This window comes from Physcomitrium patens, chromosome 8, assembly GCF_059467195.1.
Source record: "Physcomitrium patens ecotype Gransden chromosome 8, ASM5946719v1, whole genome shotgun sequence".
NCBI lineage: Eukaryota > Viridiplantae > Streptophyta > Bryopsida > Funariales > Funariaceae > Physcomitrium > Physcomitrium patens.
The window spans coordinates 8,105,152-8,177,240 of NC_143417.1; the positions used below are offsets into that span (position 1 = coordinate 8,105,152).

Below are 72,089 nucleotides of genomic sequence, written 5' to 3' on the forward strand. Positions count from 1 at the left end.
GGACAAACCTTGTTGTTTTCCTGGCCGATAAGTGATAATGAAGTCGAATCTTGACAAAGACATATTCCAACGAGCTTGACGACGATTCAATATGCGTGCTGACATGAAATACTCGAGGTTCTTGTGATCTGTATACACAGTGACTGGACTAGAAGCGCCTTCTAGATAATGACGCCATTCTTGAAAGGAATCCACGATCGCAAGAAGTTCTTTATCGTGGATCTCATAATTGATCTCGGCTGCTGAGAATTTTCTTGAATGAAAAGCTATCGGATGAAGTTTGTCATCTGATCCCATTTGTGACAAAACTGCACCCAAGGCAAAATCTGATGCATCTGTTTCCATAAAAAAATGCCTTGGAAAAGTCAACACGATATAAGACTGGTGCAGAGACAAACGATGTCTTTAAGGCTTCAAATGCTGCTTCCGCTTCTTGATTCCATTGGAATTTATCTTTACTAGTCAAGCGTGTAAGTGGAGCTATAACTCGTGAGAAATCTTTGATGAAGATCCGATAGTAATTGGCAAATCCCAAGAAACATTGGACATCTCTTACTGTCCTTGGAATCTTCCAATCCATGATTGTTTGGACTTTCTTAGAATCCATCATGAGACCATCATTTGAAATGATGTATCCTAAAAAGTCAACTTGAGTAGTGTGAAATATACACTTTTCCATCTTGGCGTACAATCCTGCATCTCTAAGTTTTTGTAATACTTGACGAACATGTATTTCATGTTCTTCGACGTTCTTAGAATAGATCAGGATATCGTCTAGATAGCAGATGACAAAATTATCTAAGAATTCACGAAATACATCATTCATGAGATGTTGAAAAGTAGCTGGTGCATTCGTGAGTCCAAAGGGCATGACATTATATTCGAATTGTCCATACCTGGTTCGAAATGCAGTCTTCCATTCATCTCCTCCTTTGATCCGTACTAGATTATATGCTCCTCTTAGATCTATTTTTGTATAGATCTTAGCTTGATTCAACTGGTCATGGAGTTCTGATATCAAAGGTAATGGATACCTGTTCTTGATTGTGATCTTGTTAAGTCCTCCATAATCAACACACATTCGTAAAGATCCATCTTTTTTCTTTACGAATAGAATTGGAGCTCCTGCTCGAGATTTTGAATGGCGTATGAAATTCTTCGCTAAATTCTCGTCAATATATGTCTTGAGTTCAGCCATCTCATCTTGCGATAAACTGTAAATTGGTCCAAATGGTGGCTGAGTTCCTTCCTTGAGGTCGATTGAACAATCATATGGGCGATGCTCAGGAAGAATATCTGCATTCTTTTTCTCAAAAACGTCTTGATACTCCTGATATTGACTTGGAATGCCACTTGAAGTCTTTACATTTTCAGAAATAGGTGCAGCATAAATAGCAAAAGTTGATCTTTCTTTTGCTGCGTGTATAAATGCTTTTACACCTATTAATACGGATTTTACTATACTAGACTTATAATTTTTTACTTGGTTGGTAGAACTATTAATAACGCTCTGGGAAAAGTTAAGTTTATGCGAATTCCAATCTATTCGAGGGTTATATTTTTCTAGCCAGGATAAACCTAAAATAATTGGATTGGACGGGGATTTAATTATGTTAAAAGCTATGTAGCTATCATGACCGTCTATTGTTACTTTTATAGGATGAGTTTCATGAGTGACATCTCCAGAAGACAAGGGACGACCATCTATGACTTCTACATGTACTGGTTTAGGTTTCTGTATAAAAGATATTTTACGACTTTTAACAAATTGTTCATCTAAAAAACATGTTGAGGCTCCCGAATCTAATAAAGCAGAGGCTTTGTAATTCTTAGGTCCTAAATATAAGTCTATTATAAAACAAGGAGAGGGTTCTGAGGAGAGGATAGGACCTTCATTAGGAATTGTACAAGGTTCCAGCTGCATGGTCCCTATTGTAGCTGGACGAATCCATTTTCTGACATGTTGTTTTCTTTGACCATCGTACCCCTCATTTTATAGTTGCTTCGTTTCTTTGGACAATGTTGAGCAGTGTGCTTAGGTTCTCCGCAATATAAATATAATCCTTCTTGACGACGACGAATCTTTTCTTGCTTAGTTAGGAGTTTAAAATGTACCGCGTCAATTTGCATGTCTTCTACTTTCGAATGTACGTTTGGCAAAGATGTTGATGTTGCCATTGAGTAATAACGTTGAGGTTTCCGTGAATGATTCTCGGATCAAAATTCGAAAAGTTGATTATCATATTTTACCGCAAAATCGATTGCTTGACTCAAAGTTTGAGGATCAGGTAAGTTGAGCATCAATTTCTTTACTTCGTATTGCAATCCATAAAGAAATTGACTGATGAGTGCAGCATCATCCCACTTGATGTCAATTGCAAGTTGTCGAAATTGTGAAGCATACACTGTTACTGAGCAATTTTCTTGTCGCAGAATTTGGATCTTATTTGTTGCAACACGAGTTGCATCGTGTTCACCATACATAGATCGAAACTCCACCAAAAAAGCTTCCAAATTGTCCAATATTAGATTTCGTTGTTCAAGAAAAGACGAAAACCACGATAATGCAAAACCAGAAAGTAGAGTGTCAATAAACCTGACTTGTGATCCTGGAGTTGGATAGCTTTGCGGTTGAAGTTCAATTGCCAATTGTACTTGATTGATGAACCCTCGAAACTTTGATCTCGTACCATCAAATTTCTCGGGTAAGGCAATTCTTGGTTCTCTAGTGCTTACAGGGTGTTGTGCAATTGGAGAAAGAACGTGATTTGTTGTAGATGTTGAAGCAGCTCCAATCATCTTTATATCCCCACTTTCTGCTATTCTTGTTCTTTCATGTGTTGGTGAATTGAGTTGATGCATCGCAAGCATTAACTCCCTCATTTGCTCTTGCATTTGTACCATTGCACTCTTCATTTCAACAAGCTCTGCTATAATGACACTAAGAAGAAAAATTTGTTTGATACTACTCAAGACAAAAGAAAAGAAAGACTTGATAACAAAGAAGATACTAAGAACAATATCAGTTTAGAAGTGGGTAATCCGCAAACTTCTAATATGCTTATGTCTTGTCAAGAGAAAGGGGTAATCCACTCTTACTCAAGAAAAACAAAGCTCTGATATTGTAAGTGTATTCTTGTCAATCTGTCAAGGACAAAGACTCGATGAGGGAAAATATACACAAAAAGGCTATCTCGATATAATAAGTCAAAATATAAACAAGTAGGTATATTAAAAGAAAACTAGAATGGCCATTGCCACAAGACAAGAAACTAAAGACTCTTGAACCTGGACTAGAAGCAAGAAAGGAGTTGACAAGAGTGAAGAAGCCTTCACTCTTGTCTCTATATATACTATCTAACTAGGGGCTACGTGGCGACGTTCTATAGGACCTCCAATATGTGTTGACTTTGTAGAACACATGCCTTGACTTACAAGGTAAGTTTTTCTACGTGTGGGCCACATAGTTAGCTTGATCTTCAAGCTAACAACATGTGTGGCACATGGCCAACTTGTTGACCACGTTTCTAATCCAAAAAGTCAATTAAAGACACCTATGAAGTCAAAGCAGCGTCTAGGAAGTTTCTAGGAAGCTTTTATATTAAATATTATAGAATTAATTTACTTTTATCTACTTTTACTTACTTCTACCTATTTCTATATGTAATTATTAGCTTACATGATTATGGCCATGACACTCTCGATGTTTGGTGATTTTATTAGAGGTATAAACAACTCATCACAGAGTTTTAAATATTTTATTCGAAGGAAGTTATGAAGGCCTCAACAACGATCAAATAATTGGGTGGTCTTCTCGCCCTGGTATGGGACACTACCAATGGTTGAGAGGCCCTACCAATCATCTTTGAAGAGAATAAAGATCAGAGTGTTTGGCGAATATAATTTGTTGCATCATAGATTTTTTCAACATATGATGACCATTCCTTATAGAACTTGTCCCTAGAAGGAAGGGTAATGTTACAAACATATGCATGTAAGCTAGTAATTACATGTATAAATAGGTAGAAGTAAGTAAAAGTAGATAAAAGTAAATTAATTTTATAGTATTTGATATGAAAGCTTCTTAGAAGCTTTATAGATACTGCTTTGACTTTATAAGTATCTTTAATTAACTTTTTGGATTAGAAACATAGTCAAAAAGTTAGTCATGTGTCACACATGTTGTTAGCTTGAAGACCAAGGTAACTATGTAGTCGACATGTAGAAAAACTTACCTTGTAAGTCAAGGCATGTGTCCTACAAAGTCAACACATATTGGAGGTCATATAGAATGTCGCCACATAGCCCTTAGTTAGATAGTATATATAGAGATAAGAGTGAAGCCTTCTTCACTCTTGTCAACTCTTTTCTTGCTTCTAGTCTAGTTTCAAGGGTCTCTAGTTTTCTTGGCTTTTGACAATAGCCATTCCAGTTTCTTTCTTAACATACATATTAAGTTATTTCTATTTTGTCATCTTTCTTTGAGAAAAGTCTCACTTATTTATTTATTTTTATTATGTTCTTGACCTTGATAGATTGACAAGAGAATCTTACATTACATCTTTTTTGTGTAATTCAGTTATAGTGAAGAATTCATCTTTGCAAAATTTGATTGATATTTCTTAGCACAGAAAGTCCTACAATAATTGAGTATTGTCCAAATATTCCAATAAAATGGGATCTTCAAGAGAAAAAATTGATTTCTTCACAATCAAGTTCATATTATGCTCCTTGGTAGATATATTCTCACTTTTTTTTAGATTAAAATAACTTACATAGCTGTACTGTTTATGAACTCTAATCCTATCAAGTCTAATAATAAATAAACTTTTTATAAAGTATTCACAAGTAAACAACGAGATCTCAACAAGATCAAGCTTTTTGATTGTATTTGTTTTATGCATTGAAATCAAATACAAAGACACAAATTAGAAGTTTGATCTACTCGAGGAATTCATCTAGGCTTAAATGGCATCTCAAAAGGTTATAGAGTCTATCTATTAGATTTAAAAGAAATTCAAATTACACGTTATATTTTATTTCATAAAGAATTTTTTCACTCAAGAATTTAAACTACAAACCAATACTTATTGTATCCTTGAACCATCATCAATTGACCATTAAAATAACAATATTAAAATCCATCATGATGCTATTATATTTTGTGAAGTTTGGCTTGAGAATGCACAAGGCACTTGGCTGTGGAAGATAAAAAGAAAATTGCAACAACAAGTCCTAACAACTCTAATAGATTCTTAAATAAATTATAATTAATGATTAAAAGATTTAATCGAACATCAAATTCAATTAAAATTTCAAAGGAATTATATAAGAAATACAAAGAATTTCTATAGACCCTTTAAAGAAATTATAAAAAAATAACATAGAAATTCAAAATAATATACTAAAATAGAAATCTTAATAAAATAATAAAATAAAAACCTTAATTAAATCCAAGTAAAAACCTAATCAAATCTTGATCAAACCTTATTCAAATTTTAGTCAAATATTGGTCAAATCTTAGTCAAATTCTAAATAAGTCTTAACCAAATCCTTAAAAAATCCTAATTGAATCCTAATCAAACCTTAAATAAAACTTAACCAAATCCTAATGAATCCCAAGTAATTCTTAGAGTAAATTTAAACCTCAATAACTAATAAATGAACCATTGATTTTAATTCAAAATTTACACACCACTTAAAAATTAAGTTAACAAAAAGCATTAAAAAAATTAAAAAAGATCGAATTCACCAAAAAGAAGATCAATCCTAAAAATTGCTCAAGTGTTGGCCATCTTCCTAATCAAATCTAAATAATGAAATTCTAGTGCCAAAATCTCTCTTTCAAACCATTCAATTATTTTCAAATTTTATATATGTATAGAAAATCAAGTCTACTACCTTTGAAAATAAATTTTATTTCAATCCAATTAGTAAATTGCTAAAGATCTTAGAAATTCTAATTGCCTTTCAAAGTTCAATTTATGAGACCTCAACCTATTTGAAAGTCAATAATTGTCAATTCAATTGTCCAATCAAGCTCAAACTTACAATATATATTGAACACATATGTATCCACAAACTCTTAAAATTTTACTTGCAGATCTATTCTCAAACTTACAAAATTCTCAAAAACATATCATTCTTTTTATTTCTTAAATCCAGAGTCATCCAAAACAAACCTTGACTTTGCAAAGCTTGTATAAAGTCAATTCACACTCAAAATACTTAAAATTAATGTTTAAAGAAATCCTATTAAGTTTGCTCCCAAATTCCACTCTTCAATCTCCAAAAGAACCCCTAAACTACTATAAGAGCTCAGTTTTGTGTCATGGGATCTGATTCAACCTAGGTTCATAACCGGTCCTCTCCAAGTATCAACTCTTGGATTTCTAAGGTAATTTTTGCTAAAAAATATTCTTAACTTCTTTCCAAAAGTGCCTATATTTTTTTATTTTTCTAATCTACCTTACTTTGTTCTATTGAAGGTCCTAAAAAGTGAATAGAAGCTTATTTTGCAAAAAAGGCAGCATTAGCACCTTTAATTTTTCTACTCCTTGACTATTATTTATTTTTTCAAGATAATTTGTTATAGTATATTTGAAATAAGATCTTTAAAAATATGATATTTTCTTCACTCTTTCACTTATTAGCCATTTTATATCATGGCAATGCTCAAAATCTATATTAATATCAATGATTTTTTCTACTTAATTTAAATTCTAATATTGAAGAATCACTAAAAATTAAAACTCAATGGTTGATGAGATAAAATCTATTTATGACAAGAAGACATGGTTAATCACTACTCTTCTTATAGGATACCAAGCTATATCAACAAAGTGGATGTATAAAGTAAAAATAAAAAATGATGGTACTCTATAAATAATAATAAAAAAAAAAATCACGACTAATTGTTTGTGGTTTTGAATAATAAGAAGGCATTGACTATGAAGAAATATTTACTCATGTAGTCAAATGGGGCACTATAAAAATGCTCCTTATAATATTTACATAAAATAAATGGCAACTATAGTATATAGACATCAAGACTACTTTCCTCTATAGTAAACTAAAAGAAAAAGTCTACATCATAGAACCTCAAGGCTTTATAGTTGAAAGGTACAAACACCTAGTATGCAAACTACACAAAGCTCTTTATGGCTAAAGACAAGTACCAAAGGCATGGAATGATAAAATTAATTTCTTTCTTTAAAGTCATGGATTTACAAAAAGAAAAGATGGCTACAACCTTTATATTATTAAATATCAAGAAAAAATGCTACTTCTAGTTTTCTACATAGATAAACTTCTCTTTATAGAAAATTACATCAAATAGATTTCATGGTTTAAATCACAACTTGAATCAAAATTCAAGATGTTAGAACTAAAAGAAAATGATATAATATTCTATCTGAAGACTAAAATAATCAAAGTATCAAAAGAATTTTAATAATACAATGAAATTATGCATTACAAGTAATTTGTCACTTTGGCCTTGAAGGATGTCAATCCTTTTCATTTCACATGTCTAAAAGACTAAAGCTCACTCTTGATATGAATGAAGACTTTATTGATCTAACTTATTATTGATCTATAATTTATAAACTTATACAATTAGATCACTCTTGACTTGATATTTCATACTTTATTGGAATTGTCAATCACTTCATGATGAAACCACAAAGACCACATTTGACAACAACAAAAATAATTTTAATATATATTGTAAGAACATTAGATTATAAAATATTCTATCATATAAATTCACCAACAATACTATTAGGCTTTGTAGATACAAATTAGGCAGGAGACTTAGCTTATAGTCAATTAATAATGGATTTTGTTTTTGAATTAGGGATCAATCTAATTACTTGGCTTTCAAAGAAACAAGCTATCATTGCCTTTTCATCTTTAGAAGTAGAAAATATAGACTTGTCCATAGCATCTATGAAGTATGACCTTCAAAAGCAGTATGGTTGAATAAACTTGCATGTGATTTTATACTTCAAATCAAAAAATCAATTCTAATATATTGTGACAATGAAAGAAGTATAAAGATAGGAAAAAATTTAGATATCAATTCAAGAACAAAGTATATAGCTACATATTATCATTTTATAAGAAAAAAAATAAAAATGAAAGATGTTAAATTAATCTATGTACCATCTCTTGAGCAAATAGCTGACATCTTTACAAAATCCTTGAAAAAAGGTCTATTTGAGAAATTTTAATCAAGATTGAATATCATTCCTATAAGAGAAGCACAATTCTAACAAAACTACTCTCTTTTTCATCTTTTCTCTCTACAGCTCATGGTTATAGACATAAATCAGGATATCCAACTTAGTAGAAAACAGATTTTATCATTTTTTCTCTTCTCATCTACTACTTCCATATAATAAATCTTTAAAATGAATCTTAGACATCTAAAACAAATTCTTTCATAAATTGGAGTCAAAGAATACAAATAGTTTTTTAATAATCATCAAAATTGATGATTTCATAATAAAGAGAGATATTAGAACATTCATTCTTATTTCATCATTAAATGTCAAATACTCAGATCTTTGTACATATATACTTAAGATTGCATTAATAGTCTCATAACAAAGCAATAAGTTCTTTTTATTTTGTTCATTCATTTTATTGTTAGGATTCAATGATTAAACTCAATAAATAAACTGAGATATCTCTCCTTTAATTGAAACTTAGTGATAAATGCCTCCTTTAACTCACTCTAGCTAGTTTGCATAGCTTCAATCTACCTTTTGTACCACCTCCTCGTAGATTGTTCTAAATAATCAGAGAATAGTAACAACCACAAAGCCTCATCTCTATCCTGATTTGCTATACAAGCATGTTTGAATTTACGTAATTATGTTTGAGAGTCTTTACGATCTTCTCTATAATAGTCTTGTATGGCTACTATTGTATCAGACTTTTTATCCATTGATCTTCTACTTTTCACAACACCTTCTATCAACTTTTTAACCAACTCTTTTACTAATTCTTTGGTTGTCGTCTAACATTTTCTTCCATAATTTTGATACATTCACCTATCTAAGCATGGTTAACTCTACTTATGTAATTAATCCATAATAAATAACTTTGCTAATCAATCGATGTCATACTTTGTGTTGTCTTGTTTAACAATGCATCGAGCACCTATATGTAGAAGGTGAGGTTGTATTTCACAATTATTCAAGAAATTCTAATAGGTTTTACCTATATGAGAAGAATATAATCTAATTTTTAATTCAAAAGTACTAAAAAAAACTCTTCTTGGAAGCCTTAATCATACATAAATCCCAATTATCTTGTTACTTTTATATTTAAGTAATTTAGATTTTTCTTATAAGTCTCAATCCTAATCAGTGAGTTTTAACAAGTTGTAATATCTAATCTGACCATCCACTTGATTTGAAATTTTGCATGAAATTGTAAATATAAGTCTTCTATTTGCACAAGAATTTTTAGTCCAATCCAACTTATAGATTGTGAGAAAATTTCCAAAAATTGCATTGATGTCACCTGGCTACCAACTTCAAAGGTGAAGCAAAAATCCGAGTAGTGTTGCTCCTTCTCCAATTATTAACTTTGATTCAAAATTGGTGTGCAGCTTGATCTTCAAGTCCTTCAACACCATGCCAAATTTCATTTTGATCCAACTAGTAGATCTTTAGATATCACAAAAACCCTACCCAACCCCAAACTGTCAACTTCAGAAACCCTCTTGTGCTAAAAATTAGATATCTCTAAAGCACACCATAAGATTATTACAAAATTTTTTATTTAATTAGTACACCTAATAATCCAAATAATACCAAATTTTGAATTATAGATGCTATACTAATTGTACAAACTAGCCAAAATTGCTAATCATAATTATATTATATAAAACCCAAATCACCAATACAAATCCTAACTTTGAACAAAACTTTTTCAGTCTTCAATAACCATAAAAAAAATCCTTATGCTTCTAAAAATAGCTTCAAGCTAGCTCTCAAATCTTGACCTTTGATCTTTGAATGAATCCCTAATTTTTCCTATGCAATCATTTTAGTGACTAGAGGTCTGATTATGATCCTGTCTCACAAACGGTCAACCCTCGGGTATCCATCTAATCTATCCTAAGGTTTTTTTAGCTCAATCCTATCTTCAACTTGATCCTAATATCAACCATATCAATCATTTATCTCTCCTACCTTGATTTTAATAATTTATGATCTTTTTAAGGCAATAAAAGAATTTCTATATCCTAAAAGATAAAAATATTAACTAACTTTTATCTACTTGCTATTAAGACAAGAAAATAGGCTAAGAGGCTTTTATAAAAGTCTTATTAAAATATTTTAAATTCTTATTGAACTAATATAATAGAGTATTAATTAAAAAAATATTTTTATTCATATTTTCATCATATAATTATATTACAACACAACATCGGGTAATTAGTTCTTATTTTTGGAGACATGATTTATTGTAATAGCTTTAAATTTTCTTTTCAACTCTAAGATTCATTAATGTAAGGATTGTAAGCCTTTAAATTTGACTTATCAATGTCCTTTTACTTTTTTATAAACTAATTTAGAATCACTATACATTGTTAAACTTCCAATTCCAATGTGATGAATCATTTCTAATTCCTTTGCTAAGGCAATATACTTAGCTTGATTGCAAGTTTTGTTTTCCTCCAACATCTATTGTATCAAGTATCTTTTACTCCCAAGGCCTTAAATTGCTATTTCTATTGTTAAATTCTTTTTGCTACTATTAAAACTATGAAATTGTAAGCTCTACATTTTACTATTGCTATTTCGCCCATTGGTGAAGTATAAAAAAGCTTGACCTCATAGTATTGTGATTGTTTTGCTATTATAATTTAACAAATGCTCTAGAAGATATTATCAAGCTTTCTTTCATATTCTTACACAAGTCATTAGCTAATTCTTCTAACTTTTTAAATTCTCTTTAATTTTCCAAAGTCCATAGATCTGTCTTGACTTCTTTGAACAAATGAAAGAAAATGCAATCACAATTTTCAATCTTTTTTTTGAACAAAAATAATTATGATTTTAAAGCTATAAAACTTTATATAGTAGATTTTATTATCTTAGCATCAAAGTAAGGACCTTCTCTCATCTTTCACTATTGCTTATAAATCAATGACATACTTTCTTCATGATCTATTTTTCTCTAGAAAAATTTAGATCTTGGCAATGGAACCAAAGATGTAAGAACAAAAAAGATTTGAGTCCATTGATCTTGCATAACTTCGTATAGCCTTATACGGTTTATTTTTAACAAGACTTAATACCTTGAGAATATTTCAATATAGAATATTCTAATACTATCATGTCAGCATGTACCATCTTTTAATTACAAATGCTCATATATATACATCTAGTATAAAAAGATGATAAGTCTAATCATACTGAAATATATCGACCACATTGTTTTTCCAACTCTCAATGCCCATAACTTCCTGCATTCCTTTTTTTATACTTTATTCATGGTAGCTATACTAGTCACTAATTTTCTATTTAGTCAATGGTCTTACAAAAAACCACATCAGGCAAAGCTGATTAAATTAGTTGGTTGGAACTTCAAGGACATATCTTCAAATCTAATTTACTTAAATTAGATCAGATGCTAATAATATTACCTAACCAAAATGGACTCGTGAAAAATAAATTACCTTAATGTAGCTTCAACAATCAATGCTTTCTATTATAAGATGATAAGAAATGAAAAACATCATAAGAATATCATGCATTTTCTAAGCAAAATAATATCACAAAAAAAATATAAAGAAGGAATTAGAATATTAATATACATTATAGATAATAAATTAGAAAGAATCATTGTAGAAGCTTGACTACAACACGCATAATATTACCTACAAAATAATAAAAAAAAGATGACATTGCCAAAATCCAAAATCCAACAATACCAAAGCCTCATACCAAGATTTCAACTATCAATTGAACAAAGAAGTTGTAACTAGTCTATACCACTAAAAATCCATAGAAGACAACAATATAAAAATAATATTAAGAATAATTAGTATCACAATAATTCAATCACTATGGTTAAAATAATGCCATTATTTATTTAAAAAAATATATAAACTCCATAAAAAAATTGGCTACAATCTTAGATCACTGCAATGCAATTTAGTTCGAGCCATAGAATATACTTATAGGAAAATAAGAAGAATCAAAATATAAGATACAAAGATCAAAGTTGTCCTATGTTAAAATATAGAATAACTATATTCTTTGCAAGAAGGTAGAATTAGCAAGCATCACTATCACATACTCCACTTTGCTAGAACCAAGAAAAAATAATCAACTAGGTCCAAAAATATGTTGACAACTACAACAACATCATACTTCAATATCCACCATAGCCTTTGCAAAAAACAAACAAAAAAAAATATTACAATCTTCTCTAGACCTTGTTAGCTATATCAAGAAAGAGGAGCAAAAATATATAGCCATAGTATCTAATTTTATTTTTGTAGCTCTCAAATCCAAAAAAATAAATAGCAAAAGAGAGATTGAGCTCAAGGTCCATTAAACTTTGTGAGGGTAAATTTTTCCTTCAACTCAACTTATAAGATGGCTTTAATTAAGAATTGCTTGTAATTAATTGTATAAAATGAAAGATGCAATAAAAATAAATAAATAAATAAATAACACAAAATAAGTTAAATATGTACAATCAAGTAATAGTATAAAATAAAAATAGTATATAGTTTGTTTACTAAGTTTTTACCTAATATAGGTAAAAATAAATATTAAAAAATATATTTTTATATAGTCAATTTTATTCTCTTTTTAATAATATAAAAAATATATAAATTAAATTTACTATGAATAAGTTATAAAGATTAAAAAAAAATAAATAAATAAATAAATAAAAATATTTTATGTCAAAAGTAATTTGGTTATAGATCAAGGTTTTGAGCCTCACCAAGGCTCACTTGTAGTATATATAGGTTGCCTAAAGAGGCATCAAGGCCTTAGTCTTGTTGTCCTATCTACAACCAAGGTGCTACAATCCCTATGGAACTTGTGCACCTTCCCTCTTATAAGGACTGGACTAGTTGTTGGTCCTCATATTTTCTATTAGTAAAATTAATATTTTTAAATTTTTGACTTCACCATGGTGTTTAAAAATATCCTATTATTTTAGGAATATTTTATGATCTTAAAATATTATTCCATTTCTTTATAGTGGCTCCCAAGGTGGTAGAACTCAAGTTTATTAAGGTCTTGAAATCTTCTCAAAAAATTTCTAAAATATTCTAAATAAATTATAAATAATTTTTTTTTTAATATTTTTATAATACTAATATATATTTAAGGCTATATTTTCATATCTTGGTGATTTTTTATAGTAATAAAATTAATTTAAATCTACTAAAAATCCTATTTTTTATATAAATAAATAAATAAACAAAAGGTTATTTTTCATGCTTCTTTTTGCTACTAATTAATAATTAATAAGATTTTTTTAAGTAATATATATAAATATGAGGCCAAGATAGATATTGATCTCAATCACTAACCATTAATATTCAATAGTAAGTAAAAATACCAAACCAACTAAGATAATTGCCTTTAAGACTTACTAGGATTCTATTTTTGTAATTTTTCTTCTAATAAGACTTTTTTAACTTATAAATACTTCTAAATTCTAATAAATACTTAAATAGTCTAAAGAATATCTAATCTTAATATTTTTATAATTAAATGATTTAAAATTATATTTTTAATTAATCCAACAATTAAGATCTATTAGTGGAACTCATATACATATTGTTTTTTGATGGCAAGAGGAGACATATTTAATAAAGAAAGAAGGAAGAAGAAGGAGAGAGTTCCTTAGAAGAAGGAAAGTCTATGAGTTGGATTTCCAAAGAGCTAGTATGAGAGCAATAAGTGGCATCAAGTGTGGCTTTTATGAGCCATTCTACCTTGCAATTGAAGACCGTCTTGTATTTTTTCTGGCCAAGGTGCCATGGATCTACAACATCCATTCCTTAGTTAGTCCTATTGGCACCAATGGATAAAGATGCCCTAAGTACCTTACTAACTTATAATCTTGCTCTAGTTTTTGTAATAGCCTCCAAAGTCAATAAAATATTTTTTTTAATTTTTTAAAATAATATTTTTTTTTATTATTTCAAAATAGTCTTCTAACAATTTTAAAACTCTCTTATTTATTTAAAGCTAATTTATTTTAATATTTAAATAATTAATAGGAATATAAATTTATTTTATTTATTTTATAATCCTATTCTTTTATATAAATTATTAAAAAAAATTATGGTTCTCTTTTATATACTTTTATATTAAAACTTTATTTATTTTTATAGTATGATACTTCTTTTAGTCAAAAATATTAGATTTTTTTTATTTTTTCTAAATTAATTAATAAAATACATAAATAAAATTTATAATATCCAATATCTTTGGATTCTTTGACTTATATAATATACAAAAGGAATACTTATTTTTTTTTCAAATTCATCAATATAACATATAATAAATCATTTATAATTAATTCTATGTTTACTATTAATATTTTTCTAATTTTATGTATCTAAAATTATATATTTTTTTTAAATCTTTATTTTGCTAGAAGAACTTCAAATAGAGTTTAAATGGAATTAATGAAAATTAAATATATCACAACTTTAAATATTATCGAATTATTCAATTTTTTTAGAATTTTTTTTATTATTTTTATTATTAGAATTGTGGAAAATATCATGTGAAAAATATACATAATTTATTTTTTGTTAAGTTTTCTACTTAAAATTCAAAAATAATAATAAAAATAACTTTTTAATTTTTTTAATAATCAGTACTATTATAAAAAGTAGAATTATCAATGTTAGAATATCAAATAACTATTATCAATAAATGATTTTAATTTTTTAAAGAAAAATTAGAATAAAAAAAATTAAAATTATTTTAAAATAAAAAGATTGATGTAATGTTTATCTTAGATATTATAATTTAATATTTTTATAATTTTTTAAGTTTAAAAAATAAAAAGAAGATAAATTTAAAATTTATAAATTTATTAAATGTAATAAAATAATTTAAAATATTCATACTAGCATTGCTAAATTTCTATATTCTTTTTGTGATATTTTTAGAATTTTTTTGACATATTTATTTTAAAAAATAAAAATAATAAAAATTTGTAATTTTGAGTCTGCAAAATAAAATATTTTAAGATGAAAATATACCAAATAAACTAAGTTAAATTTTTATTTGCTAAATTAAATTTATTAAATTATTCTAAATTTAAAAGATAAAAAAATCTATAAAAAATATTTAGTAGATTAAAATTTATTTAAATAATAATTTTAATATTAATAATTGTATAAATTTTTCTAAAGATAAAATTGGCCAAAATCTACAAATTTAAAAAATATATTAATTTTTAAAATATAAAAAATTAGTTATACATTTCAATTTTTATTATAAAAATATGCTATAAATAAATATTGTAAATATTAGAGTTTAAATATGATGGTAGAAGATATTTACTCTAATTATTTAAAAAATTCTATATAATCATAAATTATTAATTAAAAAATTATATTAAATAAATTTATATTAAATAAATTTTATAATCTCAAAATTACAAATTTTTATTATTTTTATTTTTGTTATCTTTATTATTTAAGGAAATAAATTAATAATTTTTTTTTTAAATAGCAAAAATAAATATAAATTTGATTCATCTCTCAATTATATAAATATAAAACATTAAATTCAAATTTATATTTATATTTATGATATTGAGCATAAAATAAGTTGTAATATTAATAAATTCTTTTACCAATGCATATATGTGTTGTAAAATACAAAAATAAAAATAAAGATACTTGCTTTGTATAATGTGTATGATATTGGCATTTTAACAATAAAAAAGTAATAATAAATAAAATTTTGGTGGATTAGAATGTATTGGTGTGACAAGACCGAGGTCTCAAGAAGAAGAAAATGCTTGCGGAATGTACAGAAAATAAATTGAAAGAGGTAGTATCTTAAATTTCCTAGGCCCAACCTTTGTCCACTTTGTCTTAAATCTCTAATTGTGAGAATATTGAGAACCTGTGATCTATAGATTAAGCTCCACAATCAATTCTTGCTTTCCACTGAATTCAAAACCTCCATCGCGCATTGATAATCCTTAAATACGATTCATCCAATGCAGTGACAAACTCCTTTAGGATCACATCACATAGTTTCTACACCAGCATCAACGAAGATCTGTGCAAAGTCCCCACCTTTTCAATTAAAAGGTGTGATGAGACATGAGAAGGAGCATCAACGGCCTGCAGTGAAACGGGAGCAAGCTGCAATACCTGGAATCAATGCTCAAGAAATCCCGGACATTAACTGATGTTTCCAAATACTTATGCACTTCATTCACACATTCTCCCTAGTTTGCCTCTGTTCTGCCAAGTTTACTGTACATCTATACAGTTTTTTTTTTGTGATTAGTGCGGCAAGCATTGTGCCAATCGGATCGCATAAGCCCATACCAAAGATTTCTGATTCCAAGTTCGACGTCGACAAACGAGCAAACAAGGTGTGCAAAGAAGAATGCTCACGAGGTGTTATTGTGCACATTAATTCCAGTTAGATCTTGTGCATGTGAAGCTCATATGAAGGTAGTGACTTGCGTTGTGACTAATCTGATGATTTCCAAAGGCTTTGTACTAACCAATTTTTTAGAGAAGTTTCTTTACAGATTTTTAGTCGTTTCGTGATGCGAAGGTCTTGTTGAAATCAGATAATTGCTAAATATGTAGTAAAATCTACAATAGATAATTGAATCAGTGCAAAGCACTGTATGGTTATATACACCATATATTTTTATAGTTATATGACTAGGGGTTATTTTAAGTCAAATACGTGTCTCATCTTAAGTATGGTTTTTAATAAAAAAGTTTATCTGTTTTTTCTTATTTTTTCGAATTGTTCAATGATACTTAGAAGATTTGATTGAGTATTAATAGAGTATGTGAGATTAATTCTTCTTGATAACAAGGGTAATCATCACCACAATATGCAATAAAAATAAACTTTAATAGATTTTTTAAAATTATAATCTTAAAATTGTATAATATTATTATTATTTTTTAAATCTCATAACAATTCCAAAAAGAATAATTATTTTATTTATCATATTAAGAATTAGATATGAATACAATAATTTTTTAATAAAGACAAAAAATAAAAATAAAAGAATTACATAATCAATAGCATATAATTTTAAGCAAAAAATCCATTACTTACACTTATAATTTAGTTTTTATTCTTAAAAAATATTGAAAAAAAAAATCATTTTACTTTTTCAACTAAAAGATTGATTAATTGAATTAAACTTCTTTTATAAAAAGATAATATTTAAATTGATTATTTTACAAAATTATACCAAATATCTTTTAAAGATGTTTTTCAATAAATATAAACACATCTACCAAAAATACTAAAATACAATATAAAAATTATTATTAAAAATAAAAAATCAAGCGTGAATATAACAATAATATCTTAAGAATTTATTTTATTTATTATAAAAATAAATTATTATATATACCTATAAATAAAAATAAAAATATAATATAATAGTAACATATCATATATACTATATGAAAATATAACTTGAGAAGAAAAGAGAAGAAAGAAATATCTTTACAACATTCAAAAAACTTGAATGAAATAGATATTGTTTTTTCAAAATAAGTAAGTCAATTTTTTTAAAGTTTTACATTTTAATAGTTTTAAAATTTTAAAGAAAAAACTAAAAAATTTATTATATATATATATACACAAAAAATATTAATAAATAAAAATAAATAATATTCTATTTTTAAAAATATATTTTTTGATTTATATATAAGATAATTTTATTATAGAAAAAATGAAAGTAAAAATAAACATGAACTTTTGGTGCCATCTATTAAGGACATGAATTAGAACGAAAGTTTGACAACAAAACATATTCTTGAATCAATATAAATAAATAAATAAAATAGAAAAATAAAAAATAGACATAAGATAAGATGAAATCAAGATGGCTATTACTAATTACAAAGAATGTTGAGAGGTTTGAACAAAGAGTGGAATATAGGAATGATGCTGATAAGATTGAATATGGCTTTGATCTTATCTCTATATATACTAGCTAATAAGAAGATCTTATAGAAGCTTTCTATAGATTGCAAGGCTTGTAGCCTAAACATCAAATTGTGGGTTGTTTTAAATGCAACTTTTCAAAAGTAAAAGATTTATAAGACAAGTCTTAATAGATACATCTATATATCTATACAAGTTTAAATATCAAATCTGCATATAAGAAACTTATTCAAAGTTTCTTGAAGAAGATATTATCTATTTAATAGGTTTCTATCTACTTCTCCTTATTTCTACATACTTCTATTTGTTTTAAAAAATATAGGCTTTTTTTACACTATCAATATTGACATTAGTATTACTATTATTAATAATCAAATTTTACAAGTAAGAATCATGACTTTAAATAAAAATATAGATATAAGAATACTTATAAAGAGTTTTTTAGAAACAATTACAACAAGAATGATCATAACCATGGCAACAATAGTATTGTTTTAGTCAAGATTCTTAAAAGAATATAGATTAAAACTAGCTTACTAATAATGTATTTACTTTCATTTCTTTTTTTACCACACCTCAATTTTGATTTTAGTACTTTTATATTATATTAATTTTATTATTATTAATAAAAAGGATTTAAAATTAAAATAATTCTTAATTTTCAAATATTTTTGTGGATATGATATAGATGCACTAAACAAGCCAAATAGTCACTATATATAAGTAATATGGGAAGAATATATCTTCAACCAATTATATTATATTGCAATAAGATGAAAACACTTTTAATTAGAATTACTTGTTTAAGTATCTTTTAAACAAGAACATGAATCATCTTTTTTTTAATACTTATTTTTATTTAAAAAACTATAATTATAGTTTTTTAATTTTAAAAGAAATATGAATTTTATTTAAGGATTAAAGGGCATATAAAGTGGCTAAATATTATTAGCACAATGATGCTAGCTAAATTTTTGAAGCCAAAACTTAAGTAAAAAAAACTTTGTTAATTAGTATATATTTGCAACCAAATTTATATTTAAAATCATATTTAAAAATTAATAAATAGATGAATAAAATTCATGTTTTGTTTAATAATAAGTCTTATTCGGAACAAATAAGAAGAATGAATAGAGCTTCTTTTAATGAAAGTTGTAACACTAACAATAATATTAAAAAAGAAGAAAAAAAAATCAAATTTATAATCTAAAGAGTCTTATAGCTTTTAATGTTGATTCTTTTAAATGCTCCATCATATTATAAAGAAGTTAACTTGATCTTGTCTATAGATTTTTACATTCAAACTAGTTCATATAGTAATGCAAAGTTTATAATGCATCTTGGATCTATGGCTTTAGCATTATTTTTTATATTGAAGATGGATATAAAAATTTGACCATGCATATGAAGTGACCAAGCCTTTTTAATTAATTTGGTAAATCCACATGTGTCAATAATTAGCTTGATATATAAATATTTGAAAATAAAATTATATTTTATATAAATATTAGGCCTTCAAATATATATACTAAAAATTTTACAAGATCAATTTTTAAAATAAAGTTAAATAAAATTTAATAAAACAAAATTGAACTAAAATAAATAAAAAATAAAATATTGAATCCAAAAAAAAAATGTTTTCTTATCGACTAATAAGAGCTAAATTAAGTTTTTATTTTGTGATCGAATTTGAATCCTTTCAAGTTAAAAAAGAACCAATTAATGTAAATTACAAATGTCAATTATTAAGTAAAATAAGGAAATATTTGTTTATATTTCTATTGCAAATTAATCTCATTATACATATTATTAAAAATATTTATTTATTTAGATATTTCAACTCCATATTAATAATTTCATGTTTCCAAGAAAATTGAGTCTATTTAGTAACTACAAACTAACATTATACAAAATAGACTTAATAAGTCAAAGAATTAATAAACCATAAAAAACTATGTCACAACACTAATATCCTTACAATCTTTGATTATGTAAAAAAATATCCACGTGCCTTCAGAATGTCCACCAAATTCACCAAAAAGTCAACTATCCAACTTCTTGACTTCAAAACTGTTGAGATCATTAAATATAGCCGATGCTCTCCATAATATTTACTGTAGTCTATAATAATTACTGTAGCTACAGTATTTAGAGTCTAGTCGAGAAGTACTATTCATCCTCTTATCTTCTCTCTTCTTGTGTATGAGACACAATCAGATCAATAGATTTTGTGTGTATGAAGCTCTCTCTCGTTAGAAACCCTTGTGTGTGTATGACTTACTAATACTCGTGTGTGTGTATGACTTACTATTACTCTTGTGTCTTTCTAAACATTCTCAACACGTTATCAGCACGATTCTCTTCTACACAATATCACAATTTTTTTTTTGCTCTAGTCTTTGACTCTTCAAACTTGTTACTACCCTTGCTTAGTGTTTGGATCAGGATCTTGTTCTTCTTGCTGGCCCCTCACACATTAGCTGCTTGTTTAGAGCTTTTGTTCCACTCTCTGCCTTGCTTGCTCTGAATACTTGATCCAGTCCAACTCCACCCTCTGCTTGCTCCCTGCTCCCTGCTGCGTCCCGAACTGCCGCTGAACAGACGCCGAATCCGCCGCTGCCACCCTGTCGCCGCTGCTGCTGCCATCGTAGCTGCCCGCCGCTGTCGCCGACCATTGCCCGCTGTTGTCTACCATTGCCCACCGTTGCTGTCTGTCGTTGCTGTCCGCCGCTTCCTGCCGCTGCCACCCTCCCGCTACATGCTGCCGCCATTTTATTGCTGTTCTGTTGCCTTAATCTACAAATCTTTCTCTTTAATATATATATATATATATAGTAGTTTTTTCAAGTTCAAGTTTATCATTTTATTTGACTTTATATTTTAAGATACGTTTTACTCAACTTTTCTATTTGATCTTGTATTTTCTTTATAAATTTATTTACAATGAGTGCTTCAACATCTTCAACTGCTTCTACTATGGTTCCTACTATTATCAGTACATCCCAATATTTTTAAGCTCTTTTATTTCCACCATTGACTATGGATGGAAATAACTATCTATTATGGGCAAAAATGGCAAAAGTAAATTTATTTGCAGAACAACTCTTGGATGCCATTATGTTTGAAGAATCTCCTATAACAAGTATTTCTATATCTCCTGCTATTTGTTGGAAAGCACTTCTTTTCCTTTGTCGTCATCTTATATCTGCATTACAATATCAATATTTGAAAATGGAAGACATTGCAGAACTTTGGAAGAATCTTAAATCTAGGTTTGATCATCAAAAGACCATTTTTCTTCCACGTGCATGTCATAATTGGACACATTTAAGTGTCTTGGATTTTCCAAATTTAAATGCTTTCAATAGTGAAATGTATAGTATTATCTAACAATTACGATTGTGTGGACAAAGCATTTCTGAAGAAGAAATGATTGAGAAAACTCTCTCTACATTTTCTCATGCATTTGCTGTGCTTACACAACAATACAGGAACATGTAATTTCAGAGACATTCTGATTTCATGTCCTATCTACTTCTTACGGAGAAGCAAAATGAGCTACTCTTGGGCAATGCGGAAGCTCGTCCTATTGGAACTACAGTTCCTGAATCTCATGCACTTATTATTTCAAAGTCTAAGAAGAAATTATATAAACATAGGAAACATGCTCATAAGTATCAGGGTAGTCATAGTCAAGACCATTTCTATCCATATGGAAAGAATAAATGTTCTACTATTAATTATAGTAGAAAACAGAAATCAGAGATGCATTCTTGCCATAAGTGTGGAATGATTGGATATTTAGCACATGCATGTCGTACTTCAAAATATTTTATTAAAATATTCCAAGAAAATAAGAAATTACGAGCTGAGGCTTGTGAAGTTCATACCATGGATGCGTCCATAGATTTAATTGGTGTTGATGATTTAGAGGCTTATATGACTGATAGAACCTCTAATGATGAATCAAATGATGCGCTCATTGATTCTGCAACAACACATACTATCTTGCAAGATAGACGATTTTTTATTGAAAAATCTTCAACTTGGCAAACTAAAAATATGATGACCATAGCTGGAGCAAATGCATTTTGTTTCTAAGAGGGCACAGCGATGGTAAAATTACCTGGGGGTTCCATCATAAAATATAAACATGCGATGTTTGCACCCTCAACACCTCGGAGTCTGATCAGCTATCGAGATGTGCGTATTAATGGTTATCACCTCACGACCGCCACTTTAAATAGAAAAGAAGTTTTGGTTCTTGCGAAGAACCATAAAGTTGTTGAAAAAGCTTTTGCTACAGAAAATGGTTTATACCAAATTACGATTCGGCCTCCCATTATATTTAATTTTGCATCATCTATCTCAGAGAGCCGTGTTTCTCTCTGGCATGGACGATTGGGACATCCAGGATCCACATTATTTAGAAAGATCATTCCATGTATAACTGGACACAATTTAAAGCCTGCAGATGTAGACTCTATGGAATTATGTCATGCATGTATGCAAGGTAAAATGATTACTCGACCTTCAATTTGGAAACTTCCACAAGAATTACCACCAATGCTTGAAAGTTTACATGGTGATATTTTTGGTCCTATTAATCCAATATGAGGACCATTTCGTTATTTTTTGGTCTTTATTGATGCATCAGGTAAACAATCATATGTTTCATTATTATCAACTCGAAACATGGTGTTTGCTAATCTTATATCTATGCTTATTCGCTTTCGGGCACATTTTCTTCATTATCCTATAAAAACATTGCGTATGGATAATGCAAAAGAATTTGCATCAAAGTCTTTTGAAGACTATTGTACTGCAACAAGAATCGAATTGACATATTATGTTCCATATGAACATGCTCAAAATGGACTTACAGAGTTATTTATAAAGCGTATACAACTTATTACGCGGCCACTCTTCCTTCACGCAAATCTACCTTCATCTATGTGGGGTCATGCAGTTTTACATGCTGCAACATTAATACGCCTCCGCCCTTCTTCTCTTGAAACTATTTCACCACATGAGCTCATTTCGGGTCGTGTTCCAAATGTATCTCACTTACGAGTATTTGGTTGCCGTGCTTGGATTCAAATACCAAAATCTCAATGGCGTACCATTAGAACTCATCGACAAGAAGGCATATATGTTGGTTTTGATTCACCAAGCATTATTCGTATTGTTGATCTATCAACTGGCACATTATTACATGCACGTTTGCAAAATTTCCGTTTTGAAGAAACTGTATTCCCATCTCTTCAAGGAGGAGTATCCAATCAATAAAGAAATAAAGTACTCATATTTGAAGCACCACAAACGTTTACAATGAACCCCGATCCTATGACATCTTTGGTAGAAACTGAAGTTGCTAAGATTTTGCATTTAAAATGGATTGCGGATGAAACACCTGATGGCTTCAATGATGCACCTAGAATTATAAGAGTTCCTATTAATGAGGCTCAGAATGCACCTGCTCAGATTGCAGTGCCATTGACTACAATACCTCAAGTTATAACAACAACAACTAAAAGAACTCGTGGACCAGATAAGCAATCACGTAAGAAGAAAGCTATAAAATTAACTAATCTTGATATTATTTCTCAAGAAATTGCCACTCATCTTGTAGGAATACCAATTCATGATGATATATCCATGCATAATGTACCTTCAATTCCTATGAAAAACAATCTTGGAACTGGAAGGAATAAAAACAAGTTGAGTAAAGAATTATCTATTCTATATTGTGCTACACATGATATTTGGGATAGACCATCCATTACGATAGATGAATCATTTGTATATATGATTATAGAAGCCCTTTCTTGCGAGGAAGATGATTCTGAACCTCAAACCATCAAAGAGGTGATGCGTCGCTCTGATTGGTCAAAATATAAAACTGCTATTGAGGAAGAGTATGCCTCTTTGCGTAAGAGGAAAGTCTTTGGTCCAATTGTAGATACTCTTACATCTCACCCTGTGGCATATAAAATGGTATTAATATGCAAGCGATATGCTCAAGGCCAAATAACCCACTATAAAGCTCGTCTTGTTGCTCAAGGATTTTTTCAATGATTTGGCATTGATTATGAATCCACATATTCTCCAGTCATGGATTCAATTACATTTCGATATATTATTGGAATGACAGTTCATGCCACCCTTGAAATGCATCTGATGGATGTAGTAACTCTATATCTATATGGTTCTCTTGATGCAAATATTTATATGAAAGTTCTACCTGGCTTAGAAACAGGAACTCCAAATCAACCCACTCCAGGAAAATATCATGGTATTAAATTATGTAAGGCCTTGTATGGTTTAAAACAATCCAGACAAATGTGGTATCAATGTCTTCGAGATTATTTAATTAAAAATAATTTTATAAGTGATCCACTAATACCTTGTTTGTTTATCAAAAGAGATAAAACTGGTTTTGTAATCATCGCTGTATATGTTGATGATCTTAACCTAGTGGGCACTACATCTACATGTGTTACAGCTACAAACCTACTTATACGTGAATTTGAGAATGCTGGAAAAAATAACTTTCTGCATTGGTCTTCAGATTATGCATCTTACAGATGGTAGCATTTTTCTCTACCAACTAACGTATATTAGACGAATTTTGCAAAGATTTAATATGAATTATGCTTATCCATTGTCCACACCAATGGTTGGACGTGGTCGTGATGGTCAAGATCCATACCGTCTATGCGAGGAGGAGGAGGAAATATTTGGAGACCAATATCCATACCTCGTAGTGGTTGGAGCACTTTTGTATTTAGCTACATCTACAAGACCAAATATTGCATTTGGAGTTAGTATTCTTGCAAGACATAGTGCACGTCCAACACTATGACATTGGAATGGCATCAAATATTTATTACGTTATTTAAAAGGTATTGAAGACTTGGGATTATATTACACAAAATCTGCAGATCCAAAATTGGTTGGATATTGTGATGCAGGATATAAATTTGATATTGCAACAGCTAAATCTCAAACAGGATATGTATTTTTAAGACATGGAGTTGCAATATCATGGAAATCAGTGAAACAAACAATAACTGCAACTTCATCCAACCATGCAGAAATTATTGCCTTACATGAAGCATCCCGAGAATGTATTTGGTTGCGATCAATTGATAAATTCATTCAAACAACCTGTGGATTTTCATATGATGATTCTCCAACTATCTTGCATGAAGATAATAGTACTTGTATTGCACAGATGCAAGTTGGTTTCATTAAAGGCGACAGGACAAAGTATATTGATCCAAAGTATTTTAGTTATACTCATGACTTGATTATTGATCAAGCACTTATAATTAAGAAAATTGAATCTACAAATAACCTTGCTGATCTCTTTACCAAAGCTCTCTCATTAAGCAATCATCGTCGACTTACTTATGGCATTGATATGCGACGACTTGCTTTTCTTGAATAAGAAAGTTAATAAGCTCTTTAAATAATTAAAGAAAATGATGTTGTACTCTTTTTCCTTCATCTATGGTTTTGTCCTTAAATAAAATAAAATTTTCCTAGATAAGGTTTTAATGAGGTAACAATTCTTGATCTTACAAGATCACAAAAAAGTATAGATCATAAATCTATATAAATTTTATATTATATAAATATTATGATGAGCGAAGAGGAGTGTTGAGATCATTAAATGTAGCCGACGCTCTCCATAATATTTACTGTAGACTACAATAATTACTGTAGCTACAGTATTTAGAGTCTAGTGGAGAAGTACTATTCATCCTCTTATCTTCTCTCTTCTTGTGTATGAGACACAACCAGATCAATAGATTTTGTGTGTGTGAAGCTCTCTCTCCTTAGAAACCCTTGTGTGTGTATGACTTACTATTACTCTTGTGTCTTTCTAAACATTCTCAACAAAAACAATCAACTGCTTCCAATCAACATAGGCGGTAGTTAGTTTACACACAAGATTAAAAAGAAACAAACCAAAGAAACTGGCAAAGTGTCACCAACTCAGTGTGGAACAGTGAACAGGAAGGGCAAGCAGAACCAAAGGCACCAGTTTTACACACACCCACAAAAGCAAGCCACCACTATGTAACAGTGGTAGAAATGTTGGAAGAATGAGCTGGAAGAAGCGTGTGAGGAACGACATTGGCATGCGATGGCAGCAGTTGTGCAGAGAGACCCACTTGAGCTTCAGGGTCACGCTTTTGCAGAGGAGGGGAAGGGAGGGGGTGGGAGGACAGGCTGCAACATTAGGGAATGATAAATGAGGCTCACATGGCCATGGAAGCTGAAGCTGCAGTAAGTTTCGAGCCCATGGGCACCATATCACGCTTTGTGCATGCCACGGAATGTTGCAGACGAGGAAGAAAGTGTGAGTGAGTTTAGTTGTATGGAGATGCTTGTTTTGTTTTAAATTTGTTTGATTTGGTTTTTTATTGTTGTTTTTGGTGCTGTTCAGGATGAGGACATGATGTGAGGATCACGGCAGTGGCGTGAGATTAGTAGTTGGGGTAGCCACCGAGCAGCGGCGTTGTGACGAGGTCGCATTGAAGGGGAGGGGAGGGGTGGGGAGGAGAGATGAGGAAGTGCAGCAGCCAGGCGTTTTCTCAGTGACCGTCCTTCAATTTTCCTTCAAATTGCTGCTTGTAATTCTTTTGAAAAGTTTGTGTACTGTTTGTTGCTTTATGGTTTTCTGGGTTTTGTCTGAAGATACGTCGTGCTTTTACGTGGACGTAATGAGGGACAAGTTGGGTAGCTTGCAGGTCAGTATTGGAACATTCGGATGGCCTTTCGACGTGTGCATGGGAGTCACCTTGACGTTGAGGTTTGAGTTTCATGGCAGCGCCATGTGAGGCCGTTCCATAGCCTGCTGGCATTGCGAGTTAGTGGATTTGGAGAGGTTAATCGTCGATGTCAGTGGTGCCGTGATCTGGATGGTGTTCGTGGGATATTGAGAAGCTGGAAGCCATATCCGAATTGAAGAGGATTTTTATTTTACACGTGAGTTTGGTGATATGGTATTTCTCGAGGATCGGGTTTCATTAGATCTCGGATACGTTCGGGGAGTTTCGTTTCCTTAAGACGGGCACAGCGTTCGAACTCAGAATTGGTTGACCAGACTTTTCTGAATACATCTCTCATGAAGGGTTATTTTGCAGTTAGATATTGAGATCTTGATTCGATATACTGGGTGCTGGAGTGTGACGGAGGATGTCAAAAATTGGCAGAGAAGTCGGGTCGAAGACGATGGGTCAGGCAGAGGAAAATCAAGTTTGGCTACTTGGCTGCAATGTGACCGCTAAACCGAAATGGATGCAGCTTCTCATTTGCGGAGGTAGCTTTTTTTCGGCTACATGATCAATGGAGTTTGTGAGGTGTGTGCCACCCTGAACCGTGCATTTTTCATCAGTAGAGCCTCCTCTCTTCTTTCCATATTCCTCTATTTCATGTTTAAAGTAAGATACAACTCTGCCTCGAACGTGCCCCATTTTGTACCATAACTAATGAATTATGTAATGTCCAGTTATTGAAAGCCAGGGCGACAAGTCTATCTGTTGATTTTTTTTTTTTTTTTTTTTTTTTTTTTTTTGTTTTTGTTTTTGTTTGTTTGTTTGTTTGTTTGTTTTTTTTTTTTTTCCTTTAAATAGAGTTGAGTGTATGCATGTCGGATGATTTGGATCATATCTTAGTGGGTCGAGGTGTCTGGATCTTGTGATTCGTGACGCACGAACTTCGAGTATCTTGCTCTCTAAAGGGGGGGAAAACTACACATGGATTCATAAGCTTTTTGGATTCCCACTGTGAGCCCTCATCCATCAAGTAGATCTTGCTTATCTTTCAGAGTACTTCAGGTTTTGAAGGGACAGCATTATCACTAATGGCTTAGAACGACAGAGGAGATTACCCCAAGAATCAATTATCCAAAAGAGTGACCGAGTTGAGAACGTTTGCAAGGGCATCTGGCATCTCCTTGTTATTTGTGATTGTACGTACTCCTTAGTAACGAAATACGGTGGGACTTAGCAGAAGCTTTTGAACAGTGCAGAAAGATCTTTATTGTCGGTAATTTGAACTTTCCAATACCAATTTTGGGTGTAGGAATATGTTTACAACCGACTTCAATTCAGGTCATTGATTTTTCCTTGCCTACTGTCTTCTATAATTGAAGTTGCAGGGAGGAGTCTTGTCAATCAGTTAGCTAATTTCTGTTTCATGTGGTTTGCTAGCTTTCATGGAATTCGTCCATCTGAATATTGTATCTATTCTACTTGAGTCATTCAATTTTTGGATCATCCACCCAGAAGTCCCTTCAATTAAGCTGGAAGCAGTTTACATGTTTTGCTCGAAGTGTTCATAGTTTGTATATGAAATCGGAAAATCTCTTACAGCATTCGGTGTGATGTGCAGCTATGGCTGGTATTTTACATTTGTTCAAAGCTTTGTCTACTTGATACTTATTTCTTCATACGGCTTCCGACCTAAGCATATTGTCAATCCCTGGAAGACCTACATAAAGCTGTCAGCTGTTTTGATGGGCTCTCAAGGGCTCACGAAGGGTTCTCTGATGTTCCTAAACTATCCTGCACAGATCTTGTTCAAATTCACGAAGGTTTTTCACTTATCATTTCATTTTGTGATGGTCGCGTTTCCGCACTCAATTAACGTAGATCCTGGGTTTGATCTTCAGAGCTGGCGTCAGACATACAAGATTCCGTTAGGTTTAATGTTGTAGTACTATGTTCGTATATTTTCTTTACCAATTCAAACTATTCTGCTTCAAACCAATGTTGTTTGGGTTTGGCTTTTGCCTCACAATGTTGGCTCTTGAAAGGGATTGTTTGGAATGGACTGAAAATTGTAACTCTCTTGGTTTGTTTCTGGTTCATTGGAATTGGCTCTGCTTGTCCATGATAAATTTACACATGTGATCCCGCTGAATGGATATCAAACAAGAGGGTGTGCAGTACCAAAGAGGGCATTACCGTTCTTGTGTTGAATGTGTCCCCCTCCAACTAATCGTTGAATGCTTTATCAGGTCTTGCCAGTGATGGTGATGGGCGCATTTGTACCTGGGTTGAAACGTCGTTACACCGTACTAGAGTACATTTCTGCGATTTTACTCGTTTTGGGGCTTGTGACTTTTACACTTCCAGATGCCCAAACCTCTCCTAACTTCAGCCTCATGGGCGTGATGATGGTTGTAGGACCACTGGTTCTGGACGCCTTTGTCGGAAACTTACAAGAAGTTATCTTCACTCTTAATCCCACCACCACTCAGACAAGACTTGAGACACCACTCTTATCTAGAAATGAATTTACTTTTTCCGCCGATTCTTCTGAGGGACGAGATTTTGAGGAGGTAATGTCTCATAATTGTGTGGCATTCATGTAAATTAAACTTTCATGTCCTAGTTTTTGGCGAAATTACAATTGTTATCTTCTCCTTCCGCTCTCATTCACGCGTTGCGTGCCACAGTTGGAGATGCTTTTCTGTTCTACTGCAGTAGGATTACCATTCCTCATCCCACCTATGCTCATCACAAGCGAATTGTTTCGTGCTTGGTCCAGCTGCTTTTAGGTCAGACAGCTTTCTTGCTGCAACTCCCAACAAATTTGAGTCTTTTTATGGCATCTTGTGAACTTAAGGGTGGGTCAAGCAGAGGTTCTATGACATTTCAGGGAAGTCTAGACTCTACTTGATTGTTTTCGTCCCCAGGGTACATTTGTCTTGTTTAAAACATTCCTTTGATCTAATAAGCGATACGGCTTGTCGAAACAAGCCAATGGGCATTTAGCGACTCTGATAGGATTTGGAACAGAGTGTATTTCAGAAATGACATGCGTGACTTCGCCTGAGAGGTCATAGGGGAACCATAAGAAACGTTAAGAGAACCTTCAAAATTACACGCTGGTCGAATGTAAAAAATTAAATAAAAATGTTAAGTACATCGCAGGAAAGTAAGTGAGTATTGACAGCAAACCTGGGGGCTTATTACTGTTGCAGAAGTCTGTATCAAGTAGCTTCAGAATCGTATGTTGCAGGGAGTCAATCAGACTAGATTGATGCTGTAATATGTACAAAAACGTTGAACGCCCTAAAACTTAGCATTAGAGCCAGGAAAAGCTAGGCTTCAAACCTGAACATATCATACATTCTCAACCTGAATAGCGGGTATGGGTTTGGCTAGACAAAACCGGCCATCGTTAGTAAGAGGAACACCTTTATCAAAGGTGGTGGTGGTGGCCTGGGGGTAATCGATGTAACCCACATACGGATCATGGGTATAGAATGTAGATCGGTCGTATTCGTTCAATTCCAGGTCGAAGTAGAAGCGCGAGGGCAAGTCTGGGTTGGCCAGAAACAAACGGCCGTAGGAGATAAGGTCGGTGTAGCCAGTGCGAATGGCCTTCATTCCTTCTTCCCGAGTGTATCCTCCGGTGCACATGAAGACTCCTTCATACTGATCACGAAATATTTTACAGTTCAGCTGGGTGTCTGAGACTCCTTGTGCATGGAACCTGGGCTCTGTCACGTGTAAGTACGCGAGGTTGAACCTCGACAAGTTGCGTGCTAAATGCACCCCAAGGGCTACTGGGTTTGAATCTGTGGCGCCGATGTGATCGATGATGGGGGATATTCGGACGCTGGTGCGTTGGGATCCAATCTCTGCCGTGATCGCAGTAACAATGTCGAAAAGGAACCGGCAGCGATTCTCTAAAGAACCCCCATATTCATCCTTTCGGTCGTTGATTCCATCCTTCAAAAACTGGTCCAGGAGGTAACCATGTGCTGCATGCAGCTCCACGCCATCGAAGCCTGCGTGGAATACAAACCCTTCTTATCAGAGAAAAAGAACATGTTACTGTGCGTAGACCAGAGAGAATCATGGATTCATGCCTTACACCAATATACTTTTTTCGTCAGTACTAACATCAAGATGTCGGTTAGGAAGGTAAGAATAAATCACAACCTGCTGCAATGGCATTTTTGGCTGCTTGTTTGAACTGCTGCAAAATGGGAGGAATTTCGTGAGTGGCTAGAGCGCGTGGCTCCGAGAATGGCACCATTTTGCCTCCGCTGAGCCTGAACAGAAACGGGGTCTGGATGCCTATGCTTGTTGGGGACACTGGCGCTGCTCCGTTGGGCTGATGATCTGCCATCACAGTTCCACATTCAGTTCTGCGGTCATTGAAGAGCGTCTTTGCAACATAGACGCTTCAATCACGTCTGAAATGGACGTGAAACAGTGCGAAAGCACCAGAGTATCCAGAACGTTGCGAAGTGCAATTTTGTTTTAGTTACAAGCATGACATTGATCGCCTTGTCCTGCTTGTTTACGTCTTCTAACGGGTTTTCAGTGCCAATTCATACATTTTTCATTCAGGTAATTGCGACTCTGGGAAGGTATACTTCAGCAAACTTAATGGCTTACTGCAGATAATTATATCCATTTTTACATAAATGAATGAATGAAGTCATTGCTAAGTGCTTTTTTGCACCCAAGATATGGTTACCAACGTGAGCGTTGGCTTCAGAGGGGTGTGAAGGGCTCACATTTGTGGGAGGCCCGACCAACGTGCCAGATCTGGCAGTAAATGTAGCAGCCCTTGACATGCACAGCGTCCACTACTTTCCTCCACGCATTCACTTGTTCTTCGGTGAAAATTCCTGGCGTGTGCGCGAAACTGCCTCACACAAACATATTCCTCTACCGTTATAATCAATCCTGGAAAGTGCACTGCTTTTGCAATAAACAGAACACAAGCGGTGGTGAACAATAGTATATTAATCCCTACGTATTCACTTGATCAGTTCAATCTTCTCCACTGATCTCTCAATTAGGAGGTACAATTACTGGTGTCTAGCACTGATGTACTGTCCCACTCCTACTTGCGGTTTAACAGTGGATGCATCATTATGAAACATGAGGCGGGAACTATACATGGTTTGTGTTGCGGCACTGTGAACCAGCTCATCACACCTCGATTAGGCCTACCAAGATCAGTGTGGCAATGACCTTCTAATGGGTATGTAAGCTCATGTCTTCTAAAAGGTATAAATAAGCCACGGTGTCGAGCGTTGATGCATGTGAAGAAGCGACGTGCATCAGAGAAACTTCCGCACAAGGAATTTAGTGAAAGATGTTTAAGGCGTATGTGTTAGACGCATTGAAGTGTATGAAAGGGGAAGGCAATTTTGTGATCGATTGACTATCTCAGGATAGTAAGCAAGCATGAGTTAGAGGGTTTGTTTAGTTGCTGTTAAGTTTCTCACCCATAGCCTTCGGGGGCAACAGCATTGGCCTCAGTAATGAGAAGTCCGCCTGGTGTGGCTCTCTGCATGTAATGCTCCACATGCGCGTCTTGTGGAACGCCACCGATCGCCCGGCATCTTGTCATCGGCGCCAACACCACCCTGCACATGCATTACACATCGCCCCTGCCACTGAGCTTCTTAACCCTCTGTCAACAATTGTGCGAAGTAACCATATTTTTGACTCGTCACAAAACCCATTTACAATTGTAGCTATTACACTGGCTGCCAAACCGAGCATACGGGTTACTTCTTGAGCAATCATGGACGTGTTATCTCAATCAGAGATGTTGTGGTTATGTCGATAACCCGAATCTTTACACACTTATGGGACAGTCGCGGCGATGCTGAAAAATGTTAGGAGTCCCATTGACCAACTTTCTGGAACTTCGAAGTATTCAAGAGCATTTTCAAAAGAAGCGTTGCAGTGGATAGTGAGCTCATACCTATGATTCAGTGTCATGCTGCCGACTTGCAACGGCCAGAAGAGCGGATTCTCATCCACGGGCTCGGAATCTGTTGTAGTAGTGGTGCACACCTTCGATGATTCGTCGTTACACATGGAAATGGCTGTATAATTCATGCTAATTTCGAACTACTTAGTTTCTGGACTGTGCTTGTCCCCTCGACGCACTGGCACCTTTATAATGTTTGTCCTGCTGAACGAATATTCATGTGCCTTTAGACACAGGTCCTCTGCGGCGAAAAAAAGGGACGGTGTAAAGGCGGCAGCTCAAATATTTATTCTTTCTCAACTAAATCCTTGAACTTAGCTCATTGGGTGGGACCGAAAAGCGATATCATGGAAAGTTTTAATGAATTAAATTTCTCGAGACGTAACTACGAATGTTTCCGGATGATCATGAAACTTTTTCTCTAGCGATGCATGAGTGACACATCAGCTAATAACAAGAATGAAATTGGACTGGTTGCTCAATGCAGTATCACTTGGGTTGAAGACGTACGATCAAAATCTTCGTGTAGGAACACTGAAGTCGGCGCCAGACGCTCGTGATTCAGATGATACTTTTCAAAAGTACGAAGTCATATGTGTTTTGAGTCCCGAGACAGTTCACTCGCTTTCTCGGTTCACACTCCAAATTGGAGGAGGGAATTGAAAGGTGAAAAGGAATCCTTACTCTGCAGTGAAAACAAGACCAACTGCAATCTCTCCTCGTTCCCACTACCTCGTCACAAATCGCTGGAAATCTGGCAAGAATTCAAATTGAAACGCTTTCAACTTCTACAAACCATTCGTCACACTTGTCTCGTCACCTCTGTCAGCGATTAAACTCATGTGCACAATCCGATTGCAGCTAGATGACTCATGCAGGGGGTGATCCGCGCCTTCTGAAAGCCTTGGGTGGACGACGGTGGGGGGCAGGAATGCTTTCTTGAGCACGGTACGTAGGCCTGTTGACCAAGAAAAAAAGCGGCTATGAATTTCGTTCGATGGCAGAAGCGCACAAAAGAGTGGAGCTAAGGCCAGGGACGTGCAGATGTAGAAAAAGGATAATGCTGCTTGACAAGGTCAGTCAGAAACTCGGCAAAAAGTGGCACTGTGGATTAGGGTGGGACTATTTTAACTGTCTGGGATTGAGGTGGCACAGTGGTACTTCGTTGGGTGGGGGTGGAGAGCTGGTGTAGGTGGGAATGCTGGCAGCGTTAACCACGTACAGGAACACGCTCAGCATTCCAACTATCTCCGGTGGGGTACAATCTAGCAAAAGAAAAATCCCAGAATCGGACAAAAGAGCGTTTGTGACTTGGCATGAGAGCGTACATGAGCCCCAGACTGTCTATGAAATGTTTTCAGCTAAGCAGGGATAATATTATCGCAGCGTTACATCTGAGGCAACAACTCGCAATGGCAACATGGCATCGTGGAACCGCGCTCTTATATAGGTGAGAATCGGAGAGGATAATGTCCGTTCAACGTGGGTGATGGCAGCACCCTCCGTCACGATGATCTCATGCTCTCCCCCAACAGAAAATCCGTGACCCACCTCTGCTCTCTTGCACCGCCGGTTTTGGCTTCCACCATTTCTACTATTTTACCATCATCTTCTCCTCCTTTCCGTAGATCGGCGCCGTCAATCGCTTTACAAGCTGTGAGTTGGATTCCACGCAGGCCTCCTTCATCTGTTGCTCAAGCCTGTCTTTGACGACTCCCTGCACTTAATCTTCTTACCACGCATGCTGATTTGTTGTTCTCTAGCCGAAATCCGAACCGCTTCTCAGCGACGACTAGCGTCGACATATTTGGAGAGTTAGAATTCATGTACTGAACAGACTTTTGGCATGCCCCATGATGGCGGAGCAGTCGAAACGGACTGGACAGGCAAACCCCTATAACCTTGAAAAGAGGCTTCGCAGAAATTAGGATTTCGGGCATTGGAGGTTGCCTTAGCACCCTCTCTAATACTTTCTTTGTCTATCTCTTATCTTAACTCAACATAGCTATGTTTGTTCCCATATTTGTGCTCAAGCTTATAACTTGCATCTAATTTTTATTTTATCAAACATGAAATATGAAAATTATAATAAAATAAAATAAATAAAATAAAATACACATTTGAATATTATTGCCATTGAAAATATCATCCATCAAGTGTGAGTGAAAGCCAATATACTTCATTTTTCAAAAAAGTATTTGTAAGCCCTTAAGACTAATGATTGAATGTTTTAAGAGAGTTTGATAAACTTTGGTCCTTAAAATGGGATTGTGGAGATGCATGTAATCATCTTCAAAATATAATATGTCAGGCTAAGATTTCATATGGTCGTATGAAAGGTGGTAGATGTTCTAATAAGACTAAAGCTCATACTATCTATTGTGGTAAGTATTTTTCATATGATCCTAATCTTATAAAGTCTAATGGTAATTATAAGAAATCTAAGATTTATAAACATTCTTCTTGGATTAGCACTTGTAGGCGTAAAGCTAAAGAATGTTCTAATTATTTTAATGAGCATATTACTTATATAATTATAGATGGGGTGAAGAAAAAAATATCAAAGAAAGGAGAAGGAAATTTTATATTCTTAGATGAGAAGACTATTATAACAATACATATTATAGACCTAATTCTGCCTTTGGAAAGAAGGTGCCTTCAAATGAAGTAACACAATCTCTTCCTAAGGAAAAAAACAATTTTTAAATTCTCATAATAATAATCATAGTATGCATAGACTAATTATGAACACAAATTGTTCATATTTACCTAATGAATGTAAACTTATTGGTAGACAAATAGCATTTAATATGAGACAAAGTAAATCTTAAATATGTGCAAAAGCCATAATCATAGAAAATCGTGATTAGCTTACAAGAAAGATCTTGAGTACTTCATCACTTATTGCTTATGAATTACATACTTCAATTAATAGATTATGATTGTAAATCTAAAGAAGAATCAAAGTATGATAATTTTACTTCTAAATATCTTTTAGCTAAACCTACTAGATTTAATTATGGTCCATACAATAGTTTTTTTAATGCTATAGACTCATTTGTGGATTTAGAGACATTGAAATCCATACCAATTATAAGAAAAAAAATTAAGAATTAAACACAACTCAAAGTTTACATTAAGAAGAATAAAACATTTTGAAGCCCATACTAGTACTAAGGTGATAGTTTATAATGATGAATTAAAGTATGAAAAACCTATAGAATTGTATAACTTAAAATTTATATTTAAAGGAAAGACTGCTTATCTCATTTACAATAATGCATTCTATTGAGCTTTCAAGACTGTTAAGTAGAAATATTAAGAAAAGTCATAATATGTCATTATTGACTAACCTATATTTTGAAGGAAATATCTTAATAATATACTTTTTTCCTAATTAAATAGTCTTATATTCTTACTACCTATAAAACTTCTACTTAGTTGACTACTTAATATGTGTATTTGTTTTTTTTCCAACATCTCCTTTAACATATTAATATTATAAGCCAAAAGAAGATTATTTCATTCATCAAATAACTTATCATACTTCTCTTCTAATAGTAATTTAATTATGAACTTTATCTTTGATGAAGGTATATACTTATCATCTTTTCCTATTCTTTTAAATTTATACTTGACAATCTCTTCTACTCTTTCATTTACTATATAATTAGCATATATCTTCTTAACAATATAAATTTTTTTTTGTATCTTTAGATCATTCTATCTTTACATGTTTAGACTTATTTTCAAATAGTCTTTTATTTATTCTATTTATATTATTGAACCTAAAAAATATATTATTAATATTTATTTTATATTTAAATTTTATCTTAGATATAAAGTTTTCATATATGTATTCTCTAACATATGCATATATAAGTAATATAATAGGTGATAATAGGTAATTGGTTAATATAATAGGTTAATATGATAGGTAATAGGTTATTAGATAATATAATAGGTGATTTAATCCTCATATTATGTGCTTATATTTCCTTTCCATAATCTACAATCCATCTTTAATTCTTATAACAGATATATCTTCTTTATATCTACTTATGAATTTATCACATGATTGTTTTGTATTACATAATATACTAACTTTCTTAAAAGGTAATTGTCTCATTTTACCACTTAGAAAATTCATCAAGAACTTTACACATTCACTTAAAGGTGGATTATGTTTATCATCGTTATTAACTTTATAAAAATCTTGATTTGCCTTTTGTTCTATTATAGGTTCCAAATAATTCTTGAATATAGGATCTGTTTTCATATTATAAACATAACCTTTAACTATCTGGAATTGTCTTTTTATATTTAGATAATAATCTTAAGATTATACCATCGCTCCAATAAGTAAACTCCACATTATAATTCCAATTTAGTATCTCAACTTCATTTGTATAAAGTATTATCTTATCCTCAAGTTGAAATATTATCTTAACTTGATAGATACCTACTTTCTCATGTAGATAACTAAATATAATGACTTAAATGTACTATTATATACTTCTATAGGATTTCTACTACATATATTGTTCTTATAAAATATTACCTTTATATTATTAAAAAAAATATAAACCTTCTTATGGATCTTATAGGAACTTCAATATTATGTCTAATCTTCATAAACTTTCTAGCTAAAGATATGTTAAAATCTTTAATCATATGCATACTAGAATGAACACAATCAAAGAAACAATCATAGAGACCATAATCTATAGAAGCACTCTTTACTTTAACATAATGGATATAATTGGAACTATAACAGATGCATCCATTACCAATCCTAGAGTTATCATAGAACATTTCAAAAATGGAGGTTAGTATTGAGAACTCACTCATTTCATGTCCATACACATCAATCCATTCTGATTCACAACCATCATATTCATCATACACATCTGCATACCTATTGTTATGCAGAAAAATACTATAAGATTAAGACCTGTAAATATGTCACTAAAAAATGCTAATATCCGATTCCAAGTTAAAGATATCCTTCCAAACAGTTGTCCATTAGCATTAATAATAGTGAGTACCAATTTTCTAAATGCAGCTTCTTTTATACTAAGGACGTAAAATAAGAGATCTCTGAAGTCATTCCACTCCATCTCCCTATCAAGATTTTGATGAAAGAACATATCATGTGCATGAGTAGAACCAACAGCCTTACACATTACTGCAAGCCCTCTCATATCCAATGGATTATCTTCTCCATAACTAGCATCAGAAGATGTCTCATTCAGAGCCAAACCCACATAATCATCAGGATTATACATTTTCATATTATCAGGTGAAGATGACAATGATTACAGTTAGAATTGTAACTTACAAGGATGAATAGAATACTCTCAGCATAACACAAAATCATACAACCATGAAAAAGAGGATTAATGACTTGACATGAATAGGCAATAGAAGATGATAATATTCAATTACACACATACACACACATATTCACACTCACACATACTAGTCTTTAAATACATGTTGAGAGGAAAAATATTAATATTTTGTTAAGATAATCAGATTTCAGCAGCAAAGGATTTCAATTAAGTACCTCATGTAAGTTGTTTGGTAAGAACTAATTAGAGACTATGTTGTAATGTGTTCACTCACACTCTTGAGAAGCATCAATTACAGCACACACAGTTAAACATGTTCACATAGAAAAGCATCATAACTGAAAATTTGTGACCAAAATTTCAGAATATGTCAAATAATATTATATGGCTCCATTACTTTAATTCCAACATATATTTTATATTCATCAAATATTTCAAAAGAAAAAGAAAAAAAGGAAAGGTTTCATAGTACTTAAATTATTGGGAACAACTGTCAACTAAAATATGATTTTGAATATGTGGTCTTGAGAACTTCAAATCAAAACAATCCACTCTACGGTTTAAAAAATGGTAACAGATCCCCTCAAAACATCGGCATATATAAACAAACAAACAAATAAAATAAACGTTCAGTAGAAAAAGTTGGGTAATGATTTGTAGGTATAAGCAACCTCCACATTATTGGGTGTTAACTTCTACACATCTTCGCTCCATCTAATATTATACATAAATAAACAAACAATAGTGTTTATTGGAAAACCTCCCCCGTACATAAATAGGCATTTTACCATATTGTGAGCAGCGATTAGATGAGCTGTGACAGAAAAAGCTTGTTGATGAACATTGGCAGCAAAGGGTACAGTGGAGGTCGGTGATGCTGACCAAACAGGTCTAGTACTTATTTCTGAAATTAGTGTGAAAGGGGATCTCCTCCTGCTGGTCTTACAGCCACATGGCTAGCATGGTGTTCGCACGAGCCTCTCCACCGCGTCTGGGGAACCAAACTATTTGGCGGGGCTGAACCAAAATTGGAGTAACTCAGAGCCTCGCGCCGTGGCCCCCGCACTGGAAAGTGGTTGTAGGTCCAGTCCGAAATCATGGTGACTCACTCCAGATTCGGCGACTCCCAGCAGAATACCACGGTAAAAGCTACCCATCAACCCACATTCTTGTCTCATTATTGATAGTCCTTTAAAAGATGGGCCCGAAGAATTTTCATACCACGTGGCAGGCGCCGATGTCTCCGAATCTTCTCCTTTTTTTTACCGGGATAAATAGTGCGATCGAATAGGGCCCATGACTGGAGTCAATGGCACCGATAAAGCTGCTTTCACGGAATGATGAGCTGCTTGCGTCACGGGTCGGCAACCATGACGCCACATACCACAATGGTTGAAGCGGGATGACGTCGTATGACGTCGTGGTCCTCTGGCGTGGATGCCACCCCTCGGAGGAGAACGTGGGCTTCGACGCTGGAAAGTCAGTGAGGGCGAAATCATCCTGGGTCCCAGTTGGACCTGCCACGTCATTATCCGTTTGACCCTACCGACTTTCCCATCCCACTGTCCGCCCACCTCCCGACTCCGTAGCTAGAAACTTCACAGCGGCATCCGTGGCCCTATCTCTCATTCCTCTCTTTGAGCCCCCGTTTTTCCCCACGTGACGTGTTCCCAGGGGGGAACGGTCGTGGAGGACCCGCGTTCTCATGTGATTGATATGTTTGTGGTCTGAATTTGACCTTCCGTATCGTAACCGGGAGGCGTATTCGTTGTATTGGAAAAATCAAAAGTTTGAACAAATGTTTAAATTTATTGATATCGGTAAAGATAAATAAATAAATGAGATTCCACATGTCTTCTGATGTGTTGCTGATTTCTTTTAATTATTTGTTTGCATCAATATTAAGGTGGTTGTTGAATGTAAAGCCAAATAGCTTTATGGCATGGTCTTTGAAGTTTTATTTTAAAGAACAGTAGTGATATAGCAGCATTAGGGGCTTTTTGGTTAGGTTGTAATGTGTTGAAGAAATTTATTGACGTATGATGATATTCTAGACAAAAATGAATAACAATGCAAACAAAGTTTCAAAGAATACCACACAAAAGTTCGAAATAATATTAAAAAAGAAAATAGGTGCACACAAATTCAATAAAAAAAAAATCAAAAAAAAATCAAAAGATGCAAAAATTAGAAATGTGAAATTTTACCACATGAATATTGTGATATACATTTCAAATTTTGTACAGACAAGAAGTATAATTTTATAGTTTCTTGACAGTTTTTGATGATTTTGTATAATCATATATTATCTTTTCATTAGAATTATTTTACTAGTTTCCTGGTGTAACATACATAAAAATATTTAATTTACAACAATGATATGAAATGAATTTTTATAAATATGATTTTATTATTTTATGAATCAAATAACTTTGCTGCTAGGTATATTTCAACTTTCTCTTAGTAATTAAGATTTCTGAACCATTAAACTACAAAGAAAAATAATAATAGTAGATAATGAGACAATAGGGAGGTTGAAAATAATTTAAAGTAAAGCAAAACATAAACATTCAAAATATTTCTTATTCATTTTTTATTTACATAGTGTGCTTCATATATATATATATATATATATATATTGATTGTATATATCATTTAAAAAATATATTTCTTTGAGTTATAACTTTAACAATAAATATATATATATATATATATATATATAATATTTTAATTATTTGAATCTTCCATTGATAAACATTGGAATAGAATACACAGTCAAAGGTCCTCTTCACTAGTTGGCACCAAAGAAAACAACTTGTTGTATTGAAGGTCTGTTACTTATAATATGGAATGTTGGTGAGACAAACATTTGAAATATTCAATGATTTTTCATTTATTTTTAATAAATTTTAAAAATTGATTGAAATGTAGTTTTTGTAAAATATTTAATAAAATAATATAGAAAAAAATTATGTTTTTAAATTAAAGTTGCAACATGCAAATGTTTGAAATAATTAAAATAATATTTTTTTAAAAGACTTTGCATATTTTGGAAAGTTGAATCCAAAGTCTAGATTAATTGTAATTATTTGTTTTTATTTAGTATCTCTTATCCATTGTAATTATCATTTGACTTCTAGCCAATGGTCCCAAATAACTTAAAAGAAGCAAGCATAAGAAAAGTGCCATTTAAAGCACTTTGGTGATAAATATTTAGATAGTTATTTTAAGTTAAAATGCACTAAGTATAAGCATTGCAATTGTAATCTGTCAATAATATTTTTAATATGAAGATGTACATTAAAAAAATTCTATAGATGTCAAAGAGATCTAAGTTCATATTTCTATTAATAGTTATTATAAAAGATATTAGTAGTAGTATCACAATTGATAGCAATTCTACCATTCAATTGACGACTCAATTATAACTTTAAGAATATTTTGGATGAGATTGTCATTTTTTTTAATATGTTTAATCATCTACTATAGAAAAGCTTCTTTAGATAGGTCTAACTATTGTGAATAATGCCATTGCTTATATTGATGATCATAGATCTTTTATACAAAAAATATACTATGGTAGTTAGGTGTGTGTATAATAAAACTTGTTACTAAGGTTTTAGTTGTGATAATCTTAATTTAAAGCCTATCTAGTGAAGGCTATTTATTAGTTGCTAATTTGTATCTTATATTTGTCTATTACTATAGGATAATGATTCATGGTTTGAGGGGTTTTGAGATTTGAAAGATGCTAGGGATTGATAGAAACATGGTTCTAGAAGAGTTATTGTATTGATGAGATTAGAACTTGGATGTATTTCCTTAGTCAAGTGTAAGAAAGTTTAGATAGTTCTCTCTTATCAAATGGTGTTTGAGGAAGCTATTATAATATATCTTAGACTTGCTTGATTTGGTATGATATTAGCTAATTTTTTTGTTTCTATTTCTTGTAGAATTTGTATTAAGATCTCTTTTGCTAGTATATGGGTGCATTGATCATGTGATTATTTTTAAGTGATAATAGTTGGTATCATTATGGAAAAGAGTTGTAATGGCATTATTGAGGATCTCAATTAGGTGTTGAGTGAAGATAGTATATTATCCAACCTGGATTATAGAGAGGATGTTTATAGTTTTTAATTTATATCTACTATTATTAGTATATTTTTTTGTTTGCTGAAGGCTAATAGTAATTATATAAGATAAAAACTCTAAATGAGATAGTGGCTTCTAAAAAGGCCAATAGTGGTCATAGAAAAATATTGATGCTTATGTCCATATTGTGAGGAATGGAGTTTTTATAGCTTTGTGCTTCTTCAGCAATTGTTTATCTTTAAACTTCTATAGCTCAAACTAAGTGCCTATTCCTACTTAGATAATAATTTGCTATATTTTTTGTAATACTAATTTTATATAGAAATGACCATTACAAAAGTCTTCCTTGTATTTTTGACACCAAGCATACCATATAATCATCTATCAAAGAATGTCTCATTGAGTATACTACAATATAAAACATAGACTATTTGCATTGTTAGACTGAGAGAATTTGCATCAAGAAAACATAAGGTTTTTGGGTGCAATTAGATATGATCAAATATTAACTTTTATTCAAATAAACTCTACCATATCATATATACATAGTAGCTCTTTATAATATGTAACAACTGATATCTCTTTTTAATTCAAATATATGCCATAGCTCCATACTTTATTAGATTTGAGTTTGTAATGGCTCTTTGAAGAGCTATTCAGCTCTTATATATATATATATATATATATACAAAATCTTACTTCCTAAAATTCTCTATAACATACTTTATGAGCAAATAAAGCTACAGATCTTATTAATATAAAGCAATCAATTCTTTTTTATAAAAAAAGAGAACCACAATTTCATACTAATTTTTTTTGGAACAAATAAGAGCTTTTAGAAAAGCTTTTAAAGTAAGAAATAAATCCTCAAAATCTCAAATCAAAAATCGAAATACACTCTGAAAAAATCTCTAAAGTAAAATCTTAAAGAATAGTTGGCTCTTTTTTTATTCAAAAAATTCTTCTTTGAGAAAGTAAGAGCTTTTTGATAAGCTTTTAAAGAAGGAAATAACTCTTCAAAAACTCAAATCCAAATTCGAAATACACTTTGAAAAAACCTCCAAAGAAAAATCCTAAAGAACAATTGATTTTTTATTTTTATTTTTTAAAAAACACCGCTAATTCATACTAACTCTTTTTGGAGCAAGTAAGAGATTTCTAAAAAGCTTATAAAAAAAAACTACTACAAATATCAAATCCAAATTCAAAATATATTCTAAAAAAACCTCTAAAAAAAACTTAAAGAGTGGTTGATGTTTTTTTTATTCAAAAAAACACCACTAGTTCATACTAACTATGCTCAAAACAAATAAAAGCTTTCTGAAAAGCTTATAAAGAGAAGAAAAACTCCTCAAATTTTCAAATCCAAATTCAAGATATACTTTGAAAAAACCTCCAAAGAAAAATCATAAAGAATAGTTGTTTTTTTTTTTTTTTTTTTTTTTTTCAAAAGATACTATTAATTCATACTAATTATTCTTAGAAAAGTGAGAGCTTTGTAAAAATCTTATAAAGAAATTAAAAATTCTTTAAAATCTAAAATCCAAATCCAAAATACACTTTGAAAAAACTTCAAAAGAAAAAAACTTAAAGAGTGGCTAACTCCTTCTATATTCAAAAAGACACTATGGATTTATAGTAACTCTTCTTGAAGTGATATAGATATTTTTAAAAAGCTTATAAAAATAAAAAACTCCTTAAAATCAAAAATCCAAATTCTTATAATATTTCATATTATTTTACATATTATACCACTTTTTAGCGTAACAATGTTTCATGAGATGTTCATAAATTGGTCTTGTTGATGATCTGGATGGAACATGGTTCTATGGGAGATTGATTCTTATGTGAGTTGTGAGCATAATTAAAAGCTCCAATGGTTAGTTACAATTATTTTTATAATTTTTAACATATTTTTACTAATTTTAATGCTAATATAACTAATTATTAGATCCAAATTAGTTTTTTTAGTTAATTATGACTTTGATCATATCTTTAGGTTGTTAATTAGATGGATACTTTTAATTAGTAGATTAATTGACTATTTTAAAATTGAAAAGAAAAAATAGTAAGTTTAGAAGGTCTATAATTTTTTTTGAATTACTTTAAATATTTTTTTAGTAATAAAATTATAATTTTAGTAGAATTTCTCTTCTAGTTTTTAGAAATTATATCTTAAATTAATCCACAATCTTAATTTTCAATCCAAAAGCTAATTTCTAATTTGACTATGGTTAGAAAGTCCCTGAAACCTAATTACTCTATCTTTTCATTAATTTTGAAGATATTTAAGCTTAAATTTCATTTTGTAATTTAATTAGATTAAAAATATAAAGTCTAATTTTTAAATTAATGATGATCTTAAAAATATGGAGACAAGCTAGATTTTTGGTGGAATTTCTTCTCATAGTGATTTTAAATACTACTTGAAGTTGAAAAAAAAGAAAAATTAGAAAAAATTACAAATTCAAGGCCAATTTGCAATTGGGTTTTGGATTTGCCAAGAGTTCATGCTTAAGGGTGTTTAAATTGAAGAATGGTGATTATGAAGGCTTTAATGGCAAGAACCCTTGCTGATTTCCAAGTACGCTAATTAGAATTAGAATTGTAGTTGAATTTTACAACTAAATTAGTAAATTAATTGATTCTTTTGATTTAGAATTTATATTTGGGCTTGTGAATAGTTAATTCTAGGATAAAAATATGTTTTAGAGACATTGGTGGTGTTAATTTCACCAAAAAGATATTAGTTTTTGAGTTCTAGGCATTTCCAGCCTTGAAATCGGATTTGGGTTGAGAATTATTGAAGACCCTTGATCTTGGTTAAGATTTTTCCAATTTTGATGGTGGAGATGTGTCCGCCACTTTTGGGCCTCCTCCCACCTAGTTAAAAGTTCTTGGGTGACTGAGCTCCCTCTCTCTCTCCATCTTCTTATGGCGAAGCCATGGCAAAATGTTCTCCCATCTTGTGAATGCAAATCTTCTTCTTTAAACTTATATGGCCTTAGTTTTAACTCGCTTAGTCTATCTCTTTTTATTTTCTTTTTGTGAAACTTTGTAAGCAGATTCTACTCACCCTTAGCTTTGTAATGGCATAAGGCTTGCCTAAATTAAAGTTGTGACGAATTTTGGGCAAGTTTTCAAGGTGGCAGGGGTCTACTACCTTGGCAGTGTAAGAGTGTCGGCTTAAAAAATCTAGAACTCGGTGACCTCTGACTCAACTTTGATGTGGATTATTGAAATGAAGGCTCTCTAAAGTTTAATTTACTAAAAAATATAAATCACTAATTTCCGATCTATATCAATTTTTTAATGAATTTTTAAATGCAAAGGGATCTGCTGCCTTGGTAGTGTTGAACAATCAACTTTGAAAACATTTATCTTAATATTTTATTACATTTTTTTTCTGAATTTTTTTGGAAAAAAAAATATACTAAGTTTGATTTTAGGAAAAATTATACTTGTTAATTTTAAATTATTAACTAATTTTTAGTGAATTTTTAAGTAGAAGGGAGACTGCTGCCTAGGCATCTTAAGTTGCCTTGCTTGAAAACACACATCTCAAATTTCAAACCTCAGATCACCATGAAATTTGGTAGATAGGAGCAATTCTACGTCAACCTAAACCAAAAAAAATTTCAAGTGCATAGGAGCTGTGTGAAATTGTTAGCAAATTTTTGAATGACAAGGGATCTGCTGCCCTCAACTTAACATATTCTAAGTAAGTTTTTTTCTTCCCTAATCACCCTCTAATCACATCCCTTAGCACCTAAATTGCTATATTATCACTCATTTGTCTTATTACCATCAATTGATATTATTTAATAATTTCAAAGAACTTTTACTTCACTTGGAAATTAATCTCAAATTCTTATCTTTCCATTCATTCTTACCCTTAAGGATAAAATAAAATAAAAAATAAAAAATAAAAATTAATCTGATCTTTTAATTTTTTCCTATTTCTTTTAACCTTAACCTTTTATTTTTTATTTTTAACCTTAACCTTTTAGTTTTTACTTTTAATCTTCAACTTTAAACTTTTACTTTTAATCTTAATCTTTTACTTTTATTACTTTTAAAATTTTACTTAACTTTTAATTATTAATTCTAACTTAAATTTTTTATTTTTATTTTTATTTATTTTTATTTTTTAATCTTTCAACTTTCATCTTTTATCTTAAAAAAAAAAAAAAAATCTTAACATCATGTTAGTGCTGAACTTAAATATTTAAGGCTGTTTATTATTGAATTTTCAATTCTAAATGAAGTTTTGTCATAAAAACTTCATCCATAGATAACTTTCTATATAGAACTCCGATTTACATGATTAATACTACCTTAGAAAGCCCTAGACTAACACTCTAACATGGTATTCATTGCTTTTATTTTATTTTATTTAATTCATAATTTTCAGAATTTAAGTTTGATAGAATAAGTCTTGGAAGGCACTTAACTAAATGAACTACAAATGCTAAAAATTAAATCATAAAAAAGTGTAAGTAACTTTTTGTATTTTTGGATTAATCTTAATTATTACTTCATTTTGATTTCTCTATCTTATAGATGATTTGCATCTCCACATTTATTAGTATTGGGCTTTGATATAAGTTATGATTTAATTAAATCAAATTTAAGTGAGGAGAGAAAAATCCACTCACATGAGTGTCATGATGTCATATGAGATGATTTATGATTTGAGAATATATTAGATACCTAGTTGTAGAGGATCTAGCTTTAACTTATTGACCAAGCTCTAATAAGTGATTTATTCTTAATATAAAAGATAATTAAATGCAACAATATCAAAAGATATTCTACTAGTAAAAAAAACTTTTATATTTAAGAAGGTTTGTACATAGGGCTTTCTAAAGCATATAAATTTTTTCTAACATCCTTTGTTATATCAAATCATAAGTAACCATTTGCCAACAAATTAGATTTTTAATAATTTCAAAGAAAATTCATAATCTCCTTCAAAAATTCATCTTTATAATATAATTTTATCATAGCTCCACATCTCCATCTTTAACATATATAAATTCTTTGCTCTCAAAAAATCCCTTTATTTTGCATAAAATACTCAAATTATACCAAAATCCTTTCAAAATATATTTTTTTCTTGTAAAGGATTTTTTTCTTTAAAATTTAGAATTTCATATCTCTTAATTCAACTATTAATTTTTTTTTAAATTTTTAGATAATGTAGCATTTATCCTTAAGCTTTATTATAAAAAATAAACCATAAATTTATTGTAGATTTTCTAATATCTTAAAAATCCTAGAAATTACTTTAAAGTTCAATTTACAAGCACTTAAGTACTATTTTTCTTTATATTTGAAAATTTCAAAATTAAAATACTATAGATTTTTTTATATAGCTTATAACATAAAAATACATATTTATAGAAAATTTTAATTACAAATTCATCCAAATACCCAAGATAAAGCTAGAAACAAACTCTTAATGAAATTCATTCACTGACAAACCTCAATTTGGATGCACTATCTTCAAGTAGTTGTTGCTTCTCTAAATCAATTTCAAACCTTTTATTTTTTATATGTAAATTATAATTCTTCAAATTAATTATTGAATTACATAATCAAATCTTCAAAAGTTCTTTTTATGCATAAATTATGCTATAAAGAATAATAGTAGATACAAAATTGACACCTTGACTTTGAGTATCTATATTTCTTTCACAAAAAATCCAAATTATAAAAATATTTTACCAAATCCATATTCAAATCCTAAATTTGATGATTTTAACTTCTAATGTTTGAATGTCTTTAAAAGAATATCCCTAATAAGACCTTAGGCAATCTCTTTGTAGCCCATTGGATGTGACTTTTGACCAATAGAAATGGAGATTTTCATTATTCATCTCCATTCATTCATATAAATGGCCAAATTATTCTTTTTGATATCAAAATCTTTTTCTAATTTTTTTAATAAATTTTAAGTAAAATGTGATTAAAATATCAAATAAAAGAAATAAAATAAGATTTTAAGAGTTACCAATATCTAATAAAGGTGGTTGTAAATATATAAAAACTATTATTAATATAAAAATTAACCTCAATAGTAGCTTTTTTAGACTAATTACTTCAAAATAGTAATCTAATTATATTTTGTAACCAATTAAAATCTAATAATGTGGATCTTATTATATTGTATAATAAACTATATATTAAATATATATGTATATATATATATATATATATATATATATATATAATAGATATATATATATATATTATTTTCACATGGTAGTTGAATCACAACATGAAAATAAATATATATATATATTTATATAAATAAAAAGTGTTAGGTAGAAGATAAATATAATTAGATTTGATATTATCTTATAGTAGAGCTTCTTAAAAGTATTATAGATATATATTTGACTTTATATATGTTTATAGTTGATTGATAGATTAGAAATTTGGTGAAACGGGAGTAAATTCTTTTAATGATCTAAAATCTTTCTAGTATATAATAACATAAATTCTATCGTAAAATAAGATAAAATGGACTACAATAAAATTGAAGAAAAATAAAAAAAATACAATATTAAAGATAAAATAAAACAAAAAAAAACAAAAATATAAACCAAACTTTACTGAGAGAAAGAGACTAAAGCCATACCTGATCAAATGCCCCAAATGGCCTTGATCAGTCCTATTTATACTTTATTCAATCATCCTAGAAATTTTTAGAATGTTCGTAATAGTAGGTGCTACAAAGATAATTACCTTTCTAAAAGGTTATAGACGTGGACTCCATATAAATAATTGTCTTTAGTTCTTTTAGAATATTTTATGGTAGATCCTACATAGACCACTAATTGACTCCAATTTTAAAAACTTCTAGAAACTTCTTAAAAATGGCCCCAATTACCTATCTCTATGTGTCAACAATATAATTATCTTATCTACGCTCTGTTACAGTTAATTTTCCTCCACTAATGCAAAATGCCCTCGTTTTGCTTCTGATGGTATTTTGAGATTGTTCCTTAATAATAGATGAGATTATGTATAAGTTCTTATATTGCATCATGATAGAATAGCCTTTTTAAAAGACCTTGTATTAAAGTTACAGACATCTAATGCCACAACAAAGGTAATGATGCTTTAAAATATTATCTACTTTATACTCTTGTTAGTCATCAATCATAATAAGTGATGGTGGTGATTGGTATCAGCCTAAGAAGTGACTTAGTTCAATACAAAATTCTTTGAGTTATGAAATATGGAAGATTGCATAGACCCAAATATATGGCCAAAGCTCGAGGTGGTATGCAACATCAAAAATCACTACAAAAATGCAGAAAGGTCCAAGCTACTAAGGTGTCAACTTACAGACTTGGATTCATATAGCAAATAGAAAGTTGGCCTTGGAAAATAATACTTGGTCACCTTCCTGAAAGATCTTATGTTATTGATGGTTATTTGCATAATGCTTCTATTAATTTTATGTAGAAAGGTGGCAATTCCTTGCTTCCTATAAGATAATTATAAACCATTGTATAAATTCTTTTGTTGTTAGATTATTGGTGTTAATAGAATGATAGAAAGATGCTCACATAATTGGATGCTGACTAGTATTAAAGAAGAATGGTAAATGATGGATACTTGCTTGAATACTATCATTGCTTGAATAATATGAAGGTAATTGTAAGAAAACTCTAAATGTGTCAAATATTCATCTCAGTCATTATGATGAACCACCACAAATGTTCATAGCATATCTTCTAAGATTTGATTTGCATGCTCTGTTTATCCATCTATTTAAGGATGAAAGACCATAGATATGGCAAATCATGTCTCTAGTAGCTTAAACAAGGCTTGTCAAAAACTTCCCGTAAAATATGGATGTTAATCTAAAATAATGACACGAGGTAATCTATGATGATGAAAGATATTTTCAAAAAAGATCCATGCAAGTACTAGGGCATCAATATCAAATTTCAATACAGTCAAGTAAAGTTGCTTCAAGAATCAGTTTATAAAGACAATAATCATAGTGTGATCATGAGGCGTTTGCAACAAACATGTATTGAAGTCAATGGTCACTTGTTTTCAACATGTTTTAGATAATAGAACTAGCTAAAATTTTTAAGAAATATTATGTTGCATTTTTTGTTATATTAATATGACTTATAAGAGTACATAAAAGCTCAAACATCATAATCCAAAGTTATTTAAAATCATATCCTTAAGCTTTATTTGAAAGTTTTTTCACGCCTTATATATCCAGCTATTCGAATGTTGTATTTTTCTTATAATATGCACATCTAGAATATAGCATTGTTAGATACATGAATCTATTTTTTGAAATAAAGCAAGTCATAATTAAGATTGTAATCTTTATATTATATATTGTTGACCTTCAATCAATTATTTATCATCTTGAAATAAGCATCTCAATACGTAGTTTTTTTTTTCATTCTACCTCTTTGATTATGTTTGAAATGATACTACTAATGGTAGCAACTTTTGCCTTGTTTTCAAATTTGGGCTTCAAGTCTAGTCTTTGCAATAAGTTGTCCAGCACAATATATTTTTGTCCTTCCATGTACTCAAGCTAAATGTCAAAAAGCTACAATTATTCTTCTCAATGATCATGTCATGATTTCATATTTTTCAGATGCAAATTGTATAACAAGGATTAATAGTCAGTCTGAATAATCGTTGACTCCTCCAATAGATAATATTGCCATACCTTTGTCACATGCACAGTTACTAATTGCTCTCAATTACTTGTAGAGTAATTACACTTTGTCCTTCTAAGCTTGTGTGATTCATATGCTATAGATTGAAGGTCCCTACCAAAATATTATTGAAAGGCTGTTGTCGTGATGTAATATGATTATATAGTGAAATTATAATCAAAATTGAATTTTTAATTAATATCTAATTATCTTAGTTCAATAATAATTTCAGGTGTCTAAACATGACTTTTATAAAAGCCTCTTAGGTAATTTTGGCTAGTTCGTACAATTGGTGTAACATCTATGATTAAACTTATCAAAGGCACTTTGCTATTCTAATTTCCATTCAAATGGAGCATCTTTCTCTAGTAAATTTATTAATGAGTCAATAATGTGTGTAAATTGCCAAATGAAACAACAATAATATTTAGCAAGGCTTAAGAATGAGCAAACTTTAGAAGCATCCTTCAAGGTTAGCTAATCTTCCATTGCTTTCATCTTATCCTGTTCCATATGCACGCCCTCCAAAGATACTACATGCTCTAAAAAAATAATCTTTGACTTCCAAAGTTCAAACTTTGATTCCTTACAATAGAAGAGACTATCTTGTAGTTGGCATAGTACTTCTGGTAGGTGTTGCTCATGCTCTTTGGAGATTTTGCAATCAACTAAAATATCATCAATGAAGACAACTACATACTTATCTAAAAGGTCTGAAACACTTTGTTCATGTAACTTATGAAGGAGGTTAGAGCATTGGTAAGGCTAAAAGATAAAATAAACCATTCAAATTGTCTATAGCATGTAAAAAATGTCATCTTTTCTATATCTTCTTTTGCATTAGGTGTTTGCCAATAGCTACTATAGAGGTTCAATTTGCTAAAAATGATTGCACCTCCAAATTAATCAAGAAGATCATCCATGTATGGAAGTAGATATGTATTCTTAATAGTTTGTTTATTGAAGCCTTGATAATTGATGCAAAGCCAAAATCCACTATTCTTTTGGGATACAAAGAGTATAGGTGCTTCCTATGGTAATGTGCTTTTTCAAATAAGGTCCTTCTTCAAGAATTCTTCTAATGCTTTTTGTAGCTCTTCAAGTTCATTTGATACTTGGCGATAAATTGGCTAATTTATTGATTTGGTTCTAAGAAATAATTCTATTTAAAAGGAGATACCTCGATCAAGTAGCATGCTATTAGGTAGTTTAGTTGAAAAAACATCTTGATATTCATGTATAAGTTACTCTACCCATTCTGCTCCTTTGATTGTCTTTCTGACTATTGAAGCAAGATTTGGAACCACCATATATATTAGTTGCTAAAATTATATTTGATTCTTTATAAAGATCATTCCAATAAGTAATCTTTTAGCTATAGATCATTTTATTACCTCATTTGATGTAGAGGTACAAAGAATCACCTTGCGTTTATTATCTTTGAAGAAGATTGTCTTTACTAATTAATCAACTTGTTTATTTTTAATTTCTAGCAATGACATACCAAAAATAACATTATATTTGAGCTTTTTTACCTTGAACTTCTTTCTCAAGGCATAAGTATCATTTAATCTTAAGGTTTTTTCTTTATATATCTTACTTTATACATTCTCTTCATCATAAGCTAGATATATACTTCTTCCTTTGATTACTTTAGTTTTAATCCTAAGTCAATCTATAATCTTAGTCAAGATGGAATTTTTTATAGAATCGTAATCTATAAGCACTTGACATAGTTGTCTTCTTTGTCAACCCGCTATACCCACAAGTCGATCCTTTTGATAATTATTTGAGGTAATATTGTTTATGTTTGAAAGATAATAGCTATTTCTAATATTGATCATTGGTGCTTTTATTGGAGAGCTCTATTTCCTTGCTCTACTTCTTTATCATTTTGGTGACCTTCAAAATTATAAATCTACCTTGATTTGTTGATATCTGAATTTTGACACTTTGAAAAATCTTTGATCTGATAGCCTGGCTCCTAACAATAATAACATAATTTCTTTTATACCAATATTTGTCATCTCTATGGTGTCAATGGTTCCTACAAGGCATCAATCTCCATTGGTATTGGTTGTTGTACCATAATATTGAATAATGGCATAGAATTTTGTTCTATAGATTGTGCTCTATAGTTTCTAAAATCTATAGCATTGACTCTTTCTACAATCCTAACTACGTCTTCAAATATTTGTGGATTCTTTAATTTTAACTCTTACTAAATTATAGGCTTTAATCCTTATACAAATCAATCTATCATCTTCGCCTCTAAAATATTGTTAATTTGAAGATATAGAGACTTAAATCAAAAGATGTAATCTTGTACTAATCTGTATTGTATAAGGTTAGCCAACTAATTGTCTGCTAATTTTTGTGCATTGATGGATCAAAATTGATTCTTAAGTTTGGTCTTAAATTCTTCTTAGTTATGAAATCTATAGTTTTGAGCTTGATGTTGCCACAAAATAATTGCAACATATTTCAAATTCTTAATTGCATACATAATTTCTTGAGTGGTACTTGCCATAGATAGTTGGAAATATTATTACATGCTGAAGAGCCATTGGCATACATCTTACTTTGAAGTTCTACAATATGTTTTGGACTTGCTTAATTTTAGCTTAAGAAATTTCAACTCTTTTGTCCTAGAAACTTTTATTTATCCTTGTAGAGTAGCTATTTGATCTAAGAGGTTTCGCACTTGAGCTTCTATTTGGAATGGCTTTGCTATAACTCCTATCCTATAATTTTGTTGCCAAACTTTGCTATTGTAATGCCTTCTATCTTTTTAATTGATTTCTTAAAAATAACTTGTGGTAGCTTTAAAATAACAATGGATGTAATCACAAAAATTGATCTTTAATTAGATAATGGCTATTAATACACTATTAAAGAACAAACTAATACTCACTCTAATATCAATGAAATAAGATTGAATTCTCTTAAAGATCTAAAAACTTTTTAGTCTATAGCAACATAAATTCTATCTTAAGTATGGCAAATCAAACCAAAATAAAATTGAATAGAATGAAATAGAATAGAATATGAAAGACAAAATATAGCAAAATAAAATAAAATAGAAGAAAATAAAAAATATAAACCAAATTTTATTTAAAAAAAAAGAACCAAAGCCATACTTGATCAAATGCCTCAAATAGCTTCAATCAGTCCTATTTATACTTTATTTAACTATCTTAGAACTTTTTAGAATGTCTCTAATTGTAGCCTCTACCAAGATAATTGTTCTTTTAGAAGATTCTAAAGGTGGATTCTATCTAAATATTCATCTTTAGTTCTTTTAGAATATTCTATAGTGGATCCTACATAAACCTCCAACTTGACTTTAATTTTAAAAACTTCTAAAACTTTTAAAAAATGGCCTTAATTAAGTATCTCTATAAGTCAGTAATACAATTATCTTATCTCTACCTTCTTACACTAGGTGAATAAGTTAGTTAGATGATATATATGTTGGTAACTTATGAAATAAGCTAATTATATGGTGTACATATAGAAAACTTGCATTACAAGTTAAGACATGTGTCTAACAAAGTCAACATGTGTTAGAGATCCTATAGAATATTGCCACGTAGTTCTTAGTAAGATAATATATATGAAATCAAGAATGAAGCCTTCACTCTTGTCAATATTTTTTTAAACTTTAGTCTTATTTTAAGAATTTATAATCTTCTTATCTTTGATAATAGCCATTCTAGTTTAATACTATATCATCTTTGAGTGATTTTCTAGTCTTTTTGAGTGATACAAGAGTTTATTGGCATTTTAGTTCTTTGAGGTTTATATCCTTGATAGTTTGATAAGAGTACTTATTCATTATTTTTATTTTATTTTAGAAATAAGTAGATTATTCTACTTCTATTATTTTATTTTGAAGGTTGTAAACTATCGACCTTTAAATAAATAAATTAAATTTTTTAACATTGATTTTTTTTATTTTTATTTTAAAAAAAAATAGATTATCTTTCTTTGTGGAAATTTTTATTTGATATTAGAGGTTCTAAATTATCTTCTTCTAGTTTAACTTATAGATTTATTAAATTATTTAAAATATAAAAAAAATCATATATGCTACATTAAGCAGAAGTAAAAATAGATTTATAACTATTACAAATCTTTACAAGCTTATCAATACTCTTAGAGTAGAAATTTTGTGCATCACCTATGTCAACTACAAAAATACTAATTCTATACTTATAGAAGAATCCAAAGTCTATGTTAAAAAATTATACAATTGAAAGAAGCAAGTAAATCAACCCTACAATCAAATCCAAGAAGTCTTACTTCTACAAGTATATTAAAGATAAGGATTAATATGCTTGAGAAGTGTGATAGAACAAAATCAAAATTTTGAGGATTTTTGCAATAAGTCAAGCTATATCTAAAGTTGCATCTTTTCTAATATCCTCATGGATTTATAAGTACATTTTTATTTAAAAGTACTTTTTATTGATTTACCCCTTTGATGAAAAAAGATTCATAATTCTTTTATGATTTGAATTCATTCCTAGAAGTGTTTACGGCCACATTTAAAGAAAGTGATCAAGAAAGAGTAGTAGAAACCAAGCTCTTATCTTCAGAATAAAGATCATCATTAGCTATTATATATGCTGTTGAATTCTAAAATTTTGCTTGCAATATAGACTAAAATGACAAAGTTCTTATGAATCAATTTCAATATGGATTGAAGGATAATATCAAAGATTTATTATTGACAATATGTCAAGGGTACAAACTCAAAGAAAATGCATAAACTCATGGAATCTATGTCAAAAGGAAAGTGACAAAATAGAAGAAAGTATGTATATTCAAGGAAGAATTGGAATCGCTATTGTTAAAGACTAGAAAACATAAGACTCTTGAAACTAAACTAAAAGCAAGAAAGGAGTTGATAAGAATGAAGATGACCTCACTCTTGCTTCTATATATACTACTTAACTAAAAAATACATCACGACATGCTATAGGACCTCTAATATGCGTCCAACTTGTAAGACACATGTCTAATTTGCAAGGTAAGTTTCCTAGGTATGTGCCATATGTCCAACTTGTATTATAAGTGGTCAGCATGTCAATATGTGGCTTCTTTGTTGGCCAAGTTTTTAACCTATCAATCACCTATAGATATATATAAAGACTAAGCAGCATCTATAAAGCTTCTAAGAAGCTTTCTATAAGATATTATTATATTTATCTATTTTGACTTACTTCTACCTATTCTTATTATTTAGATAATTATCAAGATAAATATGTATATCTGTGACACAATGTCAAAAGTAAATTCTTTGAAATAATTTATTGCTCAAGCTATTAGATGCGATAATGAATTATTTAAAAAGTGTCAAAAGTAAAGATTTGGCTAAAATAAATAAATCAAATAATGATAATAGTGTCTAAATTTTCAAAAATTTATTCATTATAGCCAAAACCAATAAAAATTTATATGATATATTTTAAATTCTTCATAGAATAAAAAAGATTAGATATTATTAAGAGAATTTCTGCTTATATTATAGAGATATTAAGCACATTGTTCAATATTATTTAAAGAAGCAATGGAATTATAAAATGAAGAGCACAATTACTAAAGAAGACAATATGTTAAAAAATAAGTTTTTCCAACTACAATAGAGATTGTGCTATTGAAATCAAATACAATATCTAATAAAGGTCTTATTTTATTTTAGATCCTTCATCTTATTTTATAATAGTTTTATATTTAGGATCTAAAAATGACAAAGTCTTTATATTATTAGTTTCAAGAGTCTTATCTTATTTTATAAATTTAGTTTTTTTTATTAAAAAATAAGAATTATTTTTAATCAAAAAAACTAAATTTATATATATATATATATATATATATATATATATATATAGATATATATATATCATAAATAATTTTTTATTATCTTTTGGAGATATTATCCATGAGATTGTTCTTTTAGATGTAGTAATTAAAGATCGTAATAGTGTAATAATATTTAATGTGATAAGATCTCCTTTCAATTTAATTATTTTAAGTTTATTGTGATTAAAAAAGTATAATCTTTATATAGATTGGATTTCTTATAAGCTTAACTTTTCTTGTAGTTTGATTCAAAATTTTCTTAATTAAAGAGAAATACATAAGTCTAATATATTCAAATCCTTATTGGTAGGTGTAAGAAATTTCATGCATATGGAAAAAGAAGGATTATCTTTTGCTATATGTGCCATATTGAGAGTCCCACCAAAACATCTTAATTGATGGATTGGTTAAAAATATAATTTTAAATTATTTAATTATATAAATATTAAGATTAGAATTTTTTTGACTATTTAAGTATTTATTAGAATTTAAAAGCATCTATAAGTTACAAAAGTTTTATTAAAAGAAAATTAATAAAAATAGAGTCTTACTAAGTCTTGAAGGTAATTATCTTAGTTGATTAGTATTTTTACTTATTATTAAGTATTAAAGATTGATTATTGAGACCAAAATCTTTATTGGCCTCTTATATACATATATATATATATATATATATATATATATAGATGATAAATTATAAGATTTTTTAAAAATATTTTTAGAATTTTTTAGGAATTTTTAGAGAAGATTTTAAAACCTTCATAAAATTGAATATTACCACCTTGGGAGCCATTATGAAAAAATGGAGCAAAATTTGAAGGCCATATAAGATTTTTCGGCTATTTGGATGTTTTTAAATACCATGGTGTAGTAAAAAAAAATGCAAAAATATGAATTCTACTAGTAGAAAATAGGAGGACCAGCAATTAGTCTAATCTTTGTAGGAAAGAAACTGCACAAGTCCTATATGGATTGTAACATCTTAGATATAGGTTGGAAGATAAGACTAAGGCTTCAAGGCTTCTTTAGGCAATGCATATATACTATATATGAACCTTGGTGAGGCTCAAACCTTTGATCTATAAGTAAGTTATCATTGAGATAAAATATTTTTATTTAATTTTTTAATTATTTATTTCTTATCTTTAAACTTTCATAAATTACTCATAGTAATTTGAATTTATATTTTTCTTATATTATCAAAAAGATAATAAAATTAATTACTCAAAAATATATTTTTTAATATTTACTTTTTATTTTTTATTAGTTAAAAATTTAATGAATAGACTATAAACTATTTTTATTATATGCAATTGCTTGATTGCATTTATTTCATTTATTTTATATTTTTCTTTTATTTTACTCTTGTTTATTAAATCTCCTACCTTATACCACTAATTACAAATAACTATTAATTGAGGCCATCTTATAATTTGGATTGAGGAAAAAATTGATTCTCATACAAGCTTTAAATTTGCCTCTAATTTAAAGACCTTGATCAATTCAATTGAACAAAGATCTATACAAAAATAGATCTACAATGAGCATACAACTTGATCTATATCAAAAAATGAGATAAATAATTGACTGCTTTTTAAATTAAATATGGATATTTTGAATATAATGTCATATCTTTTGGACTTATGAATGTACCAACTTCTTTTCAAAATTTCATAAATGACATTTTTTATGTGTTTCTTAATGATTTTATTATTTTTAATTTAAATAACATTTTAATCTTTTCTAAGAAGATAAAAAGCATAAACTTCATATTTGTTGTGTGCTATGAAAACTTAGAGATATAGGATTATATGCGAAGATAAAAAAGAGTATATTTTGCATTAATCAAATTGACTTCAAAAGATACATTATCTCAAAAAGTAGTCTTATAGTGGATCCTCAAAAGATTTAGACTATCATTAATTGAAAGATTTTAAGTATAGTCAGAGATATGCAACGTTTTTTGAATTTTATAAATTATTATTAGAACTTTATCAAGAACTTTTCTCAAGTTGTGGCTCTTCTTATATGTTAATTATGTAAAGACAAACTTGAGTTGAATAAAGAAGCTAAAAAATCTTTTGAAGCCTTACAGACAACATTTATTTTTGTACCAATTTTGTACCTCATTGACTTTTTTAATGCATTCTTTACAAAAAAAAATACATCAAATTTTGCTATGGATGTAGTTTTGTCACAAATGGGAGAAGATAAGAAGTTCCACCCAATAGCTTTTCATTCTAGAAAATTTTTAGGAGCCAAGATTAACTTTAATATCATAATATGTGTTGTCTTGATTGGAAATACATTGAGCATCTAGCTATGAAAGGTGAAGTTGTATTTCACAAATATCCAAGAAATCTTAATAGGTTTCATCTATATAAGAAGAATACAATTTGAATTTTAATTCAAAAGTACTTAAAGCCAATAAAAAGTGCTCAAAAATATTCTTTTAAGTAATTTTAACTATGCATAAATTTCAATAATCTTATTACTTTTATAATTAGGAAATTTTGATTCTTCTTTGTAAGTCCTAACTCTAATCAATAAAATATGGCAAGCTATAATTTCTAATTTGGCTATTTATTTAATGCAAAATTTTGCATGCAAATGCCACTATAGATCTTCTATATGCTTAGAAAAATTCAATCCATTCCAACTTATAAATTATGAAAAAAATTCCAAAAACGTCACTGTAAGTCAACATGATTTGAATGGACACAGATTTGAAGTTCAATTTGGAGCTAAGTTTTTAAGTACTTGCCAACATATATATTCACAAGTAAAAAACGGAATATGAAGAATTGTTTCAATTATAAAAGCTGAAAAAGATTATTTAATTGAAAAAATGGTGGTGATTATAATAGATTTTTTACTTTTACTTGAAATGATTAGTAATTATATAATATTAGATATTACAATGTTAAGATGGATTGCTTATATTAAGTCATTAAATCCAAAATTTAGACATGTTATAGAAAAGTACAATTTAATAGGAAATATATTATTTTGAGCAAAATATAATAAAAAAGATGAGATGATTGAGGATATTAATGATGTAGATACAAAATTTTATTTGGTTTCATAATTAAACAAAGAAGATAAACCATTTCATGAAAAAATTTATGAAAGAGAGTTATTAGACATTAGAAATTATTTGAGTATATTAACCAAGCATGCTAATTTTTTAATTAGAAAATTTAAATAAATTAGAAAAAAGACATACATGTTCATATTACAAAGAGAATTTCTATAGAAGAGGCCAAAATCAAACATTGGAATACCACAACAAGTAATAAGTACTAAGATTGATTAACAAAAACTACTTAAAGAGTTTCATGATAGTTCATAGATAGAACATAGAAAAATTTGGACTACTTTTGTTAAATTGAAGGAATGATATTGGTAGAAGAATATGTATCAAGATATAGCTTTGTTTGTAGAATCTTATGTAACTTGTCAAACATATTCAAATATATAATATTGAGATGGTCTACATTCAATATATCTTTTGACTATTCATTTAAATAACATGGATTGAGGCCTAGAGCAATTGAAGAAGGTAATTGGGTACTTGTTTATTACAGTAGTTTGAATAATCAATACAGCACCTTATGGAAGTTTTTAAAACATTGATTTGGACCATATGTGGTTATAATAGTCCATGATAATATTTCATATTCATTGAAAGAATTGGATAGTCCAAGATTAAAGATATATATTGCTGAAAAGTGAGTGAAAATTTTCAAAAGAGAAGATAGATAAATCAATGTAAAAAATCATGTTAAAAATATCAATATTTTTGAAGAAAATAATTATATTAAAATAAATAATAAAAATAATAAAAAAAAAATTGATGTAAAAAATGAAGAGATGATGTGATGCGAATTATGACATATGGTTTATTTAGAGCATACCAAAGGATGGGCAAGTTCAAAGGAGAGGGATATTGTATTATAACACAATTATATGGTAAAAATGTCATCAAAAATAATTTTTTAATTAATATTTTATCATCTTGATTCAATAATAATTTAAGATATTTAAAAATGGCTTTTATAAAAGCCTCTTAGTTTATTTTCTTGTCTTAATGGCTAGTAAATTAAAGGTTGGTTAGTAATTTTACCTTCTAGGCTATAGAAATTCTTTTATTGTTTTAGAAAGATCATAAATTAATAAAAATAAGATAAAAGAGGTAAATGTTTAGTATGATTGATACTAAGATTAAGTTGAAGATAAGGTTGGGCTAAAAAATCTCTAGGTTAGATTGAATTGTTATATAAGGATCTACCGTTTGTGAGACAAGATCAAAATCAAACATCTAACTAGTAAAATAATTACCTAGGGCAAAATATGGAGGCATTTAGAAATTGGCACCTAGAATTGAAGAGCTAACTTTAAGCTTGTTTCAAAAGTACAAGGCTTATTTTCATAAGATTTGAGATGATTTTGCAATTATTATTCAAAGTCAAAATTTGTATTGGTGACTTTGGATTTATGTAATACAATTAGGACTAGAATTCTTAGTTAGTTCATGTAATTAGTGTCACATCTATGATTCAAAATTTGATAATGTTTAATTGATTGGATGTGCTAAGTATACGTAAATTTTTTTATAAATCTAATGGTACGGCTGACATATATAGTGACTAAAAAAATTATTTCAATATTAATATATTTTGAAAAGAATGGTGTATTACAGATGAATTATAGTGAATAATGACACATAGTTTGTATAGAAAATAAAATACTCTTTTATATCTACCAAATGAGCCTAAGTTGAAAAGAATCTATTAGATAATTATGGAGCTATGACCAATCTAATTTGGAATAGTATTGAAACAATTTTTGAGTGTGGTGTCTAATTTTTGGATTCTATCAATTACTCAATATTATATCATTCTATCATTATCAAATTTACCATAAAAATATTACTACTAATTTAATGACATTATTTATACTTATTAATAACTATAAAAGTACTATTCTTAATCATAATTCTTAGCATGGACATATTCCAAATTATCACATTTTAGGACTTTCTAGAATCTTCTATAAATTTTTAGAACCTTTTAGATACTTAGAAAATCTTTTATAAACTTTTAGAAAATTCCATATGCTTTAGAAGCCTCTTTAGACTTCTAGAAGCTTTTTTAGACTTCTAAAAACTTCTTTAGAAAGTATTATAGGCTTTTGTAACCTTTATTATAGTATAAATAAGAGTCTTTGGAAACACTTTAGCTATCAATTTCATTATTTTTTTTTAATCTTGATATATTTCTTTGTTAGATTTTTGTATCTTTGAAAATTCCTTAAACAACTATGAGACCTATTTTCTACTCTTTCCAAGACAACACCACTTCTAATCTTCTTCATTCTCAAAATTCTTATGACCAAATTACTTTTGAATTTAGCTGTAGTAAAGCTATTATGTCTAAGCTAGCAAAAAAATTACTTTTAATAAAAAAAATCTTAAATTAGATAAATCAAAGAAATTGATTGTAGTAGATGAAAGGACAATCATTTGCCAAATCAATATTGAAAAGGTTAAAAATGTTGCTGAAGTTGCTAAAAATCTTAATAATATTATCAATAATCTTGTATTAATCCAAACCATTTAAGATATTTTCAAAAAATGGAATATGAAAGCCGTGGTGATGAAAAAAAAAGCCCCTACTATCTATCTGCTATTGAAAATAATACTTGGATTTTGCTTTGAAATACAAAGAATGGACTATAGAGATTAAAGAGAGGATTATTTGGTTAGATGAGAAAAAAATCAATAGATTTGGATTAGATGGCAAAAAATGGGTGTAAAAATAAAAAGATTAGTCTTTGCTTGACTAGAAAATCTGAAAAATAATTCAGTATGGAGGTGAAAATATAATGGTATTGGATTGTATGGAATAGAGTGGAGTTGAGAGAATGGCAAAGGTTGAAGGCAAGATAGATGCTAAGAAATTTTTCAAAATTCTTGAAAAAAACTTGCTCCCTAACATTGAAAAATTTGGCATTTTTGAAGAAGAGATGATTTTTCATCAAGATAACAACCTCAAGTATAACTCAAAACTAACATAGAAGTGATTTGATCATCATGGGATTAAAGTAATGGATTGGTTTGCTTAGTCTTTTGATCTTAATTCCATTGAATATCTTTGAGAGCACCTCAAACGCCAACTCAAGTCTTGAAAGTTTGAAAATTATGAAAAAAGAATAGCTACAGTATGGATTAATATTGACATAGTTTTGTGGCAAAAGTTAATAGAAAGTATGCTTAGGAGGTTGAAAGTAGTTATCAAGGCCAAAAGAGGTCCTACAAAGTACTAATATGTAATTAGATACCACATTCAAAAAACAAATTCAATATTATTCCAAATTTGTAATGGTATTTTGAAATTGAGTAGGATTTCTATGATATCTAAAGATCTACTTATTGGAACAAAATAAAATTTGGCATAGTATTAGAAGACTTGAAGATCAAGCTATATATCAATTTTGAATTGAAGTTAATAATTGAAGAAGAAAAAATTACTACTGGAACATCTATATCAACTTTTATATTAATAGTTAAGTAACATAAGTATAATTTTTTGAATGTTTTGTCATAATTTATTAGTTGAATTGGACTAAATTTTCTTAAGCATGTAGAAGTCATATAATGGTATTTTTATGCAAAATTTTGTACTAAGTAAATGATCAGATTAGAAATTGTAGCTTTCTTAAGCTCACTAATTAAGATAAAGGCTTGCAAAAAAAAATAAAAATTGCCTAATTATGAAAGTAATAAGGCAATTGAAATTTGTATATAATTGAAGTTACTAAGAAGAGTGTTTTTGAGAATTTTGTATTAATTTAAAGTACTTTTGAATTAAAATTAAAATCACATTCTTTTTATATTGATGAAACTTATTAGGGATTCTTGAATATTTATAAAATGCAACTTCACCTTTGACAATCAGGTGCCTAATGCATTCTCAAAGAAGAAAACACATCATAAAATAATAATTGAGCTTAAATTGGCGCACTTGTTTTTGGAAGAAAATGTGATATCTATATTTTGTGGTATAGTTGAAGAATGGAGCTTCTTGGAATATGCCTTATTTTTTCCAAGTCTATTATTATAGGTCAATTTCTATTTTCTTTGTATTCCTACTTTGATATATTTAAAATGAAACTACTTGATTGGTGATTTCTATTGGATTATATTTAAAGAATTTTTTGAAAGAAATCCTATAATAATCCAAGCTTAATGAAATGTATTTTCAAGTATAATAATTCTATAATTATTGACTTTAAGGATGTTTATATCTCTCTTAAGCTGATAATAAATTTTATTTTAATCTTAAGGTGAATTTTTGGGAATATAAAAAATATTTATTCTCAAGCCCATGGTGGTCCAATCGCCTATTGACAAGGTAGTAATTTTGACCAAATTTCATTTAATGGCTTTTTGTATTTGATGTGGCTTATTATGACTTTGTTTGATCTCAAATATTAAATTTATATTGATAGTTGTGTTCTTTATTTTATAGATCACCAACATCAATGAAGCCTTTATTTGATCAATTCTTGTATCTAGAGTTGATTTTTGTGCCTAAATTTTTTTTTTTTGATAATTGTTTTTTGACAATTGAAAGTTTTGTTTTCCTAAAAATAAAGCTAGGAATTTTTTGAGGCTTCTTTATAAATCTATTCATATAATCTATTTTTTTTTTTAATTATGATCCTTGAAGTTTAATACAAGGAGCTTAAAAGAGCCATCTAACATCCTTGTCCTAGTTTCTATCTGTGTAGAGTTGAAATTAATTAATATGGTATAGAATTAGGATCTTTTAAGATTTAAGGCCCAATAGCAATATCCTTGTAATTAGCTTTGCTAATAAAACTTTAATTTATTCCAAAAAATCAAAGATTTTAAAGCGTGGATATAATAGCCATGTCTTATATTATGTTAGATTGGGATTTTTTTATTTAGATCACAAATCCATATAAAATTAAAAAAAAAATTCAAATCCATAAGAAGATGCTCTTATAGATGCTACTACAAGGGATTAAATACCAAATACTATTTAAAATAAATTTATTGATAATAAAAACTTGTACTCAAAAAGAGAAGTAATAGCCTATGTAAAGTGAAAGTTTGTTATGGATCTATTGTAAGATTATAATATCCTTAATAGGCTGCAAGATCTTGCCTCCAAAGAAAAATCTCAAGTATTTAATTAATATTCCTTGTGGTAACAATACTAAGTATTTTTCTTCTTTTCATTATAATTCATAAAATATATTGCTAATCCAAATTACTCTAGATTTACTCCAATTAATTAAAGATTCTAATGCTATACCAAACACTTCTAATATGTTGAAGGCACTTTGTAAATTTTAGGAATATCTATAAAATAAAAGATTTTATTGTTTGCAAAGCATTGATCACAAAAGACCAATCAATCTAACACTTGTAAGTACTCTATCCTATAGCATGCATTGTTTATCATGTATAATAATACATCTAAAATGAACAAATAGAGATAAGATATCAAAAGGCATCTTTGCCAAAGAAAATTTTTTGCTCTTATGTTAATTAACTAATACTATTAATTTAGCTTTTTCTTATAATATAATTACCTATTTAGTCCATTTTATAAAAAAACTTGATTTTTTCATGATTTTTTATAAGAAGGTCTAATTGACTCTATCAAATGCCTTCTCAAAGTTTAGAGGAGGATTACTAGATCTAAACTTTAGTTTAGTTGGATTTTGAACTGTAGATGTGACACCAATTGCATTAAGTAGCTAGAGTACTAATCCTAATTGTATTGCATAAATCCCAAATCACCAATACAAATCTTGACTTTGAATAACAATTGCAAAGTCATTTCAAATCTTATGAAAAAAAAATTTATATTTTTAGAATCAACTTGAAGCTAGCTCTCATATTCTAATTTTTGATCTTCAAATGCCATCCTATTTTTCCTTAGGCAATCATTTAGTAGCTAGAAGTTTAATTTCAACCCTGTCTCACAAACGATTGATCCCTAGGTTTCAATCTAACCTATCTTAGGGATTTTTTAGTCCAATCCTATCCTCAACTTAATCCTAGTATCAACCATAGTAATTATTTAACTCTTCTAATCTGATTTTATCAATTTATAGTCTTTTTAAGGTAGTAAAAGAGTTTCTACAATCTAAAAAGTAAAAGTATTAACTAATCTTTAACCAACTAACTAATAAGACAAGAAAATAAACAAAGAGGCTTTTATAAAAGCCATATTTAAATATCTTGAATTATTATTGAACCAAGATAATTAAATATTAATTAGAACTTCATTTTTGATTATGTTTTTACCATATAGTTGTGTTACAATATGATGCATGTCTATATGTGACAAATAGAATTATAATGTAGTGAGAGTTATGAATGTTGATAGTTGAATCTTCTTCAAGAAATTTTAAAAAAAATCTTTAAAAAATCTAAAAATATATGTATAAGAATTTTAAAGAAATATTTATGAAATTCTAAAGAAATACTGAAGAAATCTAAAAGAAATCCATAAAAACCTTAAAAAAATACTTATGAAATCCTAAACAAATCCTAAATCCTAAATCAATTCTAATTAGATCATAAATCCTAAGTCAATCCAAATTAGATCCTAAATTATAAATTAATCCTAATTAAATCATAAATCCTAAATCAAATTTTTATCAAATCATAAATTTTAAATCAAATCCTAATCAATTTTCAAAAAAATCTTAACTAAAACTTAATCAATTTAAGTTAATTCTATGATAGTTTTAGAACTTCAATATCTATTGATTAAATCATTGATCTAACTTAAAATTTTACTCACCTCTCAATCTCTTAAATACCATATGCATAATAAATTTTAAAAAAAATTAATTCACAAAATAAGAAAAAAATATCATAATCCACTCAAATATTGGCCGGCCTCCATCTTTGACCTTAATATTAATCTTCTAGCAGTAATAATTCTCAATTAAATTATTAACTTACCTTCAAAAATTACACAAGTATTGGAAGTCAAGTCAATTATTAGGTCTAAAAAAAACATCTCAATTCAATTAGAAAATTATTACAAATCTTATATAATCTTATAAGACCTAAAAATCCAATTTTTGAGATCTTAATTCACTTAAACTTCAATAATTTCCAATCCAATTTTTCGATTAAGCTCAAATTTATAATATATATTTAGCACAACTATACTCACAACTTTACAAAATTTCACATATAGATCTACTTATAAATCTCACAAATTTATCCAAATTATAAACCTTATTTTATTTCATACAATTCAAATTCACTCAAAACAACCCTAATTTTACAAAGCTCTTACAAAGTCATTACAAGCTCAAATTGCTTAAAACTAATGCTTTAAAAAAATTTATAAAATATTCTTTCAAACATCACTCTTTGATTTTCTAAAGAATCCTAGAGTCGTCATAGGTGCATGGTTTTGTGCCTTAGCAGTCTGATTTCGATTCCAATTGGCAATTGATCTTTTTTGGATATCAATTCTTATTTTTTTGAAGTAATTTTTATTAAAATAATCTTCTTATTTTCTTGTACATATGTCTATATCCTTTGTTTTTTTAATCTACTTTATTTTATCTTATTGATGGTCCTACAATATAAATAGAAGCTCATTTTATAAAAATAGTATTTTTTTTTAGAATTACTACTCCTTGAATATTATTTATATTTTAAAGATAATTTTCTATAATATTTTAAAATAAGATTTTTTATAATATAATATTTTCTTCACTCTTTCATCTAATAGCCATATCATATGACAATATCTACCTTTTTTCATGGATATACACATATAAGCCAATAATTATATGTATAAATAGGTAGAAGTAAGTAAAAATAAGTAAAAATAAGTAAAAGTAATTTAATTCTATAGTATTCGATATAGAAGCTTCCTAGAAGCTTAATAGATGTTATTTTGACTTTATAGGTGTCTTTAATTGATTTTTTGGATTAGAAATGTGGTCAACAAGTTGGCCATGTGCCACACATGTTGTTAGCTTGAAGACCAAGCTAACTATGTGGCCCACACATAGAAAAATTTGCCTTATAAGTCAAGGAAATTGTCCTACAAAGTCAACACATATTGAAGGTCCTATAGAACGTCGCTACGTAGTCCCTAGTTAGATAGTATATATAGAGACAAGAGTGAAGCCCTCTTCACTCTTGTCAACTTCTTTCTTGCTTCCAATCTAGTTTCAAAGGTCTCTAATTTCCTTGTCTTTTGACAGTAGCCATTCTCCTTTTTCTTGATAAGACATAAGCATATTAGAAGTTATGGATTATCCTCTTTTAAACTGATATTGTCTTTAGTATTTTCTTTGTTCTCAAGTCCTCTCTTCTATTTATCTTGAGTGATATTAGATATCTTCTCTTTTCTAAGTGTTATCATGACAGAACTTGCTAAAATGAAGAGTGCAATGGCACAAATATAAGAGAAATTGAAGGAGTTAATACTTGCAATGCCTCAACTCAATTTACCACCACAAAGAGCAACAAGATTGGCAGGAAGTGAAGATATAGAAATGATTGGAACTACTTCAACATGTATACCAAATCATATCCTTCCTCCTATAGTACAATGCCTTTCCAGTGTTAGAGAACTAAGAATTATTCTATCCGAGAAGTTTGATGGCACCAAATCAAAGTTTAGAGGATTTATCAATCAAACACAACTTGTGATTGAACTTCAATTGCAAAGCTATCCAACTCTAGGATTGCAAGTTAGATTCATTGGAACGCTTCTTTCAGGTTCAGCATTATCATGGTTTTTATCTTTTCTTGAACGATGAGATCCAATATTAAATAATCTAGAGGCTTTTTTGGTGGTATTTTGATCCATGTATGGAGAACATGATGCAATTCGTATTGCAACCAATAAGATTTATATTTTATGACAAGGTAATCGATCAATAACGATGTATGCTTCACAATTTTGACAATTTGTAACTGATATCAAGTGGGATGATGCTGCACTTATTAGCCAGTTTTTCTACGGATTACAATATGAGGTAAAAAAATTAATTCTCAACTTACCTAATCCTCAAACATTGAGTGAAGCAATTGACTTTGCTTTGAAGTGTGATAATCATCTTTTTGAATTTCGATCTGAGAATCGTACAAGTGGACCTCAATGTTACTATAATTCAATAGCAATACCAACATCTCTTCAATACATACATTTGGAAGTAGAGGATATGCAAATTGATGCAGTACATTTCAAACCTCTTACTGAGCTAGAAAAGACTCATCTTAGTCAAGAAGGATTGTGCTTATATTATGGAGAACCTATTTTATTGCTCTACATTGCCCAAAGAAGTGACACAACTATAAAATGAGGAGTACAATGATCAAAGGAGATAGCATGTCGGAAAATGAATTTGTCTAGCTACAATACGGACCATGTAGTTGGAACCTTGTACAATGCCTAATGAAGGTCCTATCCTCTCCTCAGAACCCTCTCCATGTTTTACGATAAATGTTATTCTAAGACCTAAACATCTCAAAGCCTCTGCCTTGCTAGATTTAGGAGCCTCAACATGTTTCTTAGATAAAAAATTTACTAAAAGACATAACATATTTTTAGTAAAGAAAACTAAACTTGTTCATGTAGAAGTCATAGATGGTCGTTCGTTGTCTTCAAGAGATGTTACTCATAAAATCCTTCCTATAGAAATAACAACTAATGGTCATAGTAGCTTTATAATATTTAATATCATTAGATCTCCTTTTAATCCAGTCATTTTAGGTTTATCATTGCTAAAAAAATATAATCCTAAAATAGATTGGACATCTTGTAGTCTTGACTTTTTTGAAAGTATAACTAAAAGTGTAGTTAATCAAGTAGAAAGTCATAAGACTAGTATAATTAAACCTATATTTGTAGGTGCAAGTACTTTTTTGTATGCTGCAAAAGAAGGATTACCTTGTGTCATTTATGCCACACCTATTTCTACTAGTGGAAAGACTTTAAGTGGTATTTCAAGCCAATATCAAGATTTTCAAGATATATTTGAGAAAAAGAATGTGAATACTCTTCCAGATCATCGTTCCTATGACTGCTCAATTGACCTTCAAGAAGGAGCACAACCGCCATTTAGACCAATCTACAATTTATTTCAAAATGAATTGGTTGAACTCAAGGAGTATATTGAAGAGAATTTGGCCAAGAACTTCATACACCATTCCAAATCTCCAACTGGAGCTCCAATTTTATTTGTGAAAAAAAAAGATGGATCATTTCGGATGTGCATTGATTATCGAGGACTCAACAAAATCACTATCAAAAACAAGTACCTGCTACTTTTGATATGTGGATTTCTTGATCAATTCAATTAAGCTAAGATCTATACAAAAATAGATCTATGAGGAGCATATAATTTGGTATGCATCAAAGAAGGAGATCAATGGAAGACTTCATTTGGAACAAGGTATGGACATTTCGAATACAACGTCATACCTTTTGGACTTACAAATGTATCAGCAGTATTCCAACATCTAATGAATGATGTCTTTCGGGAATTTTTAGATGATTTTGCTGTCTGTTACCTAGATGACATCTTAATCTATTCTAAGAATCCAAAAGAACATGAACTTCATATTTGCCAAGTATTACAAAAACTAAGAGATGTAGGACTCTATGTCAAGATATAAAAGTGTATATTTTACACTACTCAAGTCGACTTCTTAGGATACATCATTTCAAATAATGGACTTATGATGGATTCTAAGAAAGTTCAAACTATTATGGATTGGAAGATCCCATAAATGGTAAGAGATGTCTAATACTTTTTGGGATTTACCAACTACTTTTGGATCTTCATCAAAGACTTCTCTCAAGTTATAGCTCCACTAATACGTATGACTTGCAAAGACAAACTTCAATGGAATCAAGAAGCAGAAGTAATATTTGAAGCTTTAAAGACAACCTTTGTTTTTGCACCAATCTTGTATCACATTGATTTTTCTAAGCCATTTTTTATGGAAATAGATGCATCAAATTTTTCTTTGGATGTCGTATTATCACAAATGGAAACAGATGATAAACCTCACCCAATAGCTTTCATTCCAAAAAAATTTCAACAACGGAGATCAATTACGAGATCCATGACAAAGAACTTCTTGTAATTATGGATTCGTTTCAAGAATGGCACCATTATATAGAAGGTACTTTCAGCTTAGTCATAATGTATATGGATCACAAGAATCTTGAATATTTTATGTTAGCACGTATTTTGAATCGTCGCCAAGTCCATTGGAGTATGTCTTTGTTAAGATTTGAATTCAAGATCACTTATCGACTAAGAAAAAAACAAGGTTTGTCAGATGCACTCTCTAGACAATCTTATCTTATACTAAAGGAAAGAGATGCTACTTTTGATCAACCACCGATAATTCTTTTGAAGCCAAAGCATCTTCATCTTTGAGCAATGAAATCAAAATTAACTGTTGATTTAACTTTCATTAAGTAAGTTCAATCAAGTATGTCTTCTGATCCTCTTATTCATGATATTAAAAAAAATCCTTCAAAGTCTCATGATACTTTCAAGTTTGAATTCACAAAAAATCTACTATATTTTGAGGGACGCCTATATGTTCTAGAAGGTGAAGCTCGATTACGTGTTTTTCAAGCTCGTCATGACTTTCTAGCAGCAGGACATTTTGGGTACAATAAAGCTTTGGAACTAATATAAGGACTTTTGGTGGCCCCAAATGTGGAAAGCAGTTAAAGATTTTGTACAATCTTTTGATATTTGCTTGAGATCAAAAACTCCTCATCATTGACCTTACGGACTTCTTCAGCCATTATCCATTCCAGAACAACCATGGTCTTCTATTTCTATGGATTTCATCACGGATCTTTCAATCTCAGATTCTTATGACTCTATATTCGTGATAGTAGATGGTTTTATCAAGATGGCATATTTTGTATCATGTACAAAATCCATCACAGGTGAAGAAAGAGCTAAGCTCTTTTTTGACAATATCTATTCCTATCATATATTATCAAAGGATATTATATCAGATAAGGGAATTCAATTTGTATCAAGATTTTGACGGACTC

At 29.7% G+C, this 72,089-nt stretch overlaps 2 protein-coding genes and 1 long non-coding RNA gene across 4 annotated transcripts; 2 read left to right on the top strand and 1 right to left on the bottom strand.

Moving 5' to 3' along the window:
* The first annotated feature begins 27,412 nt into the window (after nt 1–27,412).
* LOC149988449 (uncharacterized) lies at nt 27,413–28,227 on the top strand. Of its 2 annotated transcripts, none has more exons than XR_016504449.1 (2): nt 27,413–27,553; nt 28,021–28,227. It is a non-coding gene; the product is annotated as an uncharacterized LOC149988449 (long non-coding RNA). The 2 variants fall into 2 exon arrangements; XR_016504448.1 differs by having other exon boundaries at nt 27,414–27,553; nt 28,031–28,227.
* Nucleotides 28,228–28,280: 53 nt separating this feature from the next.
* On the top strand, nt 28,281–29,985 carry LOC112285306 (UDP-galactose/UDP-glucose transporter 4; the record flags this gene model as incomplete). The annotated part of the gene is made up of 4 exons (XM_090252777.1): nt 28,281–28,306; nt 28,587–28,788; nt 29,215–29,538; nt 29,656–29,985. Coding segments are annotated over 4 exons (654 nt in total), but the record flags the coding sequence as incomplete, so codon positions are not given.
* An 83-nt stretch (nt 29,986–30,068) lies between these two features.
* Nucleotides 30,069–33,598, bottom strand: LOC112285305 (12-oxophytodienoate reductase 7). The gene is made up of 6 exons (XM_024525994.3): nt 33,459–33,598; nt 32,940–33,189; nt 32,455–32,595; nt 31,735–31,865; nt 31,151–31,333; nt 30,069–30,996 (listed from the first exon to the last, which is right to left on the bottom strand). Exons 2-6 carry the CDS (start codon nt 33,074–33,076, stop codon nt 30,326–30,328), a joined length of 1,263 nt encoding a protein of 420 aa, XP_024381762.1. The 5' UTR covers nt 33,077–33,189; nt 33,459–33,598; the 3' UTR covers nt 30,069–30,325.
* Between the last annotated feature and the right edge of the window lie 38,491 nt (nt 33,599–72,089).

Excerpts from the sequence above, each read along its gene's own strand:
- LOC112285305 (XM_024525994.3), bottom strand. The coding sequence starts at position 33,076 with ATGAATTATACAGCCATTTCCATGTGTAACGACGAATCATCGAAGGTG. Across the intron at positions 31,334-31,734 it reads TGGTCGGGCCTCCCACAAAT|ATCATCAGCCCAACGGAGCA; the intron begins GTGAGCCCTTCA and ends CTGTGATGGCAG. Across the intron at positions 30,997-31,150 it reads CAAAAATGCCATTGCAGCAG|GCTTCGATGGCGTGGAGCTG; the intron begins GTTGTGATTTAT and ends TATTCCACGCAG.